The 72,089-nt window shown below is 34.9% G+C and overlaps 2 protein-coding genes across 2 annotated transcripts; one reads left to right on the top strand and one right to left on the bottom strand.

Moving 5' to 3' along the window:
- Window positions 1-9,191: 9,191 nt before the first annotated feature.
- Window positions 9,192-23,626, bottom strand: LOC149822501 (uncharacterized). Its single transcript, XM_089981060.1, has 4 exons — window positions 23,392-23,626; window positions 22,985-23,237; window positions 12,570-12,749; window positions 9,192-10,024 (listed from the first exon to the last, which is right to left on the bottom strand). Exons 2-4 carry the CDS (start codon window positions 23,213-23,215, stop codon window positions 9,419-9,421), a joined length of 1,017 nt encoding a protein of 338 aa, XP_089837186.1. The 5' UTR covers window positions 23,216-23,237; window positions 23,392-23,626; the 3' UTR covers window positions 9,192-9,418.
- Window positions 23,627-24,553: 927 nt separating this feature from the next.
- LOC149822502 (uncharacterized) lies at window positions 24,554-29,128 on the top strand. The gene is made up of 4 exons (XM_089980294.1): window positions 24,554-24,598; window positions 27,110-27,277; window positions 28,241-28,318; window positions 28,424-29,128. Exons 1-4 carry the CDS (start codon window positions 24,554-24,556, stop codon window positions 29,126-29,128), a joined length of 996 nt encoding a protein of 331 aa, XP_089836420.1.
- Window positions 29,129-72,089: the final 42,961 nt, after the last annotated feature.

Below are 72,089 nucleotides of genomic sequence, written 5' to 3' on the forward strand. Positions count from 1 at the left end.
TTAATTTACATATTCCTAAATCTCTTCTAATTCTTACAAAGTCTTTATTTTTTAAAGGTTTAGTGAAAATGTCTGCTAATTGTTTATTAGTGGGTATAAATTCCAGTTTGATTATATTGTTTAAAACTTGTTCTCTTAAAAAGTGGTGTCTAATTTGAATTTGTTTAGTTCGAGTGTAAAATAGAAAAGTTTTAAGTCTCGTACCATGCACGAGGTGCTTGTTTTAATCCATATAAAGCAAGTTTTAGTTTAAAAACATGATCAGGAAATTGTTCATTTTCAAAACCTGGAGGTTGTTTTACATAAACTTGTTCATTTATAAAACCATTTAGAAAATCACTTTTAACATTCATTTGATATAGTTTAAAATCCATATAGCTTGCATATGCTAAAAACATTCTTATAGATTCAAGTCTAGCAACAGGAGCAAATGTTTTATCAAAGTAAATACCTTCCTCCTGATTGTATCCTTGAGCCACTAGCCTTGCCTTGTTTCTTACAACATTACCTGATTCATCCAGCTTATTTCTAAAGATCCATCTTGTCCCAATGATTTGATGATCTTTTGGTTTTGGTACAAGATCCCACACATCATTTCTTTGGAACTGGTTAAGTTCTTCAGTCATTGCTAGCATCCAGAACTCGTCTATGATGGCTTCATCAATCTTTTTAGGTTCAAGTTGAGAAATGAAGGCCATATTTGCAATATGTTTCAACTGAGCTCTTGTTTGAACCCCCTTGGTCAGGTCTCCCAAAATCTGCTTTTGAGGATGATCTCTGATTTCAGCAAATGTTCTTTGATGATCATCTTCATTAGATTCAACTGTGTTATCTAAAAGAAAATCTGTACTTTCAAGATCATCACCATTAGTCTTATTATGAACAAATTGACCAATAGAAACTGACATGCATAAATTCTTCAATAGTATTAGTACTCTTATTGAAAACTCTGTATGTTTTACTATGACTTGAATATCCTAGAAATATGCCTTCAACAGATTTATCATCAAATTTATCAAGGCTATCTTTTGTGTTCAGGATAAAGCATTTGCACCCAAAGACTTTAAAGTAGTCTATTCTTGGAGTTCTGTCATAGAATAATTCATAGAGAGCTTTATTCAACAAAGGTCTAATAAGTACTCTATATGAAATATAGCATGCAATATTAACAATTTCATCCCAAAAATATTTAGCAAGATTGTTATGTTGAAGCATAGTTCTAGCAGATTCTTGAAGGGTTCTATTCTTTCTTTCTACTACACCATTTTGATGTGCAGCTCTAGGAAAGACAAAGTTATTGAGAAATACCATGCAAGTTAAAAAAAGATCATTATCAAATTCTCTTCCATGGTCACAACGAATTTTAACAATTGTAGAGGATTTTTTATTTTGTAATAAAATTTCAAATTCATAAAATATATCACTTTTGTTTTTTAAAAATATTACCCAAGTGAATCTTGAGTAATCATCAACAATGACAAAAGCATATTTATTATGATTAAGACTAGCTACCCTAGAAGGACCAAAAAGATCCAGGTGGAGAAGCTCTAAAGGTCTTTTACTTGACACAACATTCTTTGATTTGAAGGATGATTTTGACAATTTTCCTAATTGACAAGCATCACAAAAAAAGTCTCTTTTAAATAGAATTTTAGGTAACCCACGAACCAAGTTATTTTTAGTCAGTTTAGAGATATATTTAAAGTTAACATGTCTCATTCTCATATGCCATAAATTTTGAGAGTCATTATTTGCTATGAGACAATGTTCAGTAATATTATCTAAGTATAATTCGTATACATTATTTTTCCTTATACCTTTTAAAATAATATTTTCGTTTGTGTCCACTATGAGGCATGCATCATGTTTAAAACTGACATTATATCCTATGTCACACATTTGACTGATGCTTAAGAGATTGTGTTTTAAACCTTTAACAAGGAGAACGTTTTTGATAAGAGATTTATTGATATTACCAATATTGTCAATACCAATTATCAAACCTTTGTTGTTATCTCCAAAGGTGACGGTTCCTCCTTCTTTGTGATGAAGAACAACAAAAAGATCTGGATATCCTATCATATGTTTTGAACATCCACTGTCTAATATCCATCTGTTCTTCTTTTTTAATATCTGCAATAGATCAAGTAGAAATTCTTTTTGGTACCCGATCGGGTCCCTTTTTGTTAGATTTTGGAACCCATATCCACTTTGATTTGGGTTTATCTATAATTTTAGAGGAGTGCATGGAATTAAAATTATAACACTCCTGCTTAGGTTCAATAGAACCTTTGACAAAAGTGGTCTTTTGATTCGTACAAGAAGGTTTACTATAATGAGAGTAACTAATACCATTCTTGTAAAAAGAGAATTTTTGAAAGGAAAGAAGTTTGTCCAGGTTCTCTTTTCCTTTGATAAACTTGAAAACCGTTTTCATAAGGTTTTCAGTTTTACTTTTTAATTCTGAAATTTCTACTTGAAGATTTTTAGTCTTAGAACTAGTAGAAGAGATTTCAGAAGTAAGTATAAAATTTTTCTTTTTCAACTCAGAATTTTTAATACTGAGTTTTTCATTTTTCTGGGAAAGCTCTAAATTTTCAGATTTTAAAACTTTATTTTTGAGACTCATTTTTCTAGATTCTTCAAATAGTTCTTGAAAAGCATCTAGAAGTTCTTCAAAGGAAAAGTCAGAAATTTTACTTACAGAGCTTTCATTTGCCATGAAGCACATGCTTGCAGTTTCAGCTTCATCATCACTTGACTCTTCACTGGTGGATGGTTTCGAATCATCCCATTGAGCATGTAGAACCTTTTTCTTGAAGAACCTTTTCTTTGGTTCCTCGATTTTGGATTTTCTTTTTAGGAGAGGACAGTCACGTCTTACGTGAGCTGACTTGTTACATTGATAGCACATAGTCTCTTCTTTTTTATCCTGCTTTTCTTTGAGCTTTTTGGAAAACCTCTCCTTTCTCATGAAGCGTTGGAATCTTCGGGTAAGAAGAGCAATTTCAGATTCTTTTTCTGAGTCCTCATTCTCAGAAATGGCTGGGAAAGTTAGATTTTTCTTTGGAGGTTGTTTTTTTTCCTTCTTTCCTTCATATGAACTTCATAGACCATAAGATTGCCTATTAAGTCATCCAGAGTAAGCTTGGAAAGATCTTGGGCTTCTTCAATAGCTGTAGTCTTTTTCTCTCAGTCAGTTGTGAGAGATCTCAAGATCTTTTTTACCTTATCAGTCTGGGAATGAGTTTCTCTCAGAGATTTAAGATCATTGGTGATATTATTGAATCTAGTGAACATTTCAATAATGGTTTCATCTTTGATTATCTTGAAAAGTTTGTATTTTCGAACCAATGATGAGATCTTAGCTTCTTTTACTCTGTTTGTTCCCTTATGAATAACTTCCAGAGAATGCCAAATATCATGAGCAGAATTACAAATGGATATTCTGTTAAATTCATTTTGGTCTATGGCACAGTATAGAGCATTCATGGCTTTTGCATTTAAGTTTGCCATTTTTCTTTCTTCATCAGTCCATGAATAGTAGTCTGATGTAGGAAAAAAATATGGACATTCTACGATATTTCATACAGCAAAATCTACAGACTTGAGAAATATGATCATTCTACATTTCCAGTAGCCATAATTAGTGCCATTAAAAAAAGGAGGGCGAGATGAGTGTTGACCTTCGATGTCACGAGCATAAGAGGTTGATGCCATTTTTGTGCCGGAAGACTTGTTATGTCGAAACCAGCAGAACCTGCTCTGATACCCAAAAAAAATTCCACTAGAGGGGGGGTGAATAGTGAAATACGATGCGGATCGATAAAATAAAAAAATAAGGCAATAAGGCACAACACAATAAACACAAGATTTATACTGGTTCGGCCGAGTTACTGACCTACATCCAGTCCCCAAGTAAAACACTTGAGCCTTCCACTATAACATCCGAGTTACCGGATAAATAGTACAACACCCTCTTCCTCAGAGGTCTACTTCTCTCAACAGAGAAGGAAAACACCCTCTTCCTCAGAGGTCTACTTCTCTCAACAGAGAAGGGAAATACCCTCTTCCTTAGAGGTCTACTTCTCTTAACAGAGAAGGAAAACACCCTTTTCCTCAGAGGTCTACTTCTCTCAACAGAGAAGGGAAACACCCTCTTTTCCAGAGGTCTACTTCTCTCAACAGAGAAGGAATACAGCAGAAATCAGAAAGTTACAACACTTTCCTATAGAACCTTCAAAATGATATGTAGAGTATGAATGCACGTATGAAGATTCTCAGAATGATCTTTTTCTTTTCTTACACACTCTTGTATTTTTCTGAGAGCTTTTCTTGACTTTTTTTTTTTTTTTTTCTAAGCTCTTTTCTCAGAGTGTCGAGCAAGAATTTTTCTCGTTGAAAGTTTGCTTGTGTTTTCACACTGTTGTGTTTGTATATATATAGTCTTTAGAAAACTAGTCGTTGTCTTTTTGAAATGATTGTCCTTTTGGGATATGAGAAGTCAGGTCATTTCAAAAACAACTTAGTGTGAAAAAGATAAGTGTACTATATTGCTTTTTCAAAAAGTCTTCTTTCCATACGAAGTATTTTTGGAGTACACTATTCGTTGGTGTATTTTAAATGAGTTATTCTTTGCATTAGGTCTTTTCTCATAATAAATGTTCTGTAGTATTTTTGAACGTTGAAGTGTAGTTTATCATGTAGTTTTGTCTTTACTCAATTTAATGGTTTGTAGTACATTAAACGTTGGAATATATTCTATCATGTAATTTTGTCTTTACTCAATTTAATGAATATTAGTATATTAATATTTTTCTTACAAGTCGTCACTTATAATAAATGTATGTAAGTGTGATAAATGTTTGTTGAGTACTTTATTTATGAATGGTCATTTCTTAAAAGCTTTTTGGAATAACATTTAATGCTTAAAGAAATAAATGGTCGTTTCTTATTTTAATAAAATAATATTTATTTTCTCAAATCGTCAATTCTAAAATGAATGGTTGTGAAGTACACTAAATGCTTGAGTAATACTTATATTACAAATAGTCATTTCTCAAATAAATGCTTGTGTATTATCTTTTTATAATTTGTCTTTTCTTACATAAATGTTTATGTATTATGAACCAAAATTTCTTTCGTAAAAATTTGTGTATTATGAACTAATGCATTTTGTCTTTTCTTACATAAATGCTTATGTATTATGAACCAATACATTTTTTCACATTTTGTCTTTTCTTACATAAATGCTTATGTATTATGAACCAATACATCTTTTCACATTTTGTCTTTTCTTCATAAATGCTTATGTATTATGAACCAATACATCTTTTCACAATTTGTCTTTTCTTACATAAATGCTTATGTATTATGAACCAAAATTTCTTACGTAAATGTTTGTGTATTATGAATTAATTCATTTTGTCTTTTTCTTTCATATTTGAAATCATTAGCTTTTATATCTTTTCAAGTTGTCTTTTTCATAAATGCATGTTAGAAGGTACAATTAATGCTTTTGAAATCATGAGCTATTATATCTTGTCAAAATGTCTTTTTCATAAATGCTTGTAAGAAAGTACAATTAATGTTTTTGAAATCATGAGCTATTATATCTTGTCAAAATGTCTTTTTCATAAATGCTTGTAGGAAGTACAATGATTTGTTTCAAAAAGGTGTTTTTGAAATGCTACAATATACATAACGTATCCTTTTATGAAAGCTTAACTTTTTGTAAATAAATGGCTTGTATGATTTCAAAGCATATAGTCTAATATGAAATATGCATGCTTCTGAAGGTTCTGTTACATATGACTCTAAAGAAGAAAAAAATCTTCATCTTGAGGTAGCCGATCTTCTTGGATAATCTTTATGAATGTATGGCCCATCAAGCTTTTTCTTCAGAGTAGTATGATTGCATCAAATAGTTGCACTTGATCAAGTTGTCTTCACTCTTCTTAAGTGAAATAACCTTTGCATCAAATACTCGTTAAATACATAGCACATCATATCCAGTCATAATATAACATATTCAGTTTCACATATGAAAGCATATCACATTTATCATATATCATAAAAGCATATCATGTATTTATCATGTATCATATATATGCATCATGAAAGCATATCATATTTATCATATCTCATGAAAGCATATCATGTATTTATCATGTATCATATATATGCATCATGAAAGCATATCATATTTATCATGTATCATCAAAACATAGTTTTTCAACACATACTACTACGGTAGTATGATTCGTTGTCTATGTGAGTACTTGTAATATTGAACTATTGGGTTCAAAACATGTTGAACTCTTGAGAGATTAAGTAACAAAAATTAATAAGATAAATAATCGACTCATACTCAGGCTTACCTTGGAGATGGTAGGTGATACAAAACTTTGGAGACATGTGTTATTTTAGCTTCGAGTGACAATGACTCGTTGGTCCCCAATCCTTAGAGTTAAGTGACCTGGACTATCAATTTGTTGTGCGTGGTAGGTTCAAGTTCTTCTACAGAAGTTAAGAGTGCATCCAGTTTGTTTGACCTTTGTGAGTTTCTCTTGGTTATTAAACTGCTCTCTTTGGATTTCAATTTCAGTTAGACACTCAAGTTAACAAAACATACAACATAACAAACCCCCAAGTGTTTTCTTCTGTTACAGTTGCCTTGGCCTGCGAGTACCCGCAGGATAATTAAAGATAAACAATTAATTATTTTAAGATCTTTGTTCATGTGAAACTTGTGACATACTATGCTTGAAAATGCATATAATGTATTGTTCTTATTCATATGTCAGAAATGAGTTATGATATTAATTGTTTCATGTGATATTCATTTAGTTATCTCATGATATGCTATAGCTTTACAATTCATTGAAAAAACCCATAGCATTGCACATCCTTGTTACATTATACACATGCTTAATCATAGTATATTATTTCATCATTTCAGGTGAAGAATAGATGATGCAGAGTGATTACGGGATGTAGGGACTATGTTGCATGAATTTTTGATGTTCTTAGGACAACTTGAAATAATTTAGTTATTTTCATTTCTGCTTTTGTTATGAACTTAACACTTTATCTCATGTTAAACTTTATTGGTACTAGGAATGATATTATTGGTTTAAATGTTCTATGATGTACTTGAGATGTTTAACCTGGAGTAGTTTCGCTGTGTTTAAAAAAAAAATATTCTTGAAAATTTGGTTAAGTGTTCGGGTCGTTACATAACTAAACTTGGTGATAACCAATCTCCTAAAGTTGCAATGCTCAAGTAAACAAACTACCAAGTTTTAGCATCATCCATTCTCTACACTCCCTACTAACACACAGTACGACCAACTTCCTGCTAGTGACTGCATTTTCAAAGATGACCTGGTTTCTGTCCACCCAAAAATGCTTTTACATGGTGACAATCAGTGTTGCTAAAAGCACCCCTCAAGGCGCCAACCTAAGAAGAAGAAGATACATGTTAGGACATTATATTTTGCTGTTAATCCTGTTATGCTATGTAGCTTTTTTCAAAGCTATATAATTTATTTCTAAGTTATATAATTAGTTTTTTAATTACTTTTACATGCTAATTTCATGTTTCTCAGTTATATAATCAGTTTTTTAGTTACTTTTACATGTTAATCTCATATTTTTTAGTATTTATTTGAGATTTTCTATTTCTTATTGGTTGTTGCTTTATCAATAAAGCATTTTATTTATATGTATTTTTAAATAAATTTTTATAATTTTTTTTAAGTTTTAATTTTTTTTTAGGCTTACGCTGCAGTTTTTTATGGAGCACCTCGCAATGCCTCAACTCGCTACGCCTCAATGCTTTTCACAACATTGGTGACAACCCAACACCCCCATTCAAATTCTGATATCTCAGCCAGTTTCAGATTAATGAATCAGGCACAAGGCACTATCCTAATATCTGATATCTGATCAAATCTGACTGTTTAATCAGATTTGGCAAGTCAAAGCCATATATGATTATAATCCAATCTGACGAACACCCATACTCGATGGATATTCAAATCTGGTTAGATGTAAAGTCGAATTTGCTATGATTTGTTCACCATATGAATCCGAATCCGAATCCAAATCCATATATTTAACCAAATTCAGAACTGCTATTAGCCACGTTCGACCTGAATCCCAACCGCTTATATCCCAATCTATCTATGAGAGCGTTAGTTATTCCCCCAGCAAAGGGAAGCCAATTTTCCTTGAAAGCAAAGCCTGGAGGGGAGAGTGCATCCACGTGGAGGGAGGTGCAAACCCATCTTGATAAAAAAAGATGCTTTTCTGTATTTATTATGTGAACTGCACAGCAAGGAGATGTTTGTTTCACTCTCTTTCCCATGAAATATGATCTCTTCCATAGGAAAGGGCATCAGTACATCTTAACCAGTTATCCTCCCAGCCATCCTAACCGGTTAGCTGCAGGTCCTTTGAGCTCATTTTGTTGCAACCAAATCCGCCAGGCTTGGGCCTCATTTCTTAGACCCAGCACGGCCTGGTCCCAGTCAAAAATAGACATGGGCTTGCCCAACAACTATGTCCTTTTCCCTTTAAAAACTCAGCAAGCCAATGGCCCGGGGAGCGCAGCACTTTTTAGATGGGTTTTCAGAGAGATTTGAAAATCGTACAATACCATAACAAAAAGATCAAGTTTTTCATTAGATTGATTCAATCCAAAGCACGATTCTTCATAAATAAGCAACGATAAACACATTTACCAGTTCAGGATAAGCAAAAAAAGAAAAAAGCAAGCTGAAATTATGATTTTTTTGAAGCTCCGGGAACACCTACCCACCTAGAGAAAACCTGGTTTTGTAAATTTTCAGTTTTTTTAATCAATACACTTTTCCAAGTAGAAAACAAGTTTTGGCTCATATGACTGACGTGCATGTAAGTTTTACAAAATCTTTAAAGATCAACAGCCCACAATGTACCAAAATTTCATAACTTTTTTTGAAGGAAAAAATTTCATAACTTGAAAAAACATATTTTTACGTCCAAAATTTTTATCAGACACAATGCTGAACACATCTATGAGGTCTGAGAAGATGCAGCCTACACCAATGGCTTTTAGTAGGTAGGTGTAGGTGCTCTCTCATTACAATATATATATATATATATATATATATATAGAGAGAGAGAGAGAGAGAGAGAGAGAGAGATGATTAAAAACTTGAAACTGCACTGCTGCAGATGCATGTTGTCAAAGAGGATATGCATGTCCAAAAAGCTAACATATTGCTGAAATCTTTTCACCCATTAAGAAGTTGGAAATCAAAAGAAATACACCATTTCCAACGCCAAAAGGGGAAACTTATGCTCAGCTATTCCCATAAACAGAAACACAAGGTGTTTGTATATATATACATGAAGCTGAACTAAGAGGTGATCAAGGGCTTACTGGTTCGTTGCTGGTGAACCCAAACCAACTGGTGAATTGAGGGGAAACTAGACGGGCAACACTTGGCAGAGTGGGATAGGCAAGCGTGCCGAGAATGAACCAGTTGAAGCTCAGCAAAGCAACTGCATCCGATGCAGGCCTGTTGTCTATTGTAGAAAAGAACTGAACCACACTTCTCAGTGACATGACTACCACGATGAAGAGTGCGATCACCAGAGGCATGCAAGGATCTTCAGCTTCCCACACAATGACCCCCACCAAAACAGACAGGAACGCACTGAAAAGACTCTGTGAAAGTGCAGCACCACGACGGTGATCCAAATCTTTCACAGTCATTGCCTTCTCTGTTGAAGTTATGGTGGCAAATAATTGTTCTGATTTTGAACCATTTCTTGAGAAGCTGGAATGTCTGGCTTTGCAGATAGTCTCACGGTCCCATGCACTCAATTCTTTAAGAATCGCCTCGCTGCCTGTGAATCCGAAATTCCATGGAACACCGATATCAACAACACCCGAGTCTTCCCATGCTTTTACTTCCCACAGCCTTTTCTGGATGTTACTCAATCGACAATTTTCATCTCTTAGCTTCTCTAACTGTTATGCAGAAACATGCACATCAGGAACAAACTGACCATGCCAATAAAAGAAATTCAAAACTCTAAATAGAGAGATAAGCAACAGCATTTATCATGGATGGCACCAACCACTCAGATAAGTGACTGTGTGAGTCAGGCGCAAGTCAAGACCAGCTTTTCACGTCTCTGTGGGATTGGTAAACAAGGTGAGCTGCCAGCAAGGAGCTAGCTTGGACCTAGTTTCCAAGCTTCAATAATTAATGATCCAAACCTCGAGCAATGAGAAGCTCAGCTCAGTTAAATATATACCGGTTTTGTAACTGTATCAAACTAGCAATGTTTTGCCCAACCATTGAGCCTTATCCATTAGAACAAGGCTTTCCATTCCTTGCCTAAAGATGTAGAGTGAAGTATCCTTATCCATTAGAACAAGGCTTTCCATTCCTTGCCTAAAGGTGTAGAGTGAAGTATCCTTATACATTAGAACAAGGCTTTCCATTCTTAAGAATTACAAAGGGGGTGAGACCCCTATTTATACACTTTAGAACCTATGTAGGGACTCCACATATAGATGTTGGAGCCCCTCCAACGGTCAATATGATGTGGGCCCCTAAATGGCTAAATATAAAAAAAAACAAAGAAAAAATAGGAAAAAGGAGCATATTCAAAAAACAATATGCGCGAAAATGAAAAAGACTATTTTGCCTTTATAGGGTATTACAAAAAATATATATATATATATATATATATATATAGATAGATACACAGACACATATATAAGATATATATGTATATGTATCTCTCTCTCTATATGTATAGATATATATAGATTACATTTTAACACTAAGATGGTATCTGAATTTTTAGTGCAATAGGTGCTTGGAAGGATAACCCAGCACAAATAGGGGCATGTCAGCAAAAATTCTAAGAAGACCACCAGAGGAAGCTTAAACAGAGGAGGTTGAAAAAAAAAAAAGGTTCTGCTGATATATCAAATGCATTGCTGTTAGCATACAGTGCACAGTGAGTGAAAAAGACCTCTGGATTACAAATACTCATCAAGCATGATTTTCATGAAAAGAAACCATGCAATTGACTGTAATGCAAAGTTTTGAAAACTAACAGCACTGACAAAGTTCACGCTTATGACCATAAGATTCAAATGTGTGTGTGTGTGTGTGTCTCTCTCTCTCTATTTATTTATTTATTTATGCATGGACCAACTAGAATGTTGGTAAAGAGAAAAACTCTCCTGGGGATAGTCTGTAGGTATTAGAACCGAAGGAAATGCAATCACTTGTGAGTCCCTCCAGACTGAAGAGTGGGGATTATTACTTTTGAGAACCACAGGAACTACTTATTCGTGAAAACAAGCAAACTCTATCACAAGAAACAAAGAGGCAGAGATATACAAATCACTTTCACATCTAAATCATGACAAACTAAAATAAAACATTTATGATGACTGTGTTTTCAACACTGAAAAATGTCAGAGAGAGAGAGAGAGAGAGAGAGAGAGAGAGAGAGAGAGAGAGAGAGAGAGCAGCAGAGAAATAAACGAGCTGATGATTTTTTCACTGCAACAAGAAAAATGAAGATTCCCAATTGTGTATCAAACAATGTCACAGAAAAGGGACAAGACAGAGTCCAGCTTCCATTCCATGGAACTTTATAAGACTTCAGTTTCATCAAACAGGTGTTCCCTTGCTTCCTGCCTAGTATTTCAGCCGCTCCTTGCAGTACTTCACTAAACATATGAGACTAATGTATCCAAACTACTATCTTGTTAGTAGATCTGTACTTTTGAGTAACTGATTACATAATACGTATCTAGTTCAATTGTTTCTTTCAAAAACAATACTCCATCAAAGCCCCAAGAAGGGATGTTGAGTAACTGATTACATAATACGTATCTAGTTCAATTGCTTCTTTCGAAAACAATACTCCATCAAAGCCCCAAGAAGGGATGGTATTACAGTATTACTCCTGCTTTTGAAAAACCAGAAAAGACTGCAAACTAGGAGCTACACCTAATACGTGATATGTTATTATCTAGCTGAACTCCTAAACTAGCAGCCAGATGATTTAGGGCTGGTGTCAGATAAGTACCTCTGGCAACTGTAAACATCTGATGCATTATCATATAGAGTTCTAAAACAATGCTTCATGCTTGAAATATCTTATTTACAACTTCAATCTCCATTGTGCTTTGCTTTTGAAGTCCAATAGAATTACTATTTTGCAAAACACACATTGATTTTTGTTGTTTTTTACTCAGAAGCAACCTAAGACATTGTAGATTAAGGAACCACAATTAGTCCAATAATCATTCACACAATTTAGAACATTATCCCAATCAGAAGTCACTAGCATAGACTGCTGAAATCATATTTGGCAACTTGCAATTGTAAAAATGAGAAATTCATACACAGCTGTGGCCGATGAATATATATTAGAAGAATACTAGAAGAAATCAACAGCCAGAATAGATTGTCGACAGACATATGAAGTAACCAGTGGAAATATGCATAAAAGTCGAACTCTGAACCTCATAATGCATATACCTGGTTCTCTAAAATGCTAATTTTGGAAATAGATTTATCATGTTCTTTTTCAACTTCCCCTAGTATTGCCTCCAGGAGTTCTTTGTCATCAATAGTTCCACAGAATCTTGCCTCAAGTTCTTTCTTTTCCCACAATAAGCGGTCTAACTGTCTCTGCATCCCTTGCACATGCATCTCAAGCTGCACAAGGACATATTGTTTTCCATTAAACACATTCCAAGTCAACAAGAAAGAAAAAATTATTTACAGCAAAAGTGGTTCTACTGAATTGACTTTTACAGCTTACAATGCCATGCTTAAAGAATTTATGTAAAATAAGACCTGGATCTGACAAGATAGCATCACCAAGATGTAGCAGAAAAGAAGCTACAGTTTGCTAAGGAAAGATTTAGGGAATTATGTAAGTTATCCTCATGATAACAGGGACCTATTGGTAGGAAAAGAAAAAACAAAGCTCAAGAGAGACATAATATTGACAATGCCCATATTACAAGAACAAATAAGCTCAAATATGATAGCAGTTGCAACTACCACACCACCACCGGGCTGCATCAAGGAAGCCTAACTTAGTGGCAGACATGACAACCACCTGACGGAATTTATCCTTTCCCAAGTTTTCTGTTACCATGTGAATAACTACTTCCTGTTTACAAGTCTAAAATACAGATTCCTTTTTACCTAATTCACCACTAAATGACAACTTCTCTACTCTTAAAAGAGAAATACAAGTGACGTAATTTAGTTTCTTTCACAGATGCCATGCCATTAACATATGCTTTTACATACATTATTCTATATGAAACTATATCAGGCTACTTTCCTCATTTACAATTTCTTAGATGGCTACACATTTCTTGAACACTTAAATGATACAAGCCACAAGGGAACAGTTCCACTGGCGCTCGTGAATGCCATCTTTTAGCACCCTAGAAGGCCAATAATTCACTTGATTAAACTGCTAAATAGCAAAAGATATGTTTCCACCAGATATTTTTTGTATTGGCATGAACGTATATAGACATAGAAGCTACAATGGTTAAACTGATTTTCAGAGGAAGCTCAAGGATCAAGCGCAACTGCTGCTACTGTTGAATTATTATAGGCAGTTCCCAGGTTCTAGAGGGAGAAATAAATTCCAATGCATAAATAGTAGTGGCATAACCAAATGGTTGCTAATTTTTGCTTCGTAGTAGGCTAGTAGCTTTCAGGAAAAATAATTGATTAATTGAGAAATAAATTCCAAAGCATAAATGGTGTTGGCATAACCAAATGGTTGCTAAATTTTGCTTGGTAGTAGCTTTCAGGAAAAATAATTGATTAATCCAGTAAGGCACCTCAAAGTATCATGTCAGTTTGACATACATGGGCCAAGAGGCCATAAAAGTATCGAGAATAATCCCATTGTAGACTAAATCTGATAGCTGCTCACAATATCCTTAGTTCCCTTGGCAGTTGACAATTCATGAGCCTGTGGTTTTTTCTTGATATGATAACAAAGCGTGAACACAGCAAGTTGCTGAAGAAAGTTTTGTGCTCTCTCTCTCTCTCTCACTCTCACAGTTTACAAACAATCATAAACAATGCAAACAAAGCTTTAAAATCACATCAATGTCGGTCATGCTTGATGACTGATATAGTTTACAAAATCGATTAGCAACCTAACATCTGTTCATTCATACCAATATCGCTCCTTCCCATGCCACACAATGACAATGTCAGCCAACATTATCTAGGGAAGATAACACTATAAAAGAGAATGTGAAACTTAAAAAGCAAAACTTCGCTGTTCTCTGCCCAATTTTATCATCAGACCGACACATATAACATGCCGGCATGAACATGCTGAAATTGGTTAAAGTAATAAGAGCGTTAATTGATTCAAATTTTTGAATAATATCAACACATAGAGGCACCCTCACCTGACTTAATTGGAGGGTGCAAAGTGGTCACTATAATATATATTTAATTTGTTAATTAATACTGCTTCCAGTATTAGGAATACTTGGAGGAGCATCGGGGACATGTGGGCAACAGATGGAAACAAGTGCAGGAGGGTTGAGAACATGTGAGGCAGCAGTTGGTTACACGTCTGAGAAGGTTGGGCACCTGTAGGGTAGCAGTTGGGAATACCTGCAAGGAGCAAGAGGAATTATATGTGAATCAGGCAACCAACGAACAAATAGTTTTGATCAACTCACCAAAAAGTCTTCTAAAAACCACATGATGTTTACAAGTATAATCATTTTTTTAAAACCCAAATAAAACTAATTCCGACATAATTAGGTTTAGACCAACCTCTTATCTATATCCAAGGTTTTCTAGTTTTGGACCCAAATTACATTAATAAATCAAACTTATTTTGATTAATATCGATAGCTTCCATTGGGTTTATGTAGATGATAAAAGGTGTTGTATCACAATGTTAGGTTCCGTCAAATGCAAACCGATCCAATCCAGTCTAATTACTGTAAGTAGGTCCAATCAAATATAATAACATGTCATGAAAAATATAAGAGGCAAAGGCGCCTTTCTAGAAATGCCAGAGTCTTGCTTTGAAATTGTAAAGAATTTCTCACAAGAAAAAAAGAAGAGAAAGGTCTCTTCTACTCTTTCCAAAAAGGTGTCTCTAGAGAGTTCTACCAACCCTCTCCTTCCCTCTCTCTTTTTGAGAGAGCAAAGTAGCTGACAATGACACTAGTGAGTGGGAACATTTAGAGAAAGAAGAAAAAACCAGTCTTGAACAGTAGAGAGACCAATACCGATGCCTCCTGCTGGATTTCCAATTTGGAGAAAATTGAGAGAGAGAGTTGAATACGAATCTAAATCAAATTCAACCTAAAAAGCTCATTTGAACTCGATCAGGATTCGAAGAAAAATTTACCTAAATCCAAACCAAATGCACATTAGGATTTTACTTTCATGATCCAAACCTAAAAAAAACATTTTAGATTCAGATGAATATGTGATTATACCCAATATGCATGCACCCTTCCCTTGGCATATTGCCGGGCAAGCTCCCTAGGATGTCTGTTCTGCAAAACTGCTCATCTACCATTTTAGGAAAAAAATAAATACAGATAGCCCAGATAGCATATATTTACATCAAAACCCTTAATCCATATCCTCTTTTCCTAATATCCCAAAGCAACCAGTGCACGGGATAGACAATTTATTGAAATTGAAAGAGCTGTACTTGTCAAAGTAAACCTTGCGGACAAATTTTATGGCTTGGGCATTCACTAATTAGAACCTCAAAATTTCTGAATTATCTATCGCTTATTGAAAAAAGTGAAAGTACATTTCCACATGCTTTTGTCTTCCCAAGCTACACTCACTTTGAAGATACAGATACTGCATCTTGTTATCGCTTAACAAAATGGATTTCTCCATCCATCATTCTGATGAATCGCAAGATGGCATATCCATGATGATTCTATACTCACTACAACTATAGGCTAGATCTAGAAACTAATATTGCTCAGCTAGACTACAAGACTAGTGACTCAAAACAAACACAGAATAATCCTAAATCAATCTACCTTAGTCAGATCAAAATCCTTGTGCTCACTGCCTTAATATGCCTAGGGATCGGCAACAAGTCAAGCCTCTTGAGAGGCTCGGGTTTGCATGGCCAAGAGAACAAGTTGAGCTCACTTATTCAGCAAACAAATCAAACTCAAGCTTATCCTTAGGCTCATTTGCATAAATGAGACAAGCCCGAGCATTGAGCTTGTTCCAAACTTAAATGAAGTTTGTTAAGCTCGTTTACACTTGGTTAATTAAATATGTTTATACCTCTATCATCATATATTGCATTACATTATGACAAAAAATAATAATATTAAATATAAGCATGTAGAGGGTTTTTATGCTCCCTTTTTCCCAAGAGTTCTTGGTCCCTTAATCCCTCAAACATCATTTCAGTGAGAACTAGCAATCATGGCATCTCTGCCGCTCCTTCTCCTCCTCCTCCTTGCCAGGCTTGGGCTCTTCTTGGCTCATTTGCAGCCCTAAATATGCCACCACAAGTTAAATGGTATAGTTCACCCATTTTGGTTTGACAAAAACAATCCTTATCTTCAGTTTTTTCCATTAATACAATATCTTGCAGCATTCATGAACTAACAATTGACTACAACCCCTTCTCCCTTTGAGAAGGAAGTCCACCACAGAAAGCTTGTTAAAGGAAAGCTCCACTAGTTCATTAGATTAGTTAGTTATTCATACGACTCCACCAAGGATGGTTTCTAATCTAAAGCTTTGCTGCTCACATGCCATAATTTCATAACTAAGGATGTTAACTTTCAATACGCTTTTGAATGTTTTTTTTTTGGTTGAATGGGGTTAACTTTGAATATGTTAAACCCATAGGCTTATCAGTTTGGAGCTGCAAAAAATTAAAAGAACATCCTATCTGTTTGTAAAACAATTTTGAGGTATGGGGGTTCTATGCCATACAAAAACAATCCTTAACTCCGCCTGTGTATAACTGTTTAGTTATACACTGCCGGTCCCAAGCCCGAATAAAGGAGGAGGGTTGCAGTAGGCTAGTGACAACCAGCATAAAAACTTAGTCATACCCTATAAATATGAACCAATATGAGAATTTCGTTGGGGCGTTCCCTACTGAGCGACGCACTATACTCTATAGGCTCAAAGGCAGTGATAAATGGGCAAGGGTTGCTAGGTCGTTGCTCAGAAGCGACGCGTCACACGGGCGTCCGGGTGTGGTGTCAAATAGGCAAGGGTTCCCTCACTTTGTTGGACGGGTGGGGGTAAAGAAGTTAGTCCAAGACCATAAAATTAGGTTAGCCACTTGGAACATAGGGTCTTTAACTGGTAAGTTGGTAGAGTTAGTAGATGTTATGTGTAGGAGAAAGATTGATGTTTTATGTCTACAAGAGACCAAATGGGTAGGTGAGAAAGCAAAAGTGATAGAACCTTGGGGATATAAGATTTGATATACAGGAATAGGAATGGAGTAGGGATTGTTATGAGTCGTGAGTTTATAGATAATGTAGTTGAGGTCCGTAGGAAGGGTGATAGGATTTTACTTATTAAATTAGTATTAGGTACGAATATTATTAATATTATTAGTGTTTATGCACCTCAAGTAGGTTTAGATGATTCCATTAAGCGTCAATTTTGGAAAGATTTAGATGGAGTAGTACAAGGCATATCTTATGGAGAAAAGCTTTTCATCGGCGGTGACCTTAATGAACATGTATGCATTAGTAGGGATGGATTTGAGAGTATCCATGGAGGCTATGGTATAGGAGAAATAAACGAAAGTGGAAAAATAATTTTAGATTTTGGTTTGTCCTATGATATGATCTTAGCAAACACTTGGTTTAGGAAGAGGGAGTCTCACCTAGTAACATTTAAAAGTGAGGTTAATACGAGTCAGATAGATTTTTTCCGACTTAGAAAGAGAGATAGGGGTTGTTGCATCGATTGTAAGGTTATATCGGGAGAAAGTGTAGCTACACAACATAGAGTCTTAATTTTAGATATTAGAATTAGACAATACCGCAAAAGGGATAGACATATGATAGATCATAGAATTAAGTGGTGGGCACTAAAAGGAGCTAAACAAGGAATGTTTGTAGAGCAGGTAGTTAAGGAAGCTGATTGGTGTCTCGAGAAGGATTCATAATCAATGTGGAATAAGATAGCGGGTGGCATGAGAAAGGTGGCTAAGGAGGTATTGGGTGAGTCTAAAGGCGGTGCACCGCTAGGTAAGGATACATCATGGTAGGGCTAAGGAGGTATTGGGTGAGTCTAAAGGCGGTGCACCGCTAGGTAAGGATACATCATGGTAGAACGAGGATGTCAAATTAGCTATCAAGGTTAAAAGAGAGAGTTATAGAATTCTAAGCAAGAGTCCTGATAATGAGAATTTGGAGAAGTATGTGATAGCAAAGAAGGAAGCTAAAAAAGTAGTTCGAAACGCGAGGGATAAGGTATATAAGGAGGTTTATGACAAATTGGATACCAAAGAGGGCGAGAATGATATTTATAAGCTTGCAAAGATGTGAGATAGGAAATCGAGGGATCTGAGTATGGTTAGATGTATCAAAGATGAAACACAAAGGGTTTTAGTCAAAGATGAGGAGATTAAAGAGAGATGGAAAGCTTATTTTGATAAGCTATTTAATGGAAGTCATGCTCATGATCTTGGAGACTTCTTCATTCCTTTTCATGAGATGAATCGTGACTTCATGCGCAAGATTCAAAAGAAAGAAATTGCAGAGGCTTTGAAGAAAATGAAATCAAGAAAGGCAGTTGGCCCAGATGGTATACCTATCGAGGCTTGAAAATGCTTGGAAGAGAAATGTTTAGAATGATTGACAAATCTTTTTAATAAGATTTGGCTGACAAATAAAATGCCTAATGAGTGGAGGAAGAGTACTTTGGTGCCTCTATATAAGAATAAGGGTGATATACAAGATTGCACAAACTATCGTCGTATAAAACTCATGAGTCATACTATGAAACTTTGGGAGAGGGTGATTGAGTCTAGGTTGAGGAAGGTTGTCATGATATCGGAGAATCAATTTGGTTTTATGCCTGGAAGATCAACTATGAAAGCTATATATCTTCTTAGACAACTTATTGAGAGATATAGAGAGAGGAACAAAGATTTGCATATGGTTTTTATTGATTTGGAGAAGGCATACAATAGAGTACCTAGGGATGTTCTCTAGTGGACAATGATGAAGAAAGGTGTTTCTCTCAAGTACATTAGTATAATTGAAGATATGTATGAAGGAGTAGTAACCAATGTCCGCACTTGTGGAGGGGTGAAAACCAATTTTCCTATAACGGTTGGGTTACATCAAGGATTTTCTTTAAGCCCTTTCTTATTTGCTATAGTGATGGATGGGCTTACGAGATCAATTCAAGAAAATGTGTCATGGTATATGTTGTTTGATGATGATATTGTTTTGATTGATGAGTCTAGAGCTGGGGTTAATGCTAAGTTAGAATTATGGAGACAGACATTAGAAGCTAGAGGTTTTAAGTTGAGTAAGAGTAAGACAGAATATATGGAATGTCGGTTTAGTAAGCAACGAAGTAGTGATGGGAGTGTAGTGAAGCTTGGTGAGCAAGAAATACCGGTGGATGATTGTTTCAAATATTTGTGATCTATCATTTAAAAGTATGGAGAAATTTATGGAGATGTAAATCATAGGATAAAGGTTGAGTGGATGAAATGGAAAAGTGTAACTGGAGTGTTGTGCGATCGTAGAATGCCATTGCGGTTGAAGAGAAAGTTTTATAGGACGACTATTAGGCCCACTTTACTATATGGTACGGAATGTTGGGCTGCCAAGAGACATCATATTCAAAAAATGAGTGTAGCTGAGATGCGTATGCTTAGATGGATGTGTGGAAATACAATAAAAGATAAGATTCTGAATGAGGAGATATGTAAGAAGGTAGGCGTTGCACCCATTGAAAATAAGATGAGAGAGAATCATTTACGGTGGTTTGGACATATTCGGCAAAGGCCTAATGATGCTTCGGTTAGAAGGATGGAGAAATGAAAAAATATATTAGTTAAAAGAGGTCGGGGTAGGTCTAGGAAGACTTGGATGGAGATGATAGGAAAGGATATGAATGCTTTGAACCTCACCGAGGACATGGCATTGGATAGAAATGATTGGAGAAGGATTCATGTGGAAGACCCAGAATGATTTTCTGTTTTGGTTCATATCGCCGACCCCAATTGTTTTGGGATGAAGGCGTTGTTGTTGTTGTTGTTGTTGGGGGTTCTATGCCATTACTACAAAAGAAACCAAAAATAACGGAAGATTCTTGTAGTCTTGATGCCTTTATTTTGGAACTTACCGTTAGAAAAGTTTTAAAATATAACTTAACTGTAAAGTCTTGATGATTTATTGTTTTACACCAAAAGTGCTTTGAAAATGTTTAGTCCCATATCTAAGAGAGAGAAGTTTTTCCGGTGGTTTAAATAGAGGGTTTGTTCTCTATTTTTTTTACTTTGGTAATCCTTGAGTCTTTAGGTGGCTTGCGAACATTGTTGTGCATCGTGCAACAACAAATGCGCCGTTCTTGCACACGTGCGCGCACGTGTGTGCGCAACGGCGCTTGAGGCGCAATGTGGCGTTTTGATGGAGCACTTTGCACTTTACATGCTCGGTCCGTTTTGACTTTTTAGTTTTTGAGTTGTCTGGCCGTTTGAAAGGCTTTAAAATGCATTTATATAGAGATTATGGTGCATTGTGGCTGTTGGACGGTTTTGAAGGCCTTTAATCAATAGTCAAAGGTGGGTGACCGTTCATGGACCTTTTCATCCTTATTTCAAACCGTTAAATTTATGGCTATTAATCTCATTTATCACAAAACGTTTTGGCCTTTCTAAAAGTCAATAAATCTCTTCGTTTTTCGTCTTTTGAGGCATCCGAATTTCTGACTCTCCAGTTTTTCTCCTTTCTTTCTTCTCCATTTGGCTTGCAGAGTTCAAGTGTGGGAGAGGTCATCCGTCCTTGCGAAGCACTGACTCTCTTGAGGTTCAAGCCTAGTTGTATCTTGGAAACTCAGTCGTAACAAACCTCTTTTCGCATCTTCGGAATTCTCGGAGTGGGGCGATTGAAGTTTTAAAGATAGCGATCTTAAGAATGTGCCTCTAGGCTTGAGATCTGCATTTCCTTAAATCCTTATTTTGTTACCTGTTTGCGTAACACTTACCTCTTTAGGACATGAAAATGGGTTTTCATTTTGAAGGAAAAAGTCCCTAAGTTACAAGTAGATTTTTACTGACAGAGAGGCCAATGGTTGAAGTAATATGCAGCCTTTATCACTTTTCACAAGGTAACAAAGTCCAACTTCCTAAAGCCATATACCAAATTAAAGCAAACAAACTCCACAGTCCGGTTCCTTAGACTGAGGGCCATTGTTTGGTGCAATGATAAACACTCGGGCTGCCAGCGCTGAGATGTAGTTCGAGTCCTCATGGCAGCCATTTCTGGCACAAAATCAGAAGGTTAGAACTGAGGCCATTATGCCTCTTCCTAACACCCCAGAGCATTAGACTGCACTGGGTATGACCCTTTTTTAAGTCTAGGTCATTAGATTGACTTGAAAGGGAATAGTAATATTTGTTGCAGCACAACAGTAGTAGATGATGATGAGAACAACAACAACGCCATCATCAACAATAGTAATAACAACCACAACAACAACAACAAAACCAATGATAGCACATTCTGCTATAGCAACTAGCACCTATCTACCTGATGCGATCCATGAACCGTTGGCTCACTAACATCACAAGAACTGTTGATGATGACAAGAACAACAATAACACCAACAACAATAGTAATAACAATCTCTCCTCAAGAACAACAATAGTAATAACAATCTCTCCTCAAGAAAAACAATAGTAATAACAACCACAACAACAACAAAACCAATTATAGCTCATTCTGCTATAGCAGTTTTTTCACCAAGAATTGGCTTACTCTCGACAAGCACCATTATATCTGAATAGATTCATGAACCGCTAGCTCACTAACACTACAACAACTGTTGATGATGACAACAACAATACTAGCAACAATAGGAATAACAACCACAACAACAATAAAACCAATGATAGCCCATCCTGCTATAACAGTTATTTCACCAAGAAATGGCTTACTCTCATCTAGCACCATTATACCCGAATCGATTCACGAACCTCTCAAGAACTGTTGAAATGTAATTCCCTTGACGTCTACCATATGTCATATCTGACAGTAACGACACTACGCAAAAGAGCCAAAGTTTTGAATCATTATCAGACACTTTAGGGTCCGTTTGTTTTATTTCCATGCCTCATGGAAAGACGAGAAAGAAAGGGAGTTTCATTAGAAGGGCCACATAAAAAAAATCCTCAGTTCAGCCTGAACGAAAAAGTACCAAAAGATTTGCACGTAAAAAGTGGTAGGTGAAAGAAAAACTGAAGTTCAACATGCTTGTATAGCACTTTTTAAGATGATTTGATCACTCGTGAAGGAAAAGATGCCCAAATTCCCATGTAAATTAAATGAAACAAGCAAGTTCTAAAAAGAATCACTACCCTGTAAAAGGCTATAAGAAGCATCAAATTTGGTTAAAACCCCATCTATTTTGGAGCATGCTGCGGTTCTAGTGGCAAAGCCGGCCAAAACCCAAACAACTCCCTACAAAGATCTAATGGACCACCAAGAAAGAGCTAGCTATCAAAAGACTTTTGGATAACCGAGGAAAACTTTGCGGCAAAGGACATGCGCTAGTGGGTTTCGAACTCTGGACGTCCTATCAACTTGGTGATGTTCACAAGTTGATGGGAGCCCTCATGGGCATCCAGCGTCAAAACTAACAGAGGAATCTTCCCCGCCAAAAAAAGGAGAGGAAAGCACACAAACCAGTTTCTCGCGTCGCAACGCAGTGAGCAGTCGAGCAGGAAGAGTCGCAACCGCAATGAACCAATTAACCACCCTCCAGAGCAGACCGAGCTGCAGATTGCACACAAACTTCACCAGATGCAACAATTCGCAAACGAAAAGGGCAGCCGTGTCGATACAGAGTTTCATCAATGAGAACGGCGTGGTGGCCAAGAGGATCGCATAAGAAACAAGATCCACAACCAACCCCATGTCGCTTCTACTCCTCTATCATCTGCAAGCGTAAGACTCTGCATTTGAGTTCCCCAAGAAGAACACAAGACTGAAAAGAGACATCGAAAAGAAGAAAATTTCCCTCTCTAAATCCAACCAAAACTAACCAACCACATGATGATACCGACCATGCAGAGAGAGAGAGAGAGATTTACCTGGCGGAACGCAACCCCGTTCATGAGCACGGAACCGACGGTAGGTTGCCGCGGATAAACAGCCGAGGTGGAAGACTAGTGGGGACACGTGTGACGTCGCACGTAGGCAGAGATTAACACGTAGGCAGGCGAGGAGGAAGCAGGAATGACACCTTGCATGCCTCCCCCATTTAAAAAAAAACACAACACAGGCGAACCAGAGCAAAACACATCCGCTGCTTTACGAGGCCTACGTGCTTTGGTTGCTGGGCCGGCTACGCATAACCAAGTGCAGTGGGGCTCCCGTTGTAACAGCAAATTTTCACCCAACCACCAAACTTTTTGGTCTAAATCAGATCCACGCCAAAAGTGTGAAAGTTTGTCACCAAAGTTTTTGCCCTAATTCACCAGATGACACCAAGGTCAATTGCTTCAACTTTTGTTGATTGATGCATGATATTTTATCACAAATTCATGTATTTATATTTGATTTTATGGCTTAAGTAATCCTATTTAGGATGTTTGAGGTGCAAAAATGCTTTGGTTTGAATTTCACGCGAAACTGAGTCAAAACGAGAGATACAACGATTTCAAGTTTATTGAATCAATTTTTGATGAGATTTGGATCTAGATATGACCCAAAGATTCTATCATGAACCTTAGATCAGATCCAAGTCTAAATCTACATAAGAACCTAAGATCCAAAGTGAAAAAAGATCAAACCACCCACAAAAGTGGTGCCTAGAATAATTTTATAGTTTAGGTTGTGTTTTGAAAATAGTTTTAACATAAAATTGTTTTAGAAATTATTTTAAAATATTTTGTTTAAAAGAAAGGTTGCAGCAACCCTAGCAGCCGTCCAACAATCTTTGGAAAACTTGCCCCCCTCTTCCACCTTCTTTTTCACTTTTTTTTTCTTTTCTTCTTCTTCTTTTCTTCCTTTCATCGTTTTCTTCTTTGTTGTCTCTTCCACCTCCATCTGTTTTTCTTCATATTTGGTATGTACTTTGCTATTTTTTTTTTGTTGTTCTCTACAAAAATATCGTCTTGGAGCAAGAACTCGGATGAGGTGCAACTGTACAACTTACCTTCACCGTTGGAGGCCGAGACTCCTCTTCTAGCAACCACCAACATATCTTTTTTTCTCCACTATTCTTCCCCTTCAACAACTCCACTCCGAGACATGTTTCAGCAAGAGGTCTTCGAAGTTGCAACAAAAAGAATGTGGGTACGTGGTTTCAAGGAAGGCAAACCACTCTCTTCTTCCTAGAAATCATCAGACAATCCTAGAGGTGAGTCTTCTCATCCACTGCTTGTAGTTATGCATAAATTTAGATAGTTTCATTGAGTCTTAGGATTTTAGTTTGTTCTTTTGCATTGTAGTTTAGATTTTAGTTTTAATTTCGATTAGTCTTTCTCTATTTTGCATATTAGAATATGTTTCATTTAGTTGCAGTTTTCTTTTTAGCATTTGATTTTTTTTAGCATCGTTGGCACCTAAGGTAAAAACCATAGGTCTGGCCGTGGGCACCTAGTTAGCCGTGAGGGCTGGTTAGGTGGTTCTCGACCAATTGTGTTCTTCAAACCTAGTTTAGGATTAGTTTATTGTTGATTCTAGGTTGGGGTAATTAGATTTGTTATTGCTTATAGTTAGATTGAATTTTGATAGATTAGGTTTGCTTTATTTGAATTTGGCTAAGCATAGGCTAGATTGTTTTTATTTTAATGTGAATCCGGGTAGTTTCTTAGGGTTTCATGCTAGATTAGGTGATGCACTTATTACTTTTTGACGTAGGGTTTCATGCTATAACATGTTTAAGTTTTTAGAAACTTTCATAGTTAGCATTTTATTTTTTTTAAAGGCTAGTTTCTAAATTTTAATTTGTTTATAAAACGCAAGTTGTAATTAAGTATGTTTAATTAGTTTAGATAAGTTTCTATCTAAGTTTAAGTTGAAATTAAGTAAGCTTTCTTAGTTTAATTAGACTTCGTATTTTTTATTCGTACTTAATAGTAGTTAAAGTTAGTAGTTGGTGATAAACAATTAGAGTTAGAATTTAAATTACTTCACGTTAATTTTTGTTCATAATCGTAGGGTCTGATTTAGGTGCAGATTAAGCTGGTTAGGATTAGTTTAGATTTTTATAGTTTTTAAGTAATTGAAATTAGTTGTTGTTAACTTCCTTTTTGTTGCATATTTCAGAATTGATTATAAGGCAAACTACAATCTGTTAAGTAGTAAATTAAAATTAATTGCTTTGTTTTTAATTAATTTTCAATGGTCTTTTAGTTAGAATTTAGTTAGTTAATAGTAGAAATCGGTAAGGTCAGTTTCCTTGTTTTCGCATTAGTCTAGTTTAGTTGTAGTCGTTAGCATAGTTTTTCTTGTTTCTGTTTTAGTTTTTGAGTAGTGTTAAATTAGATAGATTTATTATTGCTTATTTAATTAGTTATTGATTTTCTATTAGTTGCCCTCAAATTTAGTTAGAATTAATTTGTGTGAGTTTTTAATTGTTAGTCCCGTGACCCTTTTTGTTATTTTAATAATAGTCTTGTTAGTATAGGTATAATTGTGTAATTTGTTTTGCAAGTATTTTCTCTTAAAGGTTTCTTCATTGGAGAGGGGGATATCTATCATTACCTCTTTACTTGAGCCTAAGAGAGAGAGAGAGTCCTGAGCTTAGTTTAAGATTTGCTTTCATTTTAATTGTGTTTATTTTTAGTGTAATTCTTTTATTTTCTTTTAAAATATTAATAAAGTGAGGTTTTTAAGTGAAATATTATTCCTTATTCCCCATTCCCTGAGGAGACGATCTGACTTGCCACCGTACACGAGCGCAATGACTGGTTTTAAATTTATTATTTGGTGTACAGTTCTTGTTCTAAAAATAACCGTTTGCAAAATGACACCAAATTTTTGGCGTCGTTGCCAGGAAACGACGTAGATAAGGTCTAATTTATTACTCACTTTATTGATATTTTTGTTTAGTTAGTAAATATAGGCTTCAACTTAGTTAGTAAATATAGGTACATAATATTTTGCTTTGTCATATTTAAGATTATTTGTTTAGAATAGTTAGTACACTCATACCTGACACATACGTTAGTGTATGCAAGGTTGTAGATCTTTGGGCTTCCCATTGCATCCCTTTGTTGAAGATCCTGAGAAACTACTTCATTCTTCTCAAGGTCAAAACAAAATAGATGATCAAATGGAGCCTACTGGACCTACACGTCCTTTGAGAAAGTACTTTCTACCCACAGAGTACACCCATGCATCAAGAGACCTGATGTAGGGGCACCACATTATGAGATTAAGGCTAGCGTTATTCATATGTTGCCTTCTTTTTATGACCTTAGTCATGAGGATCCCTACAAACATTTAGATGAGTTTATCGAGATATGCTCCATAGTCAAGATCCAGAATTTTGGGGATGTTGCCTTGAAATTGACCTTGTTCCCATTTTCGTTAAAGCATAAGGCCAAATATTGGCTAAAATCCTTAGATTCTATAGAGATAGGGTCTTAGGATCAACTGCAGAAGGAGTTTCTTAAGAAGTATTGCTCGATAGATCATACTAATCAGTTTAGGTGAGCCATCACAAGCTTGACAAAGCTCGAGGGTGAGCAATTTCATGAGACCTGAGAGAGAATGAAGGATCTCCTTAGGAAGTGTCTCCACTACCACATGCCAAAATGGCAACTGGTTCAATGCTTTTATAATGGTTTATTTGAACAGAATTATCAGATGATCGACTCTTTGTGTGGGAGTATTTTTATGTTAAAGAGTGAGGATGAGACATGGCGTCTATTTGATATATTGAGTGAGAATTCATTACATCATGCCTCTACCTCACGTGCCGATAGGGCCTCACCAGAGATTGTGAAGAAGGGTGGTGCTCTTGAGGTTGGTACAATGACTGAGTTGTAGAGCAAAGTGAACTTGCTCACTCAGAAGCTAGATCAGCTTCTTGTTGGCCCATCGTCTACTTATATGGTGTGCTCTCTATGCACTAGCTCGACACATGTTATTACTGAGTGTCCTTCGGCATCCAGTATCTTAAATTTGTCCAAGAACAAGTTCAGGTTGCTCAAGGGTTCGCCAAACCAGCGAACAACCCATTTTCTCCTACTTATAATCCGGGTTAGCGAAACCATCCTAATTTCTCGTGAAAGAATCCACAAGCTTTGGTTCATATCCCTCCAACATAGCAGGTTAGGCCTAATGCTTTCACTCAAATCTATCAAAGGCCAAGCTATCCCCAACCTCCTTCTATATTTCTCAGAGTAACACCTCAAGAGACCACCCATCAGTTTTCGTTTGAGGAGAGACTTCTCCAAGCATTTCAAGAGGTAAAAACCTCCAATCAAATTGCCTTTGAGAAGTGTAACCAAGTGCTAAACTCTCACATGCAGTCCATAGCCAAATTAGAGACACATATGTGACAATTAGTAGAGGCATTAACTAAGAGAAATGAGGGTACTTTACTCTATCAACCTGTAGTAAACCCCAAGGACAGGGATCCCATGTCTTCTAACCTGTGTATGACAGATCCTCATCAGCAGCATGCTAAGATAGTTATGTCCCTTAGGAGTGGATAAGAGTACCTGTCAGTCTCGAGAGACGATAGATGAACTAGGCGAGACCATGCCTTCTACTTCTGCTCAGTCTTCTACCCCTGATAAAGGCAAGGATAGAGGTGAGTCTCCTTAAAAGGAAGATGATTCCCTAGTATATGTCTCGAACTCACCCTATCCTAAAGCCCTAGAGTCCCCATGAGGCATTAGCAAACAAGGGGTTAAGATGCAAGAGATGCTCGAAATTTTCAAGCAAGTGCAGATCAATCTTTACCTGCTTGATGCTGTTCAGCAAGTGCATGCCTACGCTAAGTTTTTGAAGGAATTTTGCACGCAGAAGCGTAAATCAATAAGCAAGGTTCCTACCAAGGTCCTTCTGATGTAGCAGGTGAGTTTGGTGCTTCAGCACCAAACTCCACCTAAACTCAAGGACCCTGGTGCTTCTATTATCTCATGCGTCATAGAAAATATCTAGATTGAGCGAGCATTGCTAGATCTTAGGGCAAGTGTGAATATTTTGCCAGGGTATTTCTATGATTCGTTTGGATTAGGAGAGATGAAGCTGACTCCTATGACCCTACAGCGAGCCGATCGTTCTATCAAGGTTCTGAGAGGAATCCTTGAGGATATGCTAGTCAAGGTAGATGAGTTCTATTTTTCAATCAACTTTATTATCTTGGATATAGAGGGTATAGACAACCAGTGCCAGATTCTGATCATTTTGGGCTTACTATTCTTGGCAATGGCCAATACATGTATCAATTGTCGTACTGGAGTGATGAATGTCTCATTTGGCAATAGAAAAGTAAGATTGAATATCTTTAATGCTGTCACGGGATTTGCTAGAGATGAGGCTTGCTTTCATGTGGATATTGTTCAAAATTTGATAGAAGAAGACTCTGATTTGTTGTTGATTAGAGATCCACCAGAGGCTTATTGTATGTTAGGAGATAGCTTGAATAAGGATTTTGTAAATGTGTCTTCCATTGTGTCTAGTACCTTTCCTTGGAGAGAAGGATTTGAGCCTCTCCCCGCTTTAGCTCAGACACCGGCCAAGTCTTCGATTGAGTATCCCCCAGAGCTTAAGTTGAAGCCTTTACCAGTTTCACTCAAATATGTATATCTTGAAGACAACCACACGTTGCTTGTGATCATCTTTGTCAACCTCACAGAGGATTAAGAGACTAGATTGATTGAGGTTCTGCAAGAGCACAAGGCAATGATAGGTTGTAAGTGATGGATCTTAGAGGGATAGATCTCTCATTTTGCATGCACATGATCTACTGTGAAGAAAGATTTAAGCATGTGTGAGACATGCAGAGGAGACTGAATTCCAACATGAAGGAAGTGGTCAAGAAAGAGGTGGTCAAGTGGCTAGATGCATGAATAATTTACCCCATCTCAGATACTTAGTGGGTGAGTCCAGTTCAGGTGGTTCCTAAGAAGTCTAGACTCACAGTGGTTAAGAATGAGAGGGGGGAGAGTATTTCTATGAGGACCACGATAGGGTGGTGAGTATGCATAGACTATAGGAAGTTGAACGCAACAACACAGAAATGACCACTTTTCATTGCCATTCATTGACTAGATCCTTGAGAAACTCACTGGGCAAAGCTACTTCTGTTTTCTGGATGGCTATTCAAGATACAATCAAGTAGCAATGCACCCTGATGACCAAGAGAAGATGACATTCACATGTCCCTTTGACACTTTTTCTTTCAGACGTATGCCATTCAGGCTTTGCAATGCTCCAGCTAAATTTTAGTGGTGCATGATGGCAATCTTCTCTGATATGGTGGATGATTCTATGCAGATCTTCATAGACTATTTTTTAGTATATGGCCATTCTTTTGATGATTGTCTTCATAAATTAACAAAGGTGCTCAAATGTTGTATGGAGACAAACCTTGTTCTCAGTTGGGAAAAGAGTAACTTTATGGTCCAAGAGAGGATTGTGCTCGGGTATATTGTGTTTAAGAGAGGGATTGAGGTAGACCGAGTCAAAGTGGAGTCGATCTCATGATTGATCCCACCTACTACTGTCAAGCAGGTGCATTCTTTCTTAGGGCATGCATGATTTTATCAACGATTCATTAAAGATTTTAGCAAATTTTTTTTATCATTGTGTGCTTTATTGGCCAAAGAACAACCCTTTAATTTTGATAAAGAGTGCGGGAAGGCATTTGAGACACTTAAAGATGTAATTGACCACTGCACCAATTCTGAGGTCTCTGGATTAGATGCTCCCATTTGAGATCATGTGTGATACGTTCGATTATGACATAGGAGCCATTTTAGGGTAGATGATTGATAAGAATCCCTATGTAATCTACTATGCGAGCATGACTCTTTCTAATGCTCAAATGAATTATATCATGACAGAGAAAGAACTACTCACTGTAGTCTTCACATTGGACAAGTTAAAGTCCTATTTACTTGGTTTCAAGGTGGTTGTCTATTCTGATAATGCAACATTGAAATACTTGTTGAGCAAGAAAGACACCAAACCTAGGCTCATTCAGTGGGTCTTGCTACTACAGAAGTTTGATCTCGAATTTGAGACAAGAAGGGCAGCATGAATGTAGTAGCCGACCATCTTTCCAGGTTGATTGTGGATTCCATGATGGATCAGAGACCAATCAACGGTTCTTTCTCGGATAAGCAGATTATGGCAGTAGGGTCCTCGCAGTTGCCTTGGTTTGCCAATATTGTTAAATCTTTGGTGACCAGACCGCTACCTGCATATTGGGGCAAGAATGAGAGAGATCGATTCTTAGTGCAGGTCAAACACTATTTCTGAGATGAACCAGAGTTGTTCAAGTATTGTGCAAACCAAGTGATAAGGAGATGCATCCCGGAGGAGGAGTATGAGTCCATTCTCAATTTTTGTCATTCCCTGACTTATGGAGGGCATTTCAGTAACAAAAAGACTATAACTAAGGTTCTGCGGTCTAGATTTTATTGGCCCACCCTCCACAAGGATGCTCATGAGTTCTGTAAGCATTGTATTCATTGCCAACAACTAGAGAACATATCCAAGAGGGACATGATACCCTTGCTCTCCATACTTGTGGTGGAGGTCTTTGATGTTTGAGGCATTGATTTTATGGGTCCGTTCATACCATTATTAAAAAATATCTATATTCTTGTGGCGGTTGATTATGTTTTCAAGTGGGTTGAGGCCGTGGCAACCAAGACTAATGATCATAAAGCGGTATTGTAAACACCTCAAAATTTTCAGGTCTATTTTGGACATTTTCTTTTGCAGATAACAAACCCCTGCAGGGCAGTGTAGAGTCTCACCCTTAGGTTCATCCCGGTCTAGAGGTCAATTTTACCCCATTTTGTTAATAAAATTACCATTTTACCCCTGAGTCACCCTTAGCCCTTCGCCTATCAGAATTAGCCAAGCTTACCTTAAGTTCAAAAAAGTTAGAATGTTTGGCATTTCTAGCTCCCCCGAGCTCACGATGAGCAGTGTTAGTCCATTATGGCTAAAATTAGCTCATTTCAGGCAAAATGAGCTCATTTTTAGCTTGAATTCCATCCAACTATCCTCGAGTCACCCAATTCTGGTAGATCCTATCCCCTTGAGTCTAATTTGAGCTCACCAAAAGTTTGAATGACCCATTTTCAGTTCGAAGTCACTTTTTACACAATCAGACCTGTGTTTCCGCTCATTTGAGCTCATTTTTTGCTCGTTTGAGCTCAATTTCGTCCAAATTGAGCTAACTCCAGTCGATTGAGCTAGTGTTCTAGCTCCGAATTTAGTTTACCTGAGTATAACTGACTTCTGATTCAGTTCATTTTAAACCTATCTAGTTTAAATTAATTTAGACCAGTTTAGTACCATGTTTTACCCCTGCATGGCAAAAACAAAAAAATAAAAATTTATTCAGGATACTATTTCTGTCAATTTTCTAAACTGGGACAAGTCTCAATTCAGACTTGGATCAATTCCTTCATCTGATGTTTTATCAATATCCGAGATCCAATCCATTTTAATTCGGATAGTGGATCCAATATTGGATCCAATATTGGATCTGGTGTCCAATTTTCATCTCGAACCTGGATTTTTTGTCAGATTTACTATATAATCCATATACAGAGTCCAATTTGTTCATTGAACCTGGAATATCTCATCGGATATTCAGGATCTAATTAATCATTTTGGATCAATCTCTATCTGGATCCACCTTCTGATCCGTTCAGAAGGATAATTGAATCAATTTTTGAAATCAGATTAATGTAACATCTGAGATCCAATTTCATTTCTTGGATTTTGATCTAGACCCAAGATCCAATTCCATTCTCTAAGTTGGATCCAAGATCCAAACCCAAATCCCAATTTTCATCATGAATTTGGGTCTTTCATTTCAATTTTCAGAAGTCCATATTCAGAGTTCGATTGCCATTTCGAACCAATTTCCTTCAGTCGAGATCCAAATCCAGTTTTTATTCAAAACCTCGGATCCAGATCCTTTTCAAAATTCAACTTTTATCCTAACTTCAAAATCAATTCTCGAATTTCAAATTCAAACCCATTATTTTGTAAAAATCTTTTGAAAAATACCCTGGATCCAATTCATAATTCAATCCGGATTTCAAAATGGATCCATATCCAAATTCAAAATCCAATTTGTATTCAAACTCAATTCTTGTACTTCAAATTCAAAATCAAAATCCATTTTTTATCCCAATTTTAAAAATAATCTTTGAATTCTAAATCCAAATTCGATATTTTTGCAAAATTTCTCAAAATTCAATCTAGATCCGGTTTTAACTCAATTTGGATGGATCTTAAATCCAATTGAAATCCGTTATTTTCAAATCAATTTTTATTTCTCAATTGTATTTTTAAATCTTTTCATCTTAATTTTAAAATCAAGAAAAGAAACAATACATTTTCAAAGAGGGGCGCCACTTGACATTTTCAAAATTAAATCAAAGTTGTTTTTAAATCTACTTTTAAAACCCCCTTTTTGCTTTTAAAAACACACATGGGCATCACTTGCAAAGTGATGCCATGTGTCAAGGTTTTAAGCAAATGCTCATTTTACCAATTTACAAAACTTGAAAAAGACTCACATGGGCACCCACTTGGAAAGGGGTACCATGTGTCAATTTTTTTGCAAAATGACATTTTCACCCATTTAGAAAATCTCAAATTGCCCACATGGGCTTGGTGCCAACCCCCATGTGAGCCTTCCTTGACACCTTAGCCCTAAGCCTAACAACTTGGCATTTTGGGCATACCCAAAACACCCCTAATTTCAACCATAAATAGCCCCCCTAGGGGGGCTGATTTTCTCAAGTTGGAATCCCTCACTCCCTTGATCTCTCAAAGTGGCGCCAAATCCAAGGATCTCCATCCCTTTTTCTCCCTCTTCAGCCCAAGTTAGGCCTCCTCTTTCTCCAAATTTTGATTTCTTTTGTTTTTTTTTCTTTTCTTTATTTTCATAATTTTTGAATTTTCCTTTCTTTTTTTTATTTCAATTTCTTTCTAATTCCATGAATAGCAATGTAGATTTACATTATTGCTATATTAATCTTGCTTTTATTCCTTTTGATCCATTCAAATTGTTATTTACTTTATGCATTTTCATTCTAGCCATTAAGATTATGAGATTTAATCTTCAATAGATCAAATCTTATTTTTAATTGGCTAAATCAATTTCAATTTATGCCCCAATGCTTTCAATTTCATTTTTAGATGCTTTAATTCTATTTTTGCATCATTTTCATCATCATCCATGATTTGAAATGATAGATCTCATGATTGATCATTAGATCAATTCATTAATGAGGTTCTATTCCATTCAATCATGTTTAGATGATATTTTCCATTCTGGTCTGTTTTTTATTTCATCAATTCGCATATAATTAGATATCATTTTACTCTGATGTTTTTACTGAATCTTTTTTTATGTATTTTCAGGATCTTCACCAAAAATCAGATAATTCCGAGTTGGTTTTATCTACCAAAAAAATCGGGATTCGGACCCTGTCATTCTGGGCCGCCTGAATTTTCTCAGAATCTGGATCGACTTGCCAGAGTAATTTTTCCCTAACCGGAGATGATCTTGCTAATCTGTAATAAGCAATGTCTCCGACACTAAATCTAGTTTGTCCATGCCAATTTTTATCAATTTATATGGTGTTTTTATATATGATTTTGGTAAAAAACCGTGACCCTATCACACTGTGTCATTTTAATGACTCAGATTTTAGCCCATTTTATCAGAGTCAGATATCCCTAATGGGCGATTATTTTTGATATCTGTAAAAAAGATCTTCTTCATCTATTTGTATAATTTATCTCTGTAAAATTTCAGCAATTTCTATGGTGAATCTTTATTTTGTTTGTATTTAAAACCTAAACCTTGTTTGTTTGTAATCCCAGACATTGCTCAGACCCAAGATTGACTTGTTGCATTCATATCTCCCCAATGGGAGATCATTTTTCAAATCTATAAAAAAGAGTTTCTTCCTTAGAATGTCTAGTTCATGCATGTTAATTTTCATAAACTTTTATTTTCTTTTCATCTGCCTTTTAGATAAAAAATCAGAATCCTATCAATTTTCTTTAACAGACTTTTCATAGGTTTTGAACCAACTTGCTTAGATTGAATCTCCCTAATGAGAGATGATTTTCTAGATCTTTAAAGTGGATCTTTTTTCTATGCATGTCTAGTTTATCTCTGCAATTTTTCAACAACTTCTATGGGTTTTTCGTATTTAATTTTGATTGAAAATTAGAACCCTGTCGTTTTGCCTCATTAATCATTACTTAAATTTTATCTCATCTTGTTTAGATTAGATCTCTCTAATAAAAACTCATTTTTAAAATATGTAAAAAAGGTTTTCTTTCATTTTGTGTCTAGCTTATCCATATTAATTTTCATAAGCTTTCATATTAATTTAATATTCAAATTATATTAAAAACCGAGTCTGGTTACAAAACTCCAAATTCTGTAACAGGTCTATTTCCTATGATGAAATAGTGACTTCGCGAAGTCACCATTTCCAAACCAGGATTGATTTTTTATTTCTATAATTTGGATTTGTTTTTTGGTTGAATTGATCAATGTCTCCCATAAATTTGAAAGAAATTGAGTCGGTTTAGTCTCTAAAATACTAAAATTACAGAAACTTGTCTGCTAAAATCCAATTCCCTGTTTCTAAAAATAATTCTTCAATGTTTTAGTTATATCTTAAGTTTTAAAAATGATTTTGAAGTTTTGTAAAAAAGAAATATTTTTATGATGAGTCATGAATCCATGGATTCATTTTAAGCTTCATTCGAGATGTTTTAGACCTTCATTCACCCAAAATGTTCTGATAAGTCTGCTTGTTAAATCCTAGTTTTACAAACTCCTTGTTTAATTGGATAAAGAGTCCTAATTCAGATTTTTCTTCAAACTTTTCTTATATTTTTCAATTCTAAAGTGTTCCTAAGGTTGTTGGGAGTCTCTACATCAATTTTTATAAATTTGTATGGTCATTTGTTACTTTATTCATTACATTTTTCAAAACCGGTTTCATAAAAATCATTGTTCTTGTTAAAATAAAGTTAAATTGGGCATTTTAACTTTTTAAAATCAATTTTCAAATGCAATTCATATATTTCATAAATTGAAAATGATTTTCATCAAATTAGAATGCCTTAACTTTATTTTAAATAAATTTTGGAGTTGATTTTTCTTTTATTTCAATGAATTTTAATGTATTTTTCATAAAATCCTCAATTTCAAAGTTAAATTCATTTTAAATTCAAGTTTTAAAATGAATTTAGATGTTTTAAACCTCAATTTAGAAAATTTAAAAATCCAAAACATGTTTTCAAAAATGTTTTTTCAAAGGCCATGCATCATTTGCATTTATTATTTTTTTTTGCGGCATAAAAGGCTAATTTTGGTTATTTTCTTCAATTTTCCAATAATTGAAAAAAAATCCATAAATGCTAATATTTATTTCTAACAAGTTTGCTAATTTTGTAAGAATTTTTTATTTTTTTAATTGATGTATTAATTCAAAGAGTTGTAATAAATCAATTAATGAGAATTTTACTTTATGCTTAGTTAGAATGAATGAACATATAGTTTAATTTTTAATTTTTCATAAATAATTGTTGCATTTTTATCTTTTTATTTCAAATACACTATGGTGAAACATGAATGACACATGCACCATTTAATAGAGGATAAATAAAACTAAGTAAAGTTCATATTTGTTGCCATAGTCAGAATATGAATAATACTTAGAATTATTATTCTTTATTAAATAAAACTCAACCTACAATTTTAGGTCATTTTTCAAAAATCATCAAATTTTCAAAACCAATTTATCTTTTTTTTTATTAAAATTTAAACAAAGATTAATTCAAAATATATTTGTGGCCATAATCATGAATATATAAAAATTAATCTTGTTTTAATTTTATAAAGGCACAAAATCTATTTTCTTTCTTTTTTTATTAGAATTAAAATAAAGATTAATTCAAAATATATTTATGACCATAGTCATGAATATATAAAAAATTAATCTTGTTTTAATTTTATAAATTCTCAAAATTCTCTTTTAATATAAATTTCAAATAAATCTCAATCAAATTCCTTCAAAACTTTTTATAAAAATAATGCATTCATCATTTAGCCTAGAATTGCATCATTATTTTCCATTTTCAAAATCACTCAAAATTTTATCAATTTCAAAATATTTTCCAAGTGATTTTTGAAATTTACCTTCTATTTTTGTTTTATTTTCAAAATCAAATTCAAAACTATTTTCGAAAATGAATTTTAATTTAAAATTTAAAATCATTTGCAAATTCAAAGTATTTTCAAAATTATTTTCAAAATCCAAAACAATTTTAATTTTAACTTCAATTTCCACTTCCCTTTCAATTTTCAAATTCAAATTCAATTTTTAATTTCAAGACAAATTCAATTTTAATCTTAAATGCAATCTCAATTTCCATTTTCAATTTCAAAAACATTTTCCTAGAAATTTTCAAATTATTTTCAAAACATTTTTTAAATCCAATTTCAATCCCAAATTTCAATTTCAAGTTTCAATTTCAATTGGAATTCCAGATTCGAGTTTCAATTTTCAAAATAAAATTTCAATTTTGATTTCAAATTCAAACTTCAATTTCAATTTTTCATTTTCAACTTTATTTTTTTTCGTTTTTCAATTTCACTTTCGATTTCAATGTCAATTTTCAATTTAGATTTCAAATTTCAATTTTCGAATTTTAATTTCAATTCTTAAATTTCAAATTCGATTTCAACTTTCAATTTCATTTGCAATTTCAACTTTTTAGCTTCAAATTTCAAGTTTAAATTCCCAATTTCATTTTCAAATCTCAAAATCAAATCAATTTCAAGTTTAATGATTTTGAGTAATTTTTTGAAATCTTTTCAAGTCTATTTCATGTCTATTTTCAAACAATTTTTGCAAACATATTCTCAAATCAAGTTTCGAAATCACTTAGAAATTCAGTTCTTGAAATATTTCTAAGTATTTTTCAAATCAAAGCAACTTATTCAAAAGCATGCATCGTATCTTCCTCAAAAACCATAGCGCAAGCATGATTTTCTGTGCATTTTAGGACTTAGAATAATTCCTTAGACGAACTTGAGCAAAGCAAAAGGTATAAATTTGATCCTTGGTTCAATTACCCCTGGTAAAGGCGTCAGGAACGGTTGAACCTCATACCAACGAGCGAGCCCCGTCTCCCCATTTTCCTGTATTTTAGAAAATAAAGGCGAGTTATTTCTAAAATCTCTTTTCAAAAGGTCAAGTGGACCTTGCGAGAGTTTTTCTTTCCTAAAAAGAAAGGAATTTTTTTGCAACGATCACAGAAGTGGCGACCGTGATGGGACTCATCTTCGTCTCATCGAATTCATGCCCTTGCCTTGCTTAAATTTGTCTAAGTTATTATTCTACAAATGTCAGCTTCATTTTCATGCAAAACTTAGGAGCCCAGCCCCTGACCCAGCTGACATGATGCATATAGACTTAGGCATGATTTGGTAGGACCAAATTGAGGATATTTATTCATGCTCACTTAGACTTAGGTCTAATACAACCCTCCTCAATCTAGGGATTGAATGCAAACAATATATGCAAGCATATGCTTCTTATAAAAATTTCAAAACTCTATCTCTTTAAGACTTCGTATTAGAGACATCTGATTTTCTTGCATGCTGATCATATTTCACAAAACATCCCTCACCTATATTGTCCCGGTCTTCACGTTGCTGAGCTTTCTCCATGAACCATAGTTCAAGAAAAAGCCTCACAACTGGGCACTTATTTGGGCTAATAACTCCCCTGCCACGTACCAAGGGCCATAATCCAAAGTATATCGGTAGACGCTCAAGGATGTTGAAAAAACCATTACCTTAAAACCAAAGATATTCTTATACCACGTACTTCGAGCTTCGGCTTGGGTATATCGACATACCTTGATTGGATTTAGATAATCTAAACCTTAGAGTTAGGATTAAGGTCCTACAAGCTTTTCTCAAATATTGCATGTTAGAGTCAGCTTCTTTGGGAGTGCTGTTTGCGCATCCTTGTTTGTATAGCTCTGCTGTAATTCTGTAATTCTTATTTATTTCTTACATTTATCTATATCTTCAGAATAACTTTTCTCAAACTCTGTGTATTTCTTTCAAAATTTCTCCTCTATTTTCAAAACTCAAGTGTATATCTCCTCTGTCTTCACTTTTGCAGATTGATTTTCTCAAAACCCTAGAAATCTTTTCTAAAATCTTCTTTGTTTTTCCAAAACTCCAGGTGTATACCTTTTTTTCTTTCTTTTTGGATCTTAATTTTTCTCAATTATACCTTCTATTTTCTTCAAAGTCTTGCATTTATCATCATTCTGATCCTTATTATTTTCTTCTTTAGTATTATTCAATGGCATCTAATTCACTTGACACCATCTTTCCCAAAGACCATATCTCACATAAGATAAGGCAAAAATTTTCAGATCGTCGAGTCATTCACACTTGTCCATTCTTCCCATAGTGGTATTATTCTTGGTTCGCTAACTTCTCACGTATGTTTTCAGACCACTAGGATGACTGTGAATTGAAACTGGCATCGACGGTTGGCAAGTAGATCATCAATGAGAATCTTATTCAGGCGTTGGCTGAGCGATGGAATCCTCGTACTTGCATATTTTGGTTTTCATAAGGAGAGATGACTTTGCTCATGGATGAGTTCAACGATATTATGAGACTACTAGAACCAGCTGGTCAGCCTGATGAACCCGTAGAGCAACAATTTCTGATCAATGTCAAGGCTGGATGTTCGAGATGCTTAAGCCAGAGCAACCAGATGTAGATCTTGGCCACTCATCAAAGCAGAAAAGAGTCAGTTTGTTGATTTGGTCAAGCTTTATCGTAAGTATGGGACATACGAAGAAGTTGATACCCTATTAAGAGCAACCAAAGAAAGGATTCAGTGCGCCATGGTCCTATGCATAGTAGGGTTAACAGTCTTTCAAGAAGGCCAAAATTTTGTTGATATCAGAGATATCCAACTCTTACGAAGATGAGGAAGTCAACAAACCCGTCGTCTCTCGATTTCTATGGCCGCCCTAGCTTTCCTCTACCGTGGTTTGACTCATTTCGCCCTTGGTGAAACTATCTTGGTAGAAGGATGCATTTATGCCCTGCAGTCATGGTTCCTGTGACATGTGCCATCCAAAGCGAGTTCATTCATATTCAATGGTAAAACACCACAGTCAACCCCCCAATATTGAGCTTTGATTGAAGGTTTACATCACGATGAGATCGTTTGGGACTTCTTCAATCGGCATGAAGCATTTCCTCATTACACTTATGCGCGTAGCAAACACTAGAGATTACTTGGACCATTCTTCTGTGTTGATTACCAGCCTGAAAGGTGAATCAGACAGATGTTGAGAAACAATATTTTGATGATGAATATGTGATATGAGATAATATGATATGCCTATGCTTAACATGATGATATGTGAAATGTTATATTATGACTTGATATGATATGATTTGCTATGTATCTAATGTGTATTTGATGCAAGGTTCTTTCACTAAAGAATAGTGAAGCAGTTCTTTTACTAAAGAATAGTGAAGACTATGTGATCACGTGCAACATTTGAAGCAATCATACTCGGATATTTGAAGGAAAGCTTGATTGTCTCAATCTTTATAATTCAAGATGGAGATGATCGGGCACTTCAAGAATGTCATTTTTCCTTCTTAGAGTCATATGTAATAGAACCTTCAAAAAGCATGCATAATTCATATTTCTATATATGTTTCAAAAATCACACATTAATGTATGACTATATAAATTAAAAAAGACAATTTTTAAATATAGCCGTTGAGTATGTTTTTGAATTATTTCAAAAAGGTTAAATCAAACCTTTTAAAACAATCATTGTACTTCCTACAAGCATTTATGAAAAAGATAACTATTTATAAGATATAATAACTCATGATTTCAAAAGCATTTATGTAAAAGACAATTATTGAAAAGATATAATAGCTCATGATATAAGAGCATTTACTCAAGAAATGACGATTTGTAAAATAATCATTATTTTAAATACTCAAGCGTTTATTGTACTTTAAATCATTTAATTGAGAGATGATGATTTGTAGTAAAAGCATTATTTTTATAATACACAAACATTTATTGTTTAAACAAAGCATTTATTCAAGAAATGATGACTTATGAAAAAGTGAAATGGTACACAAATTATTATAGTCTAAAGTACATAACTTTTTCATAAAAGAAAGGATGTCTTAAAGAGACAATGTGTCTCATATAAAAAAATACACTCATTTGAAATAGTGTTTCAAAAAGACACGTCTTTTTGTAAACCTATATATACAAACAAAAAGGTGTCAAAAGACATAAAAAGAGCATATTGAAAAAAACACAAATTTGTATTGAGAAAAATAAAAAAGAAAAATTCATTCTCTTGAGTGGTTATTCTTTCTACTTTTGAATAGAGAGCATTCTGTGTGAATCTTCAAAACTTGAGATATTCTAAAAAGTGCATTCATTTGTTGCATATTGTTTTAAAGGTTCTATAGGGAAAGTGTGTAACCTTTCAGTTTTTCAGTATTGATCCTTCTCGGGATTGAGAAAAAGACCTCTACAGGGTTGTCCGTATGAGGGTGTTGTAATATTTATCCTTGTTGGGTTTAACAAGGAGTAAATAGTGAAATACTCAAGTGGTAAGACTTGAGGACTGGACGTAGGTCAGATGTTTGATCGAACCAGTATAAATCCTGTGTTCTCTGTGTTGATTGCAATTATTTTTTAATTTATGATCCGTAATCAAATCCACTATTCACCCCCTCTAGTGAAATTTTATTTGGTATCAGAGTAGGTTTTGCTGGATCCGACATAACAAGTCCTCCAACACAAAATGACAACATCTTCCTATGTTCGTGATATTGAAGGTCAACACTCCTCTCGTCCTCCTTTTTTTACTGGCACAAATTATGGATATTGGAAGTGTAGAATGACCATATTTCTCAAGTTTGTAAACTTTGCAGTATGGAAGATTGTAGAATGTCCATATACATCTCCAACATCAGACTATATACTTCATGGGCTGATGAAGAAAAGAAGATGGCAAATTTAAATGCAAAAGCTATGAATGCATTATATTGTGTCATCGATCAAAATGAGTTTAACATAATATCTGCCTGTGATTTTGCGTATGATGTATGACATTCTCTGGAAGTCATCCACAAAGGAACTAACAGAGTAAAAGAAGCAAAGATCTCATCTTTAGTTCGAAAATACAAACTATTGAAAATGAATAAAGATGAATCCATTACAAAGATATTCACTAGATTCACCAACATCACCAATGATCTTAAATCTCTGGTAGAAACCTATTCTCAGACTGATAGGGTGAAAAAGGTTTTGAGATCTCTTATATCTGATTAGGAGAAGAAGACCACAACTATCGAAGAAGCCCAAGATCTATCAAAATTAGCCTTGGACGATTTCATAGGCAATTTAATGGCCTATAAAGTCCACATGAAGGAAAGAAGGGAAGAAAAACAACCTTCAAAGAAAACTCTTGCCTTCTCAGCTTTTTCTGAAGAAGATGATTCAGAAAATGATCCTGAAATAGCTCTTCTAACTCAAAGATTCCAACAATTTATGAAAAAGGACAAGCTGTTCAAAAAACATAAAGAAAAGTAGGATCCTAAAGAAGAAATTATCTGCTATCAATGCAAAAGCCAGGTCATGTAAAACGTGATTGTCCTCTTTAAAAAAAGAGATCTAAAAAAGAAGACCCAAAGAAAAAATACTTCAAGAAGAAAGCTCTCTATACTTAATGGGATGACTAAGAGCCATCCTCAAGTGAAGATTCAAGTGATGATGAAGCAGAAACAACAAACATGTGCTTCATGGCAGAAGAAAGCCCTGTAAGTCCAAAATCTAACTTTTCTTTTGATGAACTTCTAGATGCTTTTCAAGAACTATTTGAAGAATCTAAAAAAATGAGTCTAAAAAATAAAGTTTTAAAATCTGAAAACTTAGATCTTTCTCAGAAAAATGAAAACTTACTATTAAAAATTCTGATCTAAAGGAGAAAAATCTAAGGCTAGCTTCTGAAATTAATTCTGCAAGTGCAAAGAAGTAAAACAGAAAACCTGATGAAAACAATTTTCAAATTTACCAAAGGAAAAGAGAACCTAGATAAACTTCTAGCTTCTCAAAGAGTCTCCTTTTACAAGAATGGCATTGGCTACTCTCATTTCAATAAACCATCTTATACTAATCAGAAAACTACTTTGTTAAAAGTTCTTTCAATTTCAAACTGAGTTATCATTCTTATAAGACAAATACTATGTATTCTTCCTTGATTAAAGAGAAACCTAAATCTAAATGGATCTGGGTTTCTAAATCTAGCAAAAAAGGACCCGATTGAGTACCAAAAAAGTCATTCACTTGATTTGCTGTAGACTTTCAAAAAGAAGAACATGTGGATATTAGATAGTGAATATTCAAAGCATATGACGGGACATTCAGATCTATTTGCTGTTCTTCAGTACAAAGAAGGAGGAACAATCACCTTTGGAGATAACAACAAAGGATTAATAATCGATATTGGTAATATCGGTAATATGGATCATCCACTTATTAAAGACATTCTTCTTGTGAAAGGTTTAAAGCATAATCTTCTAAGCATTAGTCAAATGTGCGACATAGGATATAATGTCAGTTTTAAACATGATGCATGTCTTATATTTGACTCAAACAAAAATATTATTTTAAAAGGGCTAAGAAGAAATAATGTTTATGAACTATATCTAGATAGTATTTCTAAACATTGTCTCATTGCCAATAATGACTCTCAAAATCTGTGGCATATGAGGATGGGACATATCAACTTTAAATATATCTCAAAACTTGCCAAAAATAATTTGGTTCATGGGTTGCCTAAAATATCTTTTAAAAATGATTATTTTTGTGATGCATGTCAATTAGGAAAGCTGTCAAAATCATCTTTTAAATAAAAAAATATGGTGTCAAGTAAAAGATCTTTAGAGCTTCTAGATCTGGATCTTTTTGGTCCTTCTAGGGTAGCTAGTCTTAATCATAGTAGGTATGCTTTTATCATTATTGATGATTGCTCAAGATTCACTTGGGTAATATTTTTGAAAAAATGACACGTTTTATGAATTTGAGATTTTATACAAAAAATTATAAAATGAAAAATCCTCTACAATTGTCAAAATTCGAAGTGATCATGGAGGAAAATTTGATAATGAACTTTTTATTAATTTCTGTAACTTACATAACATTTCTCATAACTTTTCCTTTCCTAGGACTGCACCTCAGAATGGTGTAGTAGAAAGAAAGAATGAAACTTTACAAGAATCTGCCAGAACAATGCTTCAACATAATAATCTTGCCAAATACTTCTGGGCTGAAGCTGTAAATACTGTATGCTAGATCTTAAATAGAATTCTAATTAGGCCTTTATTAAATAAAACTCCCTATGAAATATTCTATGACAGAACTCCAAGAATAGACTATTTTAAAGTTTTTGGTTGTAAATGCTTTATCTTGAATACTAAAGATTGTCTTGATAAATTTGATGCTAAATCTGTTGAAGGCATATTCTTAGGATATTCAAGTCATAGTAAAGCATATAGAGTTTTCAATAAAAATACTAACTCTATTGAAGAATCCCTGCATGTTAGCTTTGATGAATCTATTTTCCAATCTGTTCTTAATGATACTAATGATGATGACTTTATTAGTATAGATTTTCCTTTAGATAGTGCAACAAAGCATAATGAAGATGGTCAACAAAGAATATTTGCTGAAATTAAAGATTATCCTCAGAAACAGATATTAGGAGACCTATCTAAAGGGGTCTAAACAAGGGCCCAACTGGAACGAATTGCAAACATGACATTCATTTCACAATTAGAGCCTAAAAAGATTGATGAAGCCATTTTGGACGAATTCTGATTGCTTGTAATAACTAAAGAACTAAATTGGTTCCAAAGGAATGATGTTTGGGATCTTGTTCCTAAACCAAAAGATCATTCAATCATTGGGACAAGATGAATTTTCAGAAATAAAATGGATGAGTCAGGTAATGTAATTAGGAATAAAGCAAGACTCGTGGCTCAAGGATACAACTACGAGGAAGGTATTGACTTTAATGAAACATTTGCTCCTGTTGCTAGACTTGAATCCATTCGTATGTTTTTAGCTTATGCTGGCTATATGGATTTTAAATTATATCAAATGGATGTCAAAAGTGCTTTTCTAAATGGATTTATAAATTAAGAGGTTTATATAAAACAACCTCCAGGCTTTGAAGATGAATCATTTTCAGATCATGTATTCAAATTGAATCGTGCTTTATATGGTTTAAAACAAGCACTATGTGCTTGGTATGATTGTCTTAAGACTTTTCTTTTAAAAACTGGCTTTTCAACTTGAAAAGCAGATTCAACTCTTTTTTTTCAAAATAGTGAGTGCTCATACCTTAATTGTTCAAATATATGTGGACGATATCATTTTTGGATCCACTAATAATAGTCTTTGTCAAGATTTCTCTAAGTCTATGCAGAAAGAGTTTGAGATGAGTATGATGGGGGAACCCACTTACTTACTTGGCATGCACATAAAACAAACTAAGGATGGAGTGTTCATTAATCAAATAAAGTATGCAAATGAGCTTCTAAAGAAGTTCAATATGGACTCATCATCATCAAAGAACACACCTATTAGTACATTTACTATACTGGAGAATGATGAAGATGGTAAGACTGTAGATACAAAATTGTACAAAGGTATGATTGGATCACTTCTATATTTAACTGCTAGCCATCAAGATATCATGTTTAGTGTATGTCTTTGTGCTAGATTTTAATCTGATTCTAAAGAATCTCATCTAAAAGCTGTTAAGAGAATTATGAGATACTTAAAAGGAATAATTAATTTTGGATTATTTTATTCAAAATCATCAAATTTTGACTTAATATCTTACAATGATGCTGATTTTGCTGGTAGTAAATCTAACAAAAAGAGTACAAGTAGAACCCGTCATTTGTTAGGACACTCCCTAGTCTCTTGGTTCAGCAAGAAACAAAATTGCATATCTCTGTCAACTACTGAAGCAGAATATATAGCAGCAAGTTTATCCTGCACTCAAGTTATCTGGATGAAGAAAACTTTAAATGATTTTGGATTAAAATACGAAAATACTACTATATTGTGTGATAATACAAGTGCAATAAATCTTTCAAAAAATCTTATATTGCACTCTCATACAAAGCATATCCAAATTAGACATCATTTTCTACGTGATAAAGTTCTTAATAATATCATTAAACTTGAATTTGTGCCTACAAACCATCAATTAACAGATATTTTTACTAAACCTCTTAAAAATGAGGATTTTATGTGCATTAGACATGAATTAGGCATTTGTAAATTAAATGATTTATAAATCTTCATTAATACTTTTTAACTTGCTTGATCTATTTTTGTCAAAACGTAATTTAATCTAGTCAAATCAACTTTCATGATTTTATGTTCTTGTCACATATGAAATCTCTCTTAATATTGAAGTATACTTCTTTTACTTATTTGATTTGATGTATACTTTATGTCTACTCATTCTTCATGCCCCATTTGCTTCATGCTATTAATTTCTATCTTTTTATGACATGATGTTATTCAACCTTATGTCAATTCAATCTTCACCACTTGACCTTTGACTCAATATGACATAATTGAACTTTACTTTATGTCATCTCTTCTTTCACACCCAACTTGTAGTCCCTTTTTCCATATTCAATTTCATCATGACAATATTGATCTATATGTCATTCTTTTATGTCATAGCTTGACATTTATTATTGATTGAACCTTATGTCCTTTTTTTTCACACACATGTAAATCAAGATTGACTTCTTTATCTTTTCACATTGTTGCAAAACTATGTCTCGCCCAACGTAAACCTTGAATCTTCTACTCCAAAATCTAACTCCTTATCGATTACCTTGTGTCAACTCACTCAGGTCGCACTCTCTTTCAAAAAAAGTTTGATATGACTTATCATTCCTCCCATTCACGAGTTGCATTTCCCTCTTTTAAAATTATATTACACTATATTATTTAATAATACAAATTTCTCTATTTAAAGAATATTGCACCTAGCCTTCTCTAAAATGAGAAATTCTTTTTACTCTCACAAGTTTCAAAGTTTCGTTACTCTCTTTTCTTCCAAGTTTCTCACTATGGCCTCCTCTTCTCAATCATACAATGACAAAATTAATATGGTTGACACAACCGAGCTTCACTATCCGGATTTGCTACAACATCATAACTATGTCAAATCCATCTTGGTAGGCTCGTGTGTTTTGAAGACTTCACGCTTTTTGGCCTAGAAACTTTATTATAAGATTCTGTTTATATTCTAGGATCCTCAAACAATGCCGCCTACTACCCTGATCTCATCAAGTTATTCTACACAAATATGATAGTCGATCGTGACCACAAGAATATCACCACCATGATTCATGGTCAACTTATCTCTTTTGATGCCCATTAATTAGGAGTCATTTTGAACCTCTCTTCCTATGACATCAAACTATCCAACATAGTACCCATTGAATGTACTATGTTCAACAAAATTCTTAATTCCATAATATCAACCAAATTTCTGTGGCACACAAGTAATCTTAAACCACACGCATGACTTATCTCACAAATCCTGTTTCATAATGTCCTTCCCAAATAAAATTCCAAGGGATTGATGGCAAATGAGATATCTCTCTTGTTGTATGCGATTTTCTGTGCACTTCCTATCAACTGGTCGTCCATTGTCTTTGATAATATGATAAACTTCTGAGTTTTTAGTCTCCTCTCTTTTGGCTGCTTCATCACCTCCATTCTTACATACTTCAATGTGTCACTCCAAGATGAAGTTGTATGCTACTCTACTAAAGTCTTTGACGGTTCCATTCTTTCTCAAGTATGTTCACCGCAACAACACAATAAAGACGAAGACTATGATGGTGTAGATTCTGAACAAACATCCCAATCAGATATGTTCTCTGTTCTGGTGGATGTCCAAACAATGCAGGATCTTCAAAATCAAGCATCTTTGTTGTCAGCGTTTCAATCTTTAAAGATTGGTCAAGATGCTATTCTCCAACATCTGCATTCGCCATCTCACTCGGAATGATTCTTATGATGATACTCTTATCTCCTTTTTGTCGATGACAAAGGGGGAGAAAAACTTATATGCAGATGGGATGTGTACACAACAAACTCTAAACTCTATGTGTGTTTTGATACGCACACACATTCAGGATCATTGTCTGATCTTTACTTTTTTACTTTTTATGAATTATTTCTTACTAATGCATATTGCTATTATCTTGATGTGTATGGCATATTGATAGAGAGAGCTTATATTGTCATCATAAAAAAGGGAGAGAGTGTTGAGAAACAATATTTTGATGATGAATATGTGATATGAGATAATATGATATGCCTATGCTTAACATGATGATATGTGAAATGTTATATTATGACTTGATATAATATGATTTGCTATGTTTCTAACTTGTATTTGATGTAAGGTTCTTTCACTAAAGAATAGTGAAGAGGTTCTTTCACTAAAGAATAATGAAGACTATGTGATCACGTGCAACATTTAAAGCAATCATACTCGGATATTTGAAGGAAAGCTTGATTGTCTCAATCTTCATAATTCAAGATGGAGATGATCGGGCACTTCAAGAATGTCATTTTTCCTTCTTAGAGTCATATGTAATAGAACCTTCAAAAATCATGCACAATTTATATTTCTATATCTGTTTCAAAAATCACACATTAACGTATGAGTCATATAAATTCAAAAAGTCAATTTTTAAATATAGCTGTTGAGTATGGTTTTTGAATTATTTCAAAAAGGTTGAATCAAACCTTTTAGAACAATCATTGTACTTCCTACAAGCATTTATGAAAAAGACAACTATTGATAAGATATAATAACGCATAATTTCAAAAGCATTTATGTAAAAGACAACTATTGAAAAGATATAATAGCTCATGATATAAGAGCATTTACTCAAGAAATGACAATTTATAAAATAATTATTATTTTAAATACTCAAGCATTTATTGTACTTCAAATCATTTAATTGAGAAATGACGATTTGTAGTAAAAGCATTATTTTTATAATACACAAACATTTATTGTTTAAACAAAGCATTTATTCTAGAAATGATGACTTATGAAAAAGTGAAATGGTACATAAATTATTATAGTTTAAAGTACACAACTTTTTCATAAAAAAAAGAATGTCTTGAAGAGACAAGGTGTCTCATATAAAAAAGTACACTCATTTAAAATAGTGTTTAAAAAAGACACGTCTTTTTGTAAACCTATATATACAAACAAAAAGGTGTCAAAAGACACAAAGAGAGCATATTGACAAAAACACGAATTTGTATTGAGAAAAATCAAAAAGAAAAATTCATTCTCTTGAGTGGTTATTCTTTTTACCTTTGAATAGAGAGCATTCTGAGTGAATCTTCAAAACTTGAGATATTCTAAAAAGTGCATTCATCTGTTGCATATTGTTTTGAAGGTTCTATACAAAAAGTATATAATCTTTCAGTTTTTCAGTATTGATCCTTCTCAGGATTGAGAAGAAGACCTCTATAGGGTTGTCTGTATGAGGGTGTTGTAATATTTATCCTTGTTGGGTCTGACAAGGAGGAAATAGTGAAATACTCAAGTGGTAAGACTTGAGGACTGGACGTAGGTCAGGTGTTTGATCGAACTAGTATAAATCTTGTGTTCTCTATGTTGACTGTAATTATTTTTTAATTTACGATCTATAATCAAATCCACTATTCACCCCCTTCCCCCTCTCTAGTGGAATTTTAGTTCTCACAGCGGCTGACTCATGTCAACACTCATTTTTCGACAGGTATTATGCCAGAATTTGATTTACGGTCAGACCAGTGGTTCAGAGCATACCATGCAACTAAATACACTTGGGACTCTTTTGTTACTCTTTTCATATTCCCTGGACGCAATGTATCTTCTGATGATCAAGAGTTGTGGCAAACTGCCTGTCCACCCTCTTTTTGTCTTTGACTTGTCATCAATAAAATTACTTGGCTTTTGATATTGTCTCAATGTCTTTTCAAAAGTTGACAACTCCGTTTTAAACAAGTCTATTTTAGTTGTTTACTCCTTGGTAACAACGCAATGGTCACAATTCTTGTGACGACCTCATCTCTAGTAATGAGATATTGTTTCCAAATGTGAATTCAATCTTTGTACTTCTTCATTCTTCTTTAATATCTTTATCATAATTAATGACCTCGCCTATGTAATATGGCATATTTTTAGTTGTTATGAAAATAATAACACAATGGTCATAATTTGTGTGACGACCCAATCTCTGGTAATGAGATAATCTTTCTAAAATCATCAACCGAATCTTTAATTCTTCCTTTATTCAATGCTTTCATCGCCAACAATCTAACCCTTCTTTGTTCTGCAGAGAACCTTGGCATTTTCGGATGGTCCAAACAAGGTCAGGAAAAAGAACAGTTCCATCCCAGCGCAGCCTGAGCAGTGACAAAGGAATGAGTTTCCCAACGTCAGCAAAAGAGCAAAATCAGCCAAAGGATGACAACATCAACCCATCAATGTATAAACTGTTTCAGAAGATGATGAATAAGATGCTAGCTGAGCAAGATGAGGCAAAACCAGACAAGGCCCCTGTCAAAAAAAAGACTAAAGGCAAGGCAATCAAAAAGCATATCAAGATTGCTAAGAAGAAAGTCCAAACAGATGACACCTCAGAAGAATCATACTCGGCAAAAGAGATTTTATATGATGAGCAGGAAATATCTTTTCCAACTTATACCGTACCCAAAAAGCAGGTCCCAAAACTCAAGTTTGCCGGCAAACCAAATGAGCAGCCAACTGAGGATCCCATTCAAATGCAGTTAAAGAAAATGACTAGAATGGTCAAAGATTTGCAATCTCGGGACAAGGGAAAGAAAATATACACGAGTGAGGATTTTTATGACGGATTGGAAGGTGATGATAACCTGAGAGACCTCCCCAAAAAATTTATCAAGTTTGATGGATCGGGCGATCCTAAAGCTCACTTAGCAATGTGCTTTGCCGAATGTGCCAGATTTAGAAGAGACAACCGAGCTCTATTCTTATGCTTCCCTCGCAGTTTGAAGGGAACAATGACAAAATAGTATACAGAGCACGTCAATCCAATCGAACTATGAGAGTTTGATAGAGTTGTCAACATGTTCATCAAGAGGTTCCTATTCAACACAGAGGCCTTGCCTACTCTAAATCATCTCTGCAATCTAAAGCAGAAGGACAATGAGAAAGCTCAAGATTTTAACCGCAAGTGGAGGTCTACCTGCAATAAGATGAGAAACCCGATCTCAAAAGAACACATGCTCCAAATCATTCTGAATAACTTTGCTTAACCATTGAGGAGTTTGATTTCTACATCCCCTTCCAGGTCCTTTATCGAGTTGATAGAACAAACTGAATGACTCGAAATGGAGATGAAAAACAGAGTTTATGAGGACATCACCATTGCAAAAGGTAGTCAAGATGCCAAGAAGAAGGCCCACTTCACCTTTTCTGCCGATTCTTCCAACAACAACAAAAGCAAAAAGAATAACCATAGCAACAATTTAGAAGGGTTCAAGGGCCAAAAAGGGAAGCTCTTCAAAGGCGACAATAAGCTTCTACAACCCAACCCTCAGCAAAAGGACAAAATTCAAGGAAAACCAAAGCACAAGGATTGGGGTAATAATCAGAAATTTACACCCTTGGACCAACCTTTGGAAAAATTTATGGATTACATGTTGAGCCAGGGAATGATCAAACTTCCTAGAATCACTGATCCCCCGTTGGTCATGGAGAAATTCAAGGAACAATTTTGTAAATTTCACAGGGCCATGGGACATGATACTGAGCATTGTTTTGTCCTCAAGAACATTATCCATGATTATATTGATAAGAATATTCTGATAGAAGAGGAGGAGGAGGAAGAAAAACCAGCCATCTTAGCATCACCATTCCCATATCATACAACTACGGTAATTACAGAACATCTCTTCCGACCACAAGATCATATCCAGTTGTGTCCCCATGAAGACATCCTTTCCCAGCATCAAGTCTTGGTCCTCCAATCTTAGTATACTGGGAGAAAATTGAACATTATTTCGGCCTTGAGCAAGGCGAATTCGGCGGTTGAGCCCGCTGGAGCGCCAATGTAGCCAAGAGAATCCCGACCTTTCCTCAGAAGTTCATTAGGAAGCAAGTCCTTGAAAAAGAAACATCAGAAGAATGTGCGAACTCAGTTCAGAGGTTGATCACAACCTTGTCTAATGTGTCCATTCTGGAATTAGCACTTGCTTCCGCAAAGCACCAAGAAACTCTGAATGATTTACTAAGAAAAATCAAAGTGAAGCCAAGCACTACTCCAGAGGACATAGCACAAATCATGAACCAGGCGATGACCAATGCACCCATCACTTTCTCAGATGATGACCTGCCAAGACCTCACACTTTTCATAACAATGCTTTGTATATTATGGTGAGGACCATAAGAATGACGGTTCCACACATGCTCGCTGATGGAGGCAACAACCTCAGTATCTGTCCAGAGATAACTGCAAAAGCATTGGGCCTGAAAGAAGAAGAATACATGCCAGACCCGATTATCATTTATGACTTTGACAATCATGGCCAAACAACAAGAGGAAAAATCTTTTTTGAAGTCTTCAGTTCATACCATTCTCTTCCACGTGGTCAATGTGCCGCCTACATACAATCTCTTGCTTGGGCGTACCTGGATCCACAATGCAAATGCTGTTCCTTCAACTCTTCATTAGTGCATTAAATGGTCAAGAGGGGGAACAATTACTACTATCATGGGTGAAGACCCCAAAGAAAGGCTGCTGCAGCCGATGATTCCTCGTCCAACATTCACAACAGATATTCCTAACATCAGAGAAAATGATGAGATTAATCTCAACGAGAGCCTGGAGATGTTGAAATTGAAAGAGGTGCACCCTACAGAAAATGTTGCAGCAAGCGTCCAATGGCAGGGACCCTATTTTTTTAAGTTGGGAGGATGTCTTGATTACCACCCTTTCAAAGATCATCCCCTATTTCCTCAGTTTTCTAAAGTTAAAAGAGGATTTGATCTCTTGTTGAAGCATGGTTACCAACCTTTTCGAGGAATGGGCCAAAAAAAAGATGGCAGAGTGGAGGCAATCATCCCTACTCGACACTCAACCAATGCAGGGTTGGGATTCATAGGTTGAGGATCCAACAAGGGAACCATATTCATCAAAGGAGCAAGATAAATGCCAAAGTTTTCTATTTTCTTCCTTTATTTCAGTCATCTTGTAGGGACAAATCAATCCCAGTCTTTTGTGTCCTTTGGTCAATACCTGTAAATATTTAGTCCTTGTTATAAGTTTTTCTCATCAATGAAAGAATGCTGTTTTCTTCATGTTTTGATGCCCTATTTCTCTTATCTCCATGTCATATTCTTTGTTTTCTGATAAATTTAAGGTTTGTGGTTTCTCCTAAAAAAACTCCTCTTTTCATTTTCAAGATCGATAAAACATGCCTCCCAAATCAATAAAACATGCCTCCCAAATCAATAAGAAGGCTCGTTCTCAATACAAAATTTCCTCCGAATAACTCAAAGCTAGCCAAAATCCATAAGATAAAAGCAAGAGCAGAGGCTAGCAAAGTAGCAGAGTAAATTGAAGAGCCAACAGAGTTTGACTTGACTATTCAAGAATTGTCAGAATTTGCTCATATTTAAAAGCAAGATGAACCGTCATCCTTGGTTCAAGACTCAACTGAGGATGTTAATATTGGCTCAGAAGATGATCCAAAAATCCTCAAAATTGGTTCCAACCTGAATGAAGATGAGAAGGCAAAGCTCATCCATTTTCTCAAACAACACCAAGAAGTCTTCGCAAGGACTTATGAGGATATGGCAGGCTTAGATCCCAAACTGGTTGAGCATGGTCTCATGTTAAAGCTGGATTCTAAACCAATCAAGCAAAAGTTAAGGAAATTGGATCCCTGAATTGAGTAACAAGTCAAGGAAGCACTTGAAGATTTACTAAAAACAGGATTCATTCAAACTATTGATTATCCAGGTTGGTTGACGAACATTGTGGCAATTTCTAAAAAGAATGACAAAGTCCAAATCTGCATTGATTTTAGAGATCTCAATAAGGTCACCCCAAAGAATGATTATCCACTCCCCAATATTGATCTTTTGATCGACAACACGACAGGTCATTGTGAACACCCCAAAATTTTCAAAATCTTTTAAATATTCCCTTCTTGCCCCTAAATTCATTTTTTGAGCAAAATAAGTCATTTTTAAATCTAAATTCTAGTTCATTTCTCAAGTTTTACTGAAGTTAAATTCATTCTATATGTTTAAATTGATTTCGAATCCGGATCCATTGTCCAGATCCAAATCTGAGTCTCATTGTCCAAATTTTAAATTAAAATTACAGAAAATACCAAAAATAGTTTTTAAATAGCTCAGACAGACCATCCAACATTCGTTTGGATCCATCGCGTTGTATTTCTTGATTCGAGTGTCAAAACTCGAACATTTTCTCAAAACCGGGGTCCAAACCCATTTTCTGAAGGAATTTTCCCAAAATGACCCCGATTTTTCATAAAAAAACCCTTCTTTTGTAAATATCTTAAAATTTTGTAAAAATCAGTTTAAATTTCTTAGTTTTTAGAGTTTTGTTTTAAAAAAAAAATACAAAAAGAAAAGAACAAAAAAATAAATAAATAAATAAATAAATATATATATATATATATATATATATACATATAGAAAAGGAAAAAATAAAGTGGTTGAAAACTTTCTTTTGAAAACATTTTCTAAAAACCTTTTTTTAAAAGGGGGGGGGGGGAGCTCTTTGAAAATCTTTAAAATCAAGGTAAAGGCTTTTTAACAAAAACCAGAGGATTTCGAGAACCCTATGGAACCCTATCGCATGCTACCCTTCTCTCTGGCCCGAAACCCCCATCGGCGAAACCCCCTTCTCGAAGCCTCCATGGCTTCCAGCCGCAACAACCTCCCTTTTCTCCTCCGCCCATCACCAACCAAACCCCCATCAACCCTTGATCTCCAACAACTCGACCCCTCTGGATTCAGCTTCTTCTTCTTTAAGAAGGGGTCGCATGTGCCTCTTCAAAGGATCTCTTCCACTCCTCCATTTTCCTGTGTATACAACTCTTCTTCATTTCCTCTTCTCTTCTCTCCTATTTTCCCTTCCTGCTTTATTTTCTCCACCATGTATTCGTTCAGCCTCAGCAATACAGGTTAGTCCTGCAATGAAGGGCCAAGGTAAGTGTCGTCTCCTTCATTTTTCCTTTTTATGTTTCCTTCACCTTAACGCAACCATCGTGGTGTCGTTTTGTTTATTACAAAACTGACCTACGTATATGGAAGATTAACAGGAACGAATGTGTTCCAACAAATTCTTATTTTTTTCTTCTTTCTTTTTTTTCTTTTTTTTATTTTTCATTTTAATTTCTGTTTGTGTTACGATCTGTTCTTTTTTTTTGCCTTGATTCCTGTTTTAATTCCAGTTGCTCCGATTCTTGCTTGATTTCTCGATTTGGATTTTGTTTTGAACCCCTGTTTTAATCCCCCCCTTTTCTATAATTTTCCTTGAATGTCCTCTTGATTCTCCACGATTTTTCTGTTTCTCTTGATCTCTACGCGGCTGAATCTTCTGTTTGATATAAGGTTACCCTTTTTTTTTTCTTTTTTTCTTTTTCCTCTTCTTATTAATATTGTAATGCACCTTATCTAACAGATCATGTTGCATCAATTTTATAACATTTGGTTAATCCAGTATTGCATCTGTGCTGTGTTAACCCAACATTAAGATCGTTCTCTTAGTTATGTCTTTCGGAGGGATTGTAATCCACCAAAGGAAGCCTTTATGCTTATTGCGCTGCAGGAGAGTGTTCCACAAATATTTCTCGTTGTGATTTCAATTTCTGTTCTACATAACTTCTCGGTTTGATTCGGCTACAAGCAGTCTCGTGCATTGCCTGCATAATATATTACGTTAGATTGCATTGGCTTCATTGCGGATCGACTAAAGTTCACAGGCAAGCCTGTTAAGAAATTGCGTGATTATAGAGAAACTGTTGGAGATCCATGCGTTCCATTCAAGAAATAAGGTATTGAGCATGATGGATCACAACTCACTCACGTCCAGTTACACTAAGGTGGTTTATGGCTCTGATAATCAAAGTATGATAATGAAAACCAGTGAAATGAATTTGAAATATAAAAGCCCAGGTGCATCACCCTACCCTCACCCTCATTTGCATATTACTTCTGGATAAGAAGAGAATTGGTTCTCAAAGTCTATATCATAATCCATGATGTAACGCTCATTCATTTCCTCTGCAAACTGTTGAAGGTTCATCATCCTTTCTATATTCCATCTCATTAATGCCATCTCATTCATAGTACCTGTGTTTCACCAATTTATTTATTGATTTCTTGAAATGTATTAATCTGGTTGAAATCTTTGGGTTTCCAATCTGTCTGGTAGATAAATTCAAAGAGTGGGAAGGAATTCGTCAGTAAGAGTGAATCTGGTCTATCGTAATAATAGATTCAATTCACTATGAAAGGCAATAGCCAGCGTCTATGGCTAGGGTCAATTTTATCAAGTATGTTAATTTTTTTTTACTGCAGAATCAATGTATTGTCATCTTCTTAAATAATCTTAATCTTCCATCTGCTTGTTGATTCACTGCATCATGCCTTTTTTTTTTTATTCCTTCTGGTCTCTGAAAAATGCATTGCATAAGCCTTTTCTTTCTAATGTTGTGGGAAAGGGTTCTTATTGCAGAGGCAACTGATGACATGGGTCCTCCACAGACCCTGATTGGTAATTATCATGAGGCTTCACATCGTGGACTTCCATCGCTTCGATTGTTCCATTTTGCTATTGATAAGGCTAAAGTGGCTCAAGAGTTACTGCTGGTAATATCAAGTGAAGGAAATTCCTGACATTTTCAAAAGACGTCAGTTCTCCATGTCGTGGGATAAATCAATGTACAAAAGTGAAGAAATATGAAGCAAAGAAAGATATGACAAAAAAAAAACTTCAAAGTACATTCTTCTTGCATACTCCTCATACCCCACAGAAGTAGCCAATTTGTTATTGGGGAAGTGCTTGTTGAGTAAATTCGACCTCTCTGATAGGAGTGCAGTGATGTTATCAGAAATTTCTGTGGTGACTACCAGCAAATAGACATATTGGATTTAGTTGACTGAGGTGGCTGGAAACGTGTCATTAAAAGGTTATCTCGTAGAAGAACTGATTTACTGTTGGTAATGTTCGAGACAACTCTAGATAAAATTGATGCTTTTCGCAGCTCAGAGTTCTATAGATGATGTTCAAATGTGCTTTAACAATACAATTCCAGAAGGAAAATCATAAGATTGCAATGGTGTGTATGTTGCTGTTTTGCGAGACAGATTGTAAAACTTGTTGCATGTCTACTTTGAAATGAGACAACAAAGCAAACTTATGAAATTGACACTGCTGGTAAGAAGTCATACTCTGAATAAAAGGCATCTCTCAATGAAGCAGTGAAGAAGTTGAAACTACTGAAAAGGCATCGAAAAAAGAGCAAAAGCAAAATTGCCGACAAAGAAGAGGCAATATGGACTGTGGCCAAGTCATGGAAGTCGCGCCCAATTGGCACGCTACCATTTTTTGAGCTCTGCTGGGAGGCTTCCTGTGCTTGAGAGGGTCAGCAATGACTCTGCATGTCCAGAAACCACCAGGGAAGCATGTAAACGAGATACAACCTGTGAGCGGGAATGCTCGGTCCATGATAGCAAGAGGATGAGAAAGATCAGAAAAGACTGCACCTCTTAGATCCGGTCTGAGGTATGTTTGCCACCTGTTGAAGCTTTAAATTCTGTGGGACATCACTTCCAAAGTCGCAGGAAGATGGAGAAATATCTTGATTAAGAAACTGGTTTGACACCCATTAGTGGCATAGATCGGTCTGCACATTTTTTTTGAGAGAACTCCCTTGCTATCTGCATCTTCTCTTGTTCACTGCTACCATGTTTTAGCACTCACCACCACATTCCATCTTCCCTACTATAGTACCATCATCACAGCACCTCACGAATTCCCCTGCCTCCTGTAATGCCTTGGCCTGTCACCATTTGCCTCTGCTCCGCTGCTACAACACTTCCAACCACTCCATTTACCAAAGCACGGTCTTATACTGCATCATAGGCTCCACCATATCAAACATTCCTGGAGGTAACCCCTTTTTGGTGGTTCATTTTTCTGGTTCAATGCAAGCAAGCACTGCAATTGACCCCAGCTAAAGGGTTACGGTCAATGGCATTATACCCATCCAGTTTGTAAAGGTTTGTTATATTGAAGCTAATCGATCATCAAGTTGAGAGGAGCTGTTGTTAAGATAAAGCTAAGTGTCAAGATAAAAACAACCTTCGGGTCTCCTGGTGGTGTTGTGGCTGCTAAAGCCAAGAGAGCTCAAGTGAATTGGGTGCTTATTGACATCATTGAGTATCCCTTCCTGGCATAATTTAGCAACATTAAGCCTGTTTATCCTGAATTTCCGGAAAATATCTGCAAACAGGTAAGAGGATTGTTTCAGTTATCTCTGTATTATTCATAATACATCACACTTGCTGCACCTGTATGCCCATTTAGCTAGTGTTAACCCCCCCTCTTTTAGATATTCTCATGTTATGATCCAGTTCTGTATGCACAAGACCACTACTCATTGCTTTGCAAAGTGTTAGACAACATACTGTTCACTGAAAATCATTCCATATGAAAATTATATTTAGGCAATAGATGGATAATCTTTCATTAAACATGTACATATGCTTAGGCAGATATCCATGGATTTTTATTTAAGTTGTGAATGTGTTTTTCCTATGTGTAGGTTTTCATTAGCATAATATATATTCATTTTTTTTCTACGTATATACCCTCCATCATTGACATGAGTACGAATCTTCTAGAAATTGCCTTATAGATTCAAGATTATATCTTACAAACCTTTTTCTATATGCATCTTTTACTATGTGCTAACTTACATTTTGCAGGAATTATGCTATTTTCCTTCTTGAATTAGGAATGTGAATCTCAATTTCACTCAAATATTGGTAAATAGCTAGATATTGATGCAAACCTTACATTTCCAGTTCTAGATTAGAATGAATGAGCATTGTAAATACCATAAATTACTTGTTCTCATATCATTTTATCCTTTATTCCAAAAATTCATGAATGGGAACACGATTGGCACGTGCACCATTTTGTAAAAGGTAATTAATCCTAAGTTGATGATTTACATCAATGGCCATAGTCAGGATGTAAACAAAACTTAGGATTTTCATCTTTTATGAAATAACATTGGATCCACACTGGATCTCCTTCTAAAAATCATCATATTTTTAAATATTTTCTTGTTTTAGCAGAGTTTAACTTAAAATTGACTCAAAATGTATATCAATGGCCATAGTGAGGGTATATTGAGAGTTAATTTCATTTTAAACTCTATAAAAGCACCAAAATATGTTTTATTCTTCACTTGAATTTAAATATGATTATTATATAATACATTCAATGACCATAGTCAAGGATGTATTATATCTTCAATCTTATTTAAATTCATTTAAAGAATAAAATAAGATTTTCAAATCCAATTTCAAAGATTCTTTAAATTCATCTCATCATTTAGGATAGAAGCAGCATCATATTTTCAAAATTCTTTTCCAAAATCCAAGTGATCTCAAATGTCTTTCTTCAATATTTATTTTAATTCATTCTTCTATCTTATTTCAAAGATTTAGATTTTAATTTCAAAGTCCGATTTGACTTTGAAATTTCAAAATTCAAACTTTATATTCTTGATTCATTCCAAATTCTAAACTTCAAATTCAAAGTCCAATTTGACTTTGAAATTCATTAGTATATCCAAAATTCAAAATCTAAATGAAATTTCAAAGTTCAAATTAAAAACTTCTGATTCATCTTCAAATCCAAAATCAAAGTTTGAGATTGATCCTGAATCTCAAAAGCTTGGCCTTTTCTAAGTTTTAAATTTCAATCTGGGTTTTCAAAACCTGGCTCCATACTCAAAAGTCTCATTTTGGACTTTCAAAACCCAAAATCCATTCTAGGATCCAGAATCCAATTTCACCTTGGATCTCAGACTTCAGATCCAAAATGTCCTTTAGGATCCAGAATCCAATTCTACTTTGGATCTCAGACTTCAGATCCAAATCCATTTTTCTAGAACCCAATTTCATCTTGGATCTCAGACTTCAGATCCAAATCCATTTTAGGATCCAGAATCCAATTCCACTTTGTATCTCAGACTTCAGATCTAAACCTATTTTAGGATCCAGAATTCAATTCCATCATGGATCTCAGATCCAAAATCCATTTCAAATTTCAGATCCAATTCAGATTTCAGACTCAAAGATTCAGACTTTAGATTCGAATTCCATCTTGAAATCCAGATTTCAAAATCAAGTTCTATTTTCAATTCCAACTTTCAAAACCAATTCCATTTCATTTCTAGATTTCAAATCCAAATCCACCTACAAATCATATCTGGATTTCTTAAATTCATTTCTACATCATTTGGATTTCTCAGATCCGTTCTAAATTTCAAACTTCAAAATCTAAATTCAATTCCATCTCAAGTATTCATTTCCTTTCCTAAATTCAAGTTCAAAATTTAAAGTCCATTTCCAACTTTGAAACTTCATTTCCGTTCATTTCAAAACTTCAAATCATTCTTTCTCAAAATCAAGATTTATTCTTCCAACTCTGATTTACTTCAAAGACTTAGAAATTCTCTGATCTATCTCAAGTTCTAAGTCAAATTCAATCATCTTTTCACTCTCTTACCAAGTTTATCTCAGAATACTTGGAAATTTTCAAAACATCTTTCAAAAAGAGCATACATCCTTGCATTGCACAAGCATGATTCTTTGTGCATTTAGAATTAGAATAAATTCTTAGATAATATTTAGGCAAAGCAAAAGGCATAGATTCAATCCATGGTTCGATTACCCCTGGTAAAGGCACCAGGAACGGTCGAACCTCGTACCGACGAGCGAATCCCGTCTCTCCATTTTCCCGCAATATATTTTTAAAACGGAGGCGAGTAATTTTCTAAATATTTTCAAATTAAGGTCAAGTGAGACCCCGCAAAAGAGTTCCTCTTCTTCTTTTCTCTTCTCTCTTTCTTTTTCTATCTTTTATTCTTCTCTCTTCAAAAAGGAGGAAAATAAGAGGTTAGAAAAAGAAAAGAGAAGGAAGAGAGAGAAACCACAAGAGAGGAAAAATTTTGCGATGATCACTGTTTTGGCGACCGTGATGGGACACATCTTCGTCTGGTCGGATTATGCCTTTGCTTTGCTTTAAATATCATCTAAGTCTTTATTCTTTCTATGTCGGCTATATTTTCCATGCAAACCTTAGGGGCCTAGATTTTGTCCTAAGCTGACATCATTACATATAGGATCTAAGTATGGTTTGGTAGGACCATATTGTGGAGATTATTCCATGTTCACATTAGATTTAGGTCTTAAATACAACTCTCCTCAATCTTAGGGATTGAATGCAAAACAATGTATGCAAGTGTATGCTTCTCTTTATTTAAAGCTATCTCTTTAGGACTTGCATTAGAGCCTTCTGATTTTATTGCATGTTGATCATATTTTGAAAACATCCCTACCTATTTTGTCCCGGTCTTCACGTTGCTAGGCTGTGTCACTCAACCATAGTTCGGGAGAGAGCCTCACAACTGGGCCACTTATTTGGGTTCGCGCCCCCTACCACGTACCTAAGGGCCATAGTCCGAGGTATATCGATAGGTGCTCAAGGATGTTGGGAAGCCATTACCTTAGAACCGAAGAGATATCTTTATATGCCACGTACTTCGAGCTTCGGCTTGAGTATATTGGCGTACCTTGATTGGAATCAGATGATATAAATCTTAGAGTTAGGATTAAGGTCCTATCAGTCATTTCAAATATTGCATATAGAGTCAGCTTTAGGGAGTGCTATTTGTGCATCCTTGCTTGTATGTCTGTGATTGAATGATATATCTTCCTTATATTTTCCAAAACCCTGGGTATATATTATTCAAAATTTCCTCTTTTAAAAACCCAGAAGTATTGCCTTTTCTTTCTGATTTCTTCAAAATCTTTTTGATCCTGCCTGCTATTTTTCAAAAATTTTAAATCCTTGTCATCTATTTTCAAAATTTGTTTTCCTCCATCATAAGAGAAATGATATTGCCTATGAGGATTTTCAAAATCACAAAATTTCTGCTAAAGTCTTCAAAAGATTCAAATATTTTAACCTAAATCCCTTTTAAATAAACTAACATGTTGATTTTTTCCTTTTCCAAATTAGGTTTTGAAAACCATTTGTCTTCAAAATCATCACCTCGTGTTTGTTTTCTTTTTCAAAATTGGTTTTTAAATCACTTTTCCTTGAAATCAAACCTCATGATGATCTCTCATGATGATTCCCCTTTTTTAAAGGATCAGACCTCGCGCTGATCATTCTTGTTGCAGCGGATTTTCTTCCCAAAAATGATTTCTCACTTATCTTTTAAATAAACATTTTTTCCTTTCGAGATCCCATATGCAGGAAGGATAAAAAAAACTTTTTTTTCTCTTAAATCTTATAAATTTTCAGTTAATTTGGATATCTTTATCAGTTTCATTCATTCTTTTTATCCAGTTTACATCAATTTTATCAAGTTTTTTCCCTCAATTCTATTAAATTTTATCAAAATCTTTTTTTTACCCTTTCAGGTTAAGGGATAAACCTGATGCCTCTTTCCCATGAGGTATTTCCTTTATTTTTTGGCCCTTTCAGGTTAAGGGACAAACCTGGCCCTCGTTGTCCGAGGTGTTCCCCCTCAGGTTGAGGGATAAACCTGACCCTCGTTGTCCGAGGTGTTCTCGCTCAGATTAAGGGATAAACCTGACCCTCGTTGTCCGAGGTGTTCCCATTCAGGATAAGGGATAATCTTGAAACCTCTCTTAGGAGCAATAACGCTACCTATGAGGATTCTTTTGTAAATACAAGTTTTGTCAATCTTTGATTTTTTAGATTTATATCAATTTTCCTTCATTAAATCTCTTTAAATTCTATTCTTTTTCCCATTCAGGATAAGGGATAATCCTGAAACCCCTCGTAAAAGCAAAAACGCTACCTATAAGGATTCTTTTGTAAATACAAGTTTCATAAACCTTCATTGATTTTCTAAATTTATATCAATTTTTCTTCATTTAAATTTCTTAGATTCTTTTTCCCATTCAGGATAAGGGATAATCCTGAGACCTCTCGTAGGGACAACAATGCTACCTATGAGAATTCTTTTTGCAAATACAAGTTTTATCGATCTTTATTGATTTCTAAATTTATATCAATTTCTCTTCAAATTCTATTCTTTTTCCCATTCAGAATAAGGGAAAATCTTGAGACCCCTCATAGGAAAACTAATGCTACCTGTGAGAATTCTTTTCCAAAATAAATTTTCAATAAATTTCTTTTCTTCTTCTCCATTCTTATAAATTTTATTCTTTTTCCCCTTCCAGGTTAAGGGATAAACCTGGATCATTCTTCTCTAGATTTTCATCAAATGTTTATTCTATTTTCCCTTCGGGATAAGGAGAAATCCTGAAAGCACCGATAATCATTCTTGCTCAAATCTCAAGTATCTTAGAATGTCGGTGTCCCTTTTTCTTCAAATCTTCGTCAGAAAACCCAGTACTCATACTGGGGCATTTTTGAAAAATCCAGTATTCATACAGGTAAGCCTAGCACTCGTGCTAGTGTCTGGCTGACCGATCAGTTAGCCTTCAGGTCACAATCTTTCCTCAATTTTCCTCAAATTTTGTCAATCTTCCATCAATTTCTATCCCTTCTCATCAATTCTCTTTTGAGATTCGAGTTTCGACTCGAACTTCTAACTTTTTCCTTGAGATTCAAGCCTTGACTCGAATTTTCCAGCTTTCCTTTGAAGATTTGGGTTTTAACCCGAGTCTTCTCTCCTTCAAAAGTCTGAACTTTCCAGTTTTCCTTTGATATTCGAGCCCTGACTCGAATTTTCCTGCTTTCCTTAAAAGATTTGAATTTTATCTCGAGTTTTTCTTGCCTTCAATAAATAAACTTTCAAGTTTACCCTTGAGATTCGAGCCCTGACTCAAACCTTCCTGCTTTCCTTCGAAAATTTGAGTTTTATCTCGAGTTTTCTTACCTTCAATAAATGAATTTTCAAGTCTTCTTTCGAGATTCCAGCCCTGACTCAAATTTTGCAACATTCCTTCAAAAATTTGGGTTTTATCTCAAGTTTTCTTGCCTTCAATAAATAAACCTTCAAAATTTTGATTCAAGCCCTGACTCGAACTTTCCTGCTTTCCTTCAAAAATTTGGGTTTTATCTCGAGTTTTCTTGCCTTCAATAAATGAACCTTCAAGTTTTGATTCTTGCCCTGACTCGAATTTTCCTATTTTCCTTCAAAAATTTGATTTTTATCTCGAGTTTTCTTGCATTCAATAAATAAATTTTCAAGTTTTCCTTTGAGATTCGAGCCCCGACTCGAACCTTCCAGTTTTTCTTTGAAGACTCAAGTTTCGACTCGAATTTTCCTGTTTTCCTTGTAAAAACCTGAGGCGGTTGGTTTTTCAAAACCAACTGCCGAGTTAGACTTACGTTCAAAATCCAGTTTTATGTCAAGCTTACCTTCAGAACTTTAAATTCACATTTACCTTTAGAATTCAGCCTCATGTTGGATTCTTCCCCGAGAATCCCACCGATATGTCAAAATTCGATGTTAAGCAAAGGTTTCATTATCAAGGATCTCAGGAATATCTTGCCAAATTGCCATAAAATAGTTGTTGATCTCAAACTTCTATTACATAAAGAATTTCCTCAAATCTCCTTAGTATTCCTTCCAAAAGGGTGAAACTTCTGTGAAGAAAGGCTCTAACTTCAAATTTTCTGTTGGTCAACCCAGAGGATGAAGAAAAAAATCTTTGACATGACCGACGAAAGAAATATTCAATGATGCTGAAAAGCCATAAATGAGCTGATATTGATCATAGCTATGACACATTCTTAAAGATTATTCTTTGGCAGTAAGACAGTAGAAATATCCTGGGCAGTAAAAAAGAGAGAAGAACCTACCCAATCCAGGTTTCCTCATTACATTTAAAGCTGCAATCAAATATCCGCAAAAGGGATCTCTCAATTGTCGTCAAGATGAAGACGAATTATGCGAGCTAGATCTCCGGGGCCAAAGAAGATTTGGATCATCTCCGAGATAAAAGAGTTTGTGAAAGATCCTTCCAGGGAAAGTTCAAATCACCGTCGAGATGAAGGCGAGTGTGATGAGCCTACCGACAAACCCTAAAAGATATTTGATTTCTACTATCCTCTAAAGACCTTTTTGAGCCGATACCATCATATATAATCCCTAAGAAAATGAAGGATCAAAACATCTCCAAGATAAAGGAGTTTGTGACGTACCCTTCCCCGAAAAAGAGAGAGAAAAGTCAGGACATCTCCAAAATGAAGGATGATGTAAAAAGCCCAGGAAAGTCCTATGACTCAAAAGAGTGCAAAAAGATCATCATGGGAAAATGCCCAGGATATCAAAACTGCCCAAACTACAAAGAATCTTCTTCATCTATGTGAAATTCTTCTATCAATATCTTCTCATTTAATTACTTTTATGAAGCTAAGAATATTTCCTCTCCTTTCATATCAAGGAAATTGATAGCATCCTTGAAGAAAACCAACAACAAAATTTGACTTTGATTCTGGATTCTATAGAGTTAACCTAGTTGGGGGAAATACTCTAGGTGGAAGAGGGAGCATCTTCCGAAAGTCCTTACCTTAAAATTACCTTGAATCAACTATAAATTTTATCATTTTTTGGCAAAATTTTCCAGCTTTCCTGATACAGAAATAAAAACTTGACATCTGTTTTGATACATCTTGGTGTTGCCTTCCTCGTCTTTTGCTTTGTTGAGAGACTCACCTTCTCCTTGGTTAGAGGATTGCTTTCCTCGTCTTTCGCTTTATTGAGAGACTCACCTTCTCCTTGATAAAAGGATTGCCTTCCTCGTCTTTCGCTTTGTCGAGAGACTCACCTTCTCCTTTCTAAAAGGATCGCCTTCCCCGTCTTTTGCTTTGTCAAGAGACTCACCTTCTCCTTGATAGAAGGATTGCCTTCTCCGTCTTTCACTTTGTCGAAAGACTCGCCTTCTCCTTGATAAAAGGATTGCCTTCCTCATTTTTCGCTTTGTCGAGAGACTCGCCTTCTTCTTTCTAAAAGGATTGCCTTCCCCGTCTTTTGCTTTATCAAGAGACTCACCTTCTCCTTGATAAAAGGATTGCCTTATCCGTTTTTCACTTTGTCGAAAGACTTGCCTTCTCCTTGATAAAAGGATTGCCTTCCTTGTCTTTCGCTTTGATCGAAAGACTCGCCTTCTCCTTGATAAAAGGATTGCCTTATTCATCTTTTACCTTGATCAAAAGACTCGCCTTCTCCTTGATAAAAGGATTGCCTTCCTCGTCTTTGACATTGATCGAAAGACTCGCCTTCTCCTTGATAAAAGGATTGCCTTATTCATCTTTTACCTTGATCAAAAGATTTGCCTTCTCCTTGTTAAAAGGATTGCCTTCTTCATATTTTACATTTTGCCTTCTCCTTGTTAAAAGGATTGCCTTTTTCATATTTCACATTTTCCCTTCTCCTTACCAAAAGGATTGCCTTCTTCATATTTCACATTTTACCTTCTCCTTGTTAAAAGGATTGCCTTCTTCATATTTTACATTTTGCCTTTTCCTTGTTAAAAGGATTACCTTCTTCATATTTTACATTTTGCCTTCTCCTTACCAAAAGGATTGCCCTCTTCATATTTCACTTTTGCCTTCCCCTTGCTAAAAGGATTGCCATCTTCATATCTTCATATTTTACCTTCTCCTTGCTAAAAGGATTGCCATCTTCATCGTCATCTTCATATTTCGCTTTCACCTTCTTCTGTCCAAAGGATTTGCCTTGTTGTTATCATCGCAAAATTTTTACTTTTGCGAGTCAAACTGACCTTTGAAAAAGTTTTTGAAAATAACTCGCCTCCGTTTTAAAATGCGGGATAATTCCGAAGAATGGGACTCGCCTGTCGATACGAGGTTCAACCGTTCCTGGCGCCTTTACCAGAGGTAATTGAACCAAGGATCAATCTACTGCTTTGCTCTGTTCAACTTGTCTAAACCATATTTTAATTCCTAAATGCACAAAGAATCAGGCATGTGCTATGATTTTCTGAAAATGCATATTTGAAAACATGATGTTTGCTTCAAAGATTGAAAAATATTTGGAAAATAAACTCTTTGAAAATCGTGAATCATGATTGAGATACTGTATTTGAGAAAGTAAAAATCGATTTCTGAAGAAATATAAGGATTTTGTGAAAATCGATTTTGAGAAATGCGAAATAACTTTGGAGAACTTGATTTCTTTGAATTCAAACTTTGAAATTGAAAATATAACTTAGAAAATCAGGATTTTGAACTTAGTAAATGCTTGAAATATCATTGGAAAATCAATGTTTTGAGAAAATCGATTTTTGAATAAGACTTAGAAATTTTGAGAAAATCGATTTCTCTGAATTGAAATTGGAATTTGCAAATGAATGAAATGAATGAATATGGATTTGAAATACTTGATTTTGAGGAATTGAGGAAATCCTTTTTGTATTTTTGAGAAATGCAGTGCATTTTGAAGTTAGCCTAAGAGTGTAGGCTGAATGTGGCTAATACAAAGATTACAAATCTGGGTATCATTCGTATTCTGACTATGGCTATAAATACAAATTCCACCAAGTTTGTCAACTCCATAAGAGTTAGTGCATGTGCCATTCGTGTAGACCACAGTGAATTTATGAAAATGTGCATGAATGATACATTCATCAGATATTAATATTTGCAGAATTAAACTATATGCAATGCAATCCTAGTCTAAGCTGAAATTTAAATTCTTATTCCAAATTTAATTTAATTTACATCACTATTGAATTTAAATACAAGAAATTAAATAAAAGTAAAGTCTTCAATGTCCCTGCAAAACTTAGAAAACTTTGTTAGTGATGATATGTTGGCTTTTCTAGATTTATCCAGCAATATCTAGAAATTACTGGATTTTGTTAGATATAAGCCTTTTTGCCATGATTCCCTTAAATCAAAATGATGAAATATGAAATAAGATTAAATAAATAAGGAATATAAGATATGAAATTTCTAAATTGGGGTCAAAATGACCAAAATATCCCTAATAACAAGACTATGGCCTTGAAATTAGGGTTTTTAGAAAGATATTTGATAAAATGCAAGTTTTGAAATACAAATAATGATAAATTAACTCAAATATGATATGACATGATTAAAAATATATAAATTAAGGTTTAGAATTTTGAAATTGAGATCAAATGACCAAATTGCCCCCGATAGCAAGACTATGGCCTTGAAATTAGGGTTTTTCAGAAAATATTTTGGTAAAACTTAGGTTTTAGGCACTAAATGAAGTCAAATAAGCATCAAATTAAACCTAAAGCATTCTAATATGATTATGAACATGATTAAACCCTAAAAATACATGCTTATACACGAAAATCCAAGAATATCACAAAAACTGTGATCTTGACAATATTTCAAGATTCTTCGGGTACCCTGTTTTGCAACTTGCTTAATTCAGCCATCAATCAGATTCCAAAATTCATAAAATTTGGTACCTGCACCTATTATAACCCTAATATCGGATTGAAATTATAAAAATAATTTTTTGACATTAATTTAATCCGAAAATAGCATCAAACCCTAAAAATATGTTATTTTTGACCTAGTTCACCAACCAGTCTCAGTTTAAGGCCCGAACCAGGGATCAGTCCTCCATAAAAATCTCTGATTTTTTACAGAGACCAAATAGACAAAAAACAGAACTTTTCCTTTTTACAGATCTGAAAAAGCACTTAGGATCAGGGAGATCCCCTTCCGGCAATCCGGCCTTGAATACATTGATTTTAACTTTGGTCCAAACTGACACTTCGGATTAAAAATCCTGATATAAATAACAGTACTAATCCAAAATATATGATATTTTAACAATGAACAGATATTAGAAAAATAACAGTACTCACCTTTTACAGATCATGAATCGAATCTGTATTTTGGGATTTATGAATAACACAAGTCTGATTAGGGTTTTGGTAAACCCTAATGAGTTTTAAATTAAAAATCAGAGTCTCTGACAGCATAAAAATACTAAACAATGGTAAAAAATTCTGAAAATTTCACAGTAGATAGATCTAATCAATATGAATCCATATCATTTTACAGATCTAAAATCGGACATCAGATGGGAAAAATATCATCACAGCAAGTTACCTTCTTGATTTTAACAACGATTTTAAAGCTTTAAAAACCCGATTTGATGTCTGATTTTTCTGACAGAGTTCCCGAAATCCAAAATCTTTGATTTTTTTACAGTAACTCCTTTACACATACATGTATCGCATATAAAAAAATAAGAACTAAACAGCAAGTATTTCAATCCAAAATAACATTATCTTTACTGTTCTAAACCTAAAACACACAGAAATCTAAGAAACTTAAGAAACCATGCATTAACTAATGAAAATCAATAAAATAAACCATAAAACAGTGAATAGAAATTATTTCTATGGTGTAAAACGTATAATAAGCATGAATAAACCATTAAATAAATAAAAAATCAGGGAATCAATGGCTGGAATTCGATTTTACCTTTAAAGACATAGATTTAACCCATTAAAAGGGTGAATCATATGTTTTATTGGTTAATAATGAAAAGAATCATGATCAAACCAATTCTAATGGATTAAAATCCCTGTAAAACACATAAAACAGGGTTAGATCACCTTATTGGACCGTTCTTGATGGTTCTTGAGGTTGAATCTTGATTGAATCCACATAAGGAGGGGTGTCCAAGGCTAAATCTAGGTTTAAATCATTAAAAACACTAAATAAAATATTAAAAATTGAAGAAATTATTTACCTTGGAGTTGCAGCAATGGAGGAAGGCTGGAGAAGAGAGAGAAGCTCCAAGATTTTCTCAAGAGGTGGCTGGAAAAATCGTCCCCCCTATAGCCCCTTTTTATAGAAAATTTTTAGCTTTTAAAAAAAATGGAAATTTTGGACTCTAAAGGGGGGGGGGGGGGGGCGATTTTGGGGTGTAGTTACTATCCTACCCCTAGCCTAAATTATCCTAACTAATACCTAATTAACCCCTAGACTATCCTAGAAATCCCCCAAATGTAATGCCACTTGGCATTTTTAACATTTGAGTTTTAAAACACCTTTTAAAAACCTCTAAAAACACTAGTTTTAAAAACTAACTTTCAAAATGAGTTTTCAAAATAAATTTTAACTCTTCTAAACCCCTAACACTAACCAAGACACTGACTAACCCTAGTCTAGCCCTGACTTACTCGAATATGGCGCCACTCCGAGTGGGCCCTACTTGAGTTTTTCAAAAAGTGATTTTAAAACTTGAAATTGAAGGAGTTTTCAAAAGGATTTTCAAAAGCAATCTTAAAATTAGAATTTTTGAAATGGCATAGGGTTCTAACCGAGTCAGAACTCCTTTGAATATGGTGCCAACTGAGTGGGCCCACATCGAGTTTTGAAGAATTTTGAAATAAACACTGAAAATGGTTTTGAAAAGGGGGTTAAAATCAGTATTTGAAATTCAAGATCTTTGAAAATAGGGTCTCAAGCGAACTGGAACTCCGAGTTAGAGTCCTGAACTCTTAGGATTCTGAGTTTTTAGATTTTAGAATTCAAATGGAAGAATTTTCGAAAGATTTTATAAAAAATTGACGAAATAAGTCAAAAAAACACAGTCAGGGTCAGACTTCTAACTCGACCGACCTCTAAAATAGAGTCCTGAATTAACTGGACTCTGTAAAATGACCTAAATTTTGAAAACAATGGAAAAATACTGACAATGGGAGTAAAACAGACCCCCGAACAGACTCTTGACTAGATTAGGACTCTGGGACAGAGTCCTGATCTGACTGAAACTTTCAAAAATTTGAGAAATTTGATGAATAAGAGGATCCAGAAGCGACACCACCTCAATGGGCCTCATCTGTGAATTGAAATCGATTGAAATTTGAAGTTAAAATGAATCCAGATTGTTTTCTGAGAAAATATTTCGAAATATGAGGTCATGGGGTTGGAAAATGATAGAATGTTGACTAAAAACCCAGGTTTTGAAATTGATTTTGAAAGCAAGCTTTAAAACTCAAATCTGGATTGAATGTTTTGGAAACAGGAGTGCTGGATCTCGAAAATGAGATTGGATGACATGCAATGCTATGCAATGCGATGAAATGATATGCAAGATGTATGCAGTGATATGCAATTACATATGAAATGGACAAACACTGGATGAGGGTGAAAATTTGGGGTGTTTACACTTGTTCCATCTTTCGCCTTGTCAAGAGATTCGTCTCCTTGATAAAAGATTCGTCTTATTCATCTTTCACCCCATCGAAAGATTCGCCTCCTGTTACCTTATTCATCGTTCATTGCCTCACGTCTTCTCATTTTTCCATCTCTCACATTCCCAGAAGAGTTATCCCATTCAGTTGAAGTATCTCTCCTGTCCCATCACGGTTTTGAGAAATCCGTATGGTTATGCCCACTCAGGTTAAGGGTCAAAACCTGTATTTTCCGCGAGGGGTCATTAAATTCAAAAGCTATTTCAGTCTCAGCAAAGAGACTCCCAAGTTCATCCTTTTTTTTTAAGGCTTTAGGGAACCTCATTTCCTCCTTTCGCAAACCCCTTTTTTTCGGATTTGTTCGTCCAAACTCCGAAGGTCCCATCATGGTCTCTTCACTCGAGGATTCCGTATGGTCGCCCCCTTCTGGTTAAGGGTTAAGCCTGAACCTCGCCCCTCGAGGTATCTTCCTTTTTCAGGTTTTGGTTAAACCTAAATCTCGTTTCAACGAGTTTCCCTCGTTTCGACGAGGTGTTTTCCTCCAAGTCTCATCATGGTTCTTGCCATCGAGGAATCCGTGCTTTGTATATCCATCCAGGACAGGATCCTATTTGAGCTTCATCTCACGAGGCATTCTCTCATAAATGTCCCATCAAAGTCCTTATATATTCATTTTCCCATAAAGGTTATTTTGATATATCTTCATCCCATCCAGGCTAAGGGATAAAGCTGCGCCATTCCAAAAAGCTGATCTCGCCTCACTCATGAGACATGATCAAAATCTTTATCTTTCACCATTTTCGGGACCTTCGCTCAAAATCCCATCACGATTTCCTCATTTCTATCTATTCAGTCACATCATTTTCGAGGATTTCATCCCCCCCAAGCCATTCAAGGATA

This window comes from Nuphar pumila, chromosome 11, assembly GCF_984573655.1.
Source record: "Nuphar pumila chromosome 11, dmNupPumi1.hap1.1, whole genome shotgun sequence".
Taxonomy (NCBI): Eukaryota; Viridiplantae; Streptophyta; class Magnoliopsida; order Nymphaeales; family Nymphaeaceae; genus Nuphar; species Nuphar pumila.

Coding starts and splice junctions, on each gene's coding strand:
- LOC149822501 (XM_089981060.1), bottom strand. CDS start 23,215: ATGGGGTTGGTTGTGGATCTTGTTTCTTATGCGATCCTCTTGGCCACC. Junction 12,750..22,984: donor CGTTGCGACGCGAGAAACTG/GTTTGTGTGCTT, acceptor GTCCTTGTGCAG/CTTGAGATGCATGTGCAAGG. Junction 10,025..12,569: donor TTAGCATTTTAGAGAACCAG/GTATATGCATTA, acceptor TCTGCATAACAG/TTAGAGAAGCTAAGAGATGA.
- LOC149822502 (XM_089980294.1), top strand. CDS start 24,554: ATGTTTCAGCAAGAGGTCTTCGAAGTTGCAACAAAAAGAATGTGG. Junction 27,278..28,240: donor AGAAGGGTGGTGCTCTTGAG/GTTGGTACAATG, acceptor GATGCTGTTCAG/CAAGTGCATGCCTACGCTAA. Junction 28,319..28,423: donor TAAGCAAGGTTCCTACCAAG/GTCCTTCTGATG, acceptor GAAAATATCTAG/ATTGAGCGAGCATTGCTAGA.